The sequence below is a fragment of the Pongo pygmaeus genome, chromosome 18 (genome assembly GCF_028885625.2).
Source record: "Pongo pygmaeus isolate AG05252 chromosome 18, NHGRI_mPonPyg2-v2.0_pri, whole genome shotgun sequence".
Classification (NCBI taxonomy): Eukaryota; Metazoa; Chordata; class Mammalia; order Primates; family Hominidae; genus Pongo; species Pongo pygmaeus.
The window spans coordinates 34,707,647-34,779,735 of NC_072391.2; the positions used below are offsets into that span (position 1 = coordinate 34,707,647).

Below are 72,089 nucleotides of genomic sequence, written 5' to 3' on the forward strand. Positions count from 1 at the left end.
GTAACCTCTGATTGCATAACCAGGCAATTTGCACGCTCAGAGTGGAAATTAAGAAACTACCTAACTGTGGCCGGGCACGGTGGCTCACGCCTGTAATCCCAGCATTTTGGGAGGTCGAGGCGGGCGGATCACGAGGTCAGGAGATAAAGACCATCCTGGCTAACAGGGTGAAACCCCCTCTCTACTAAAAATGCAAAAAATTAGCCGGGTGCGGTGGCGGGCGCCTATAGTCCCAGCTACTCTGGAGGCTGAGGCAGGAGAACGGGGTGAATCAGTGAGTAGAGGTTGCAGTGAACCGAGATCGCGCCACTGCACTCCAGCCTGGGCGACAGAGCGAGACTCCATCTCAAACCAACCAACTACCTAACTGTACCTAACCGATTGATGAATGTGGGGTTTTTTTCATCATGCACCTTATAAAAGTCTTCTCTTAAAGCCTCTCCCATAGACCACAAACTACAAATCATAGCTGGGTGCTCTACAATTTTTGAACCACTGTTTGAATAAATTATTTAATATGTTTGCGGTGACTGCCATAAACTTTTCATAAGAGAAAAGAGGGACCGAAAGCTCTTCCGATTCATGAACCCCGCACCCCGAGTCAGGATTCTCCCCGGACGGTATACCCTACCGTGGTCCCTGCACAATCGGGGAGAGATGCGGCGCGGTGGGTCCAGAGCTGCCAAGAGAGGGCTCCAGGCCGGGCAGTCACTACGCAGGGAAGAGACAAGACGCCCGGGGTCCCGCCTGTCCGCCCAGCCGCCATCTTACGGCTGAAGGGGACTGAAGGCCGAGCTGCACCAAGGTGAACTCGGCGCCTCAGATTTTGGAGCTGACTGCTTGCTGGGAGGCCTGAGTCCCGCTACAGCCCCTTCCCCCTCTCTGGAGATGTCGGACCCCGCACTCTCACCATTTCTAGGTTTCCTAGTGGGTCCTGACGTCTTAGCTGTGGATCTCCCAATACTTGCAGGTCATAGGGCCACACAGACTGGGTCTCCAGAAGCGGAGGACACAGAGCAGTGAAGACGAGACCAGGAGCTCCGGCTGCAGGAAAAGACAAATGATCCGCCAAATCCCGGAAGCCGTCCCGTACTTTCCAGCTGCGTGTCTTACTGGACTGTTCCTAGTTTAGAGTCTCTGACTGGATAACGCTTAAGGCCCGCCCCTTCAGTCCCTGAGTGACAGAAGATTTGACCAGACACTGGGCTGAATGAAGAAAGAGTGACAGCCTGGGCTGCAACCTTGTCAGGCAGGGCCTCCTCCCTGAGCTGAGCTAGGACCAACCGGGAGTGTATTTGCATTTAACCTTGTGTACAAGGTGATGTGCATTTATAAATAACATATTATATGGCTATTCGCAAATGAAAAGAATATAATAACGATTATTTAGCAATTTCAGGTTTTATGAACTTCCTGGTTTCTGGTCCTTTGAGCAGGCAGCCTGAGATTTTTAAAAAGGAGGCAATCCTCTGAAATAAAATGTGAGCCAAATGTAAATTTTAAAATTTCAAGTAGCCAAACTTTTTTATTTTATTTTATTTTATTTTATTTTGAGACTGAGTCTAGCTCTATCACCCAGATTGAGTGCAGTGGCGGCGATCTCGGCTCACTGCAACCTCCGGAACTCCCGGGTTCAAGCGATTCTCCTGCTTTAGCCTCCCAAGTAGCTGAGATTACAGGCGCCTGCTACCACGCCTGGCTTATTTTTTTGTATTTTTACTAAAGACAGAGTTTCACCATATTGGCCAGGCTAGTCTCGAACTCCTGACTCAGGTGATCTGCTCACTTTGACATCCCAAAGTGCTGGGGTTACAGGCGTGAGCCACCATGCCCGGCCATCCTTGTCAGTTTTCTAATAGTAAAAAATAATAACCATCAACAAAGGAATTATTTTTTAATGCATATTCTTATTAGTCAAAAAACATGTCCCCAGAAAAATGATAATTTTGGAGTATTCTTATGGTAGCATCTTACTAAACAATATAGAACTGTTTTCCTCAATACCTATAAATAATTGTCAGTAAATAAAAGAAAAACAAGATGGCCTAATCACTAGAATGAACAGAGAACATTTCTTTAAAATACAAGTGAAATGTTATAAAAGGGCAGTGATGTGTTTCTTAAATTCAGTTACATGCCATTTTACACAATTGTAGTTTTTTTCTTTTTTACTATTCTTTTGATATTATAACAATAGGAACATATTGCAACTCTTCCCTTGACATGTTGGAGGAATGTTTACAGTTATCTCAATCTTGAGCTAGGGCACATTTTAATGCTTAAAGATATTATTTTATCTGCTTGAAAAGAAAAAACTGAGTTGTAAAAATTAAGAAATAGACCTTAAAATTTTTCACTATCCTTTTTTCTTCCAGCACATTTTCTTCATGTTTCAAGAAAGATGGCTTTACATAGTAACTTAGAAATAATACCTAATGATTAACAAAATGACGGATGTGATGAATCACCTTTTTCTTGAGAAATAATACATCAACATATTCCTACTCATACATTTTTACTGAAACATGTAAAACATTAGCATCATATATTTATCAAGGTGTCATATACAAAAACTGTTGACAAAATGTCCTCAGAACCTACAGAATACATTTAAATGTTATGTTCCTTTTTTGGAAACAAAGTCATTCAAATGTAATTCACACTTTCTAAAATGTAGTAGTTTTTGAATTCTCATTTACTCTTTTATTTTTATTTTTTCTTTTTTGAGACAGAGTCTCGCTCTGTTGCCCAGGCTGGAGTGCACTGGTGTCATCTTGGCTCACCACCACCTCTCCCTGCCAGGTTCAAGCAAATCTCCTGCCTCAGCCTCCCGAGTAGCTGGGACTACAAGCACGTGCCACCATACCTGGCTAATTTTTGTAGTTTTAGTAGAGATAGGGTTTCTCTATGTTGGCCAGGCTGGTCTTGAACTCCTGACCTCGTGATCCGCTCGGCTTGGCCTCCCAAAGCACTGGGATTACAGGTGTGAGCCACCGCACCCGACCCTCATTTACTCTTCTAATTATAAACGTAAGAATAATCTCTTTGAGCACTAGCAATACTATAAGTACCAAGGTTAACAGTAAAATCTCCCAAACTAGAATATTTCACTCACAAAAATTTTGGTTAAACTTTAAGATTATAAAAAATGAGTCTTGGCGTGGTGGCTCATGCCTGTAATCCCAGCACTTTGGGAGGCTGAGGCGGGAGTATCACCTGAGGTCAGGAGTTCGAGAGCAGCCTGACCAACATGGAGAAACCCCGTCTCTACTGCAAATACAAAATTAGCCAGGTGTGGTGGCACAAGCCCTGTAATCCCAGCTACTCTAGAGGCTGAGGCAGGAGAATCGCTTGAACCTGGGAGGCGGAGTTTGCAGTGAGCGGAATTCGCTCCACTGCACTCCAGCCTGGGCAAGAGAGAAACTCCGTCTCAAAAATAAAATAAAATAATAAAAATAAATAAATAAATTTAAAAAACTGAAATACTTCATAAGACCATGTTTGTCCTTTTCATTCATATATATACACATATATATATATATATATTTTTTTTTTTGAGACAGAGTTTCACTCTTGTTGTCTAGGCTGGAGTGCAGTGGTGAGATCTTGGATCACTGCAACCTCTGCCTCACAGGTTCAAGCAATTCTCCTGTCTCAGCCTCCCAAGTAGCTGGGATTACAGGCACCCACCACCACATCCGGCTAATTTTTGGTATTTAGTAGAGACAGGGTTTCACCATGTTAGTCAGGCTGGTCTCAATCTTCTGAACTCAGGTGATCCACCCGCCTCGGCCTCCCAAAGTGCTGGGATTACAGGCCTGTGGCACTGTGCCTGGCCTTACGCAGCACTTTTAAAATGAAACCTTCCTGTGGTTTCATTTTTAGGCAGACTTTACACTGAATAGTGTTTGGATATTTTTTGGAAGCCTCTTTGAAGGATGAGTTTGTGATTGCATTAAAAGGTTAGTTGGTTGCCAGTTGCACAACCAGTTTGCTTTATTTTCATTTTGAGGGTGTTTTCCCTAGAGCAGCCATAGTGTACTGCGGGAAGCAGAGCTGGGCAGTGTCCTTCCCTGTCTGTATTAATTTGCCCTTGGGCTGTGTGCAGTGCTGAGAAAACCTTGGGCCTTGTTGATTATCTACACAGTGTCTCTGGGCGCATTATTGACCCATTGCTGCTGACTGCCTATGACTCTTGAGTTTTAACACGGTCTCCATGACATCCATAAGAGGAAAACATGCTTTCTTATTGCTACTCAGCTCTGGGAGCCAACTGATTCAGCCTTGAAACACCACAATGTTTCTGTTTATTGCATATGGGGTAAAATGTTATAGCAATTTTAGGATTCTGTCCCGTGTCATTTTAATAGCTACCTCTATAGCAAGATTCTACACATAGTTAAATTTTTATTGTCTTTAAAAAAGCCTGTGCTAGCTTTGTATATATTGTCAACAAGAAATTTAACAATAATTAATATAAAATCTTATACTTTTAAAATATTGGGCTACTGAAAAGAGTATTTCGTATTAACATTAGACTTGACATGTTGCTATATCATGTATTTTCAAAATTAAATTGTAAAACATTTCCCAAGGATTATGCTGTGATTTGCTACTATGCTAAGTATTTGTTACAGTGAATGGGGAGGATATGGGGGGATTAAATTTCTGATTGTGTTTGATTAGCATGTTTCTAATTTGCCATCATCAAAATGTCTTTCAAGATCCATTTTAACTTCTCTATATCAAGTTACATGAAATCAAGTAAAACCTTTCATTAGTTACCTTGAAAGATATATTTAATTGAAGCATTAATTAATGAAAAATGGGCTTCTTTGTGTATGTATCTTTTTGTTTTATATTGGAGGTTTCATGTATTTTATTAATATTATATTATTTTAATTTTTATTATTTCCAATATATTTCCTAATCCACAATTAGCATTAATAGGGTACAATAATTTGTACCCTAAGTGTTGATGGAAATTATAGCACTTCAAAAGGAGCTCAGAGATCCTAGGAAACAGGCTTTATTCTGTTGATAGGCTGAATAAAATGTACATGTTTCTTAAAGATAGTTTAAATATTGTAATGTATTTTAACTACTATTACTGTAGGAAAGGCTGTATAGCTCAAAAAGGGCAATTAATCCTTGTGTTGGACAGTTTTATAGAAAAGATAGGTCACAAGATAGGTTAATATTGTTGTTGCTTTTTAGTAAAGTTGTGTAGAGTATTTTCATTAGAACAAAGATTTCTTAGCAAACCTTATTTTCAATAAATTCAGACTTTGGGGATTATAATAGAGCTAATTTCTGCTTATTAGTATATGTTCAACTTCATGAAAATGGCTACTATGCCATTGATAGTAATATGTTCAAATGATTAGTAGCTCACCTCTTTAAAATATTTAAAATTTGACAATTTATATCAGTGAATTTTGCAATCAAAAAAAGAAAAAGAAAAGGATCTTGCTTTTAAGCTGTCATGTTATCAAACTACCAACACTCTTCAAAAGCATTTTGAAATGCTCATTCCTTTGTTCTGGTTTATGGATTTAATTTTCATGTTTTATCAAACTTTAGTAGGTAGATTTTATGTTTGAGGGATACATAGTTTTATAAAGGTATGCTTTTAAAAATATTAAACCATTATAAAATGAGAATTTTTAAATTAAATATTTTGCAAGGATGGCTTCAGAGGGTGGGGTGGTATACAGTGCAGCCTTAGTGGGCTGCCTCTGTTTGACAGATCTCTACAGAACCCCAAGCAACAAAGTTGCTTCTAGTTTGAATCTAGTTGTTTATCAGCTCATTTACTTTCAATTTATGTCCATTTGATGTGAACAGAACCCAATGACAGAAAAAAAAACAAAGGAAAGGCATTCCGCTTCTCATCCTTCCAAATTAGAGCTGTTCTTTTAAATTAAAAAATTTAATCTCCTCTTATTATTTTTTATGCCAAACTCAAGATATTTTAAGACACAGGATGACAATAGATGCCACTAAACCTCTCCAAGTCTTAAGCAGAGGCCTTTTTAAAATCAAGGTACATAGGCTTAGGCAGCAGTTCAGTAACCTTTGGGAAAAGAAAGGTTACAAGACCCCATAATTAGCTAGGTGTAGTGGTGCATGCCTTTATTCCTAGCTACTAGAGAGGCTGATGTGGGAGGATCACTTGAGCCCAGGAGGTCAAGGCTGTAGCGAGTCATGGTAGCATCACTGTATTTCAGCCTAGGCAACAGAGCAAGACACTGTCTCAAAAAAAAGTTGGGGGTGGGTGTGTGACAAAAAACTGTCTATACGTAGATGAGAAACCAACAAAAAACACTTGAAAGGAGCAATAGGAGGTGAGAAGCAAGAAGAGGGTGGTGTTCCTAGACACAGGTGAAGTTTAGACTGTACCTTTCTCTGGAACTCGCTGGAAAGACTCCATGACCGTCAACACATGATTATCTGGAATAACCAGATTTCACAATAGGAGAAAAAAATGTAAGTTGCTGGAATCATATTTACAGATATCCTCAAATATGTTACATGTCCAGGTAACAGGCTCTTGAAGATGCTCCAAATAAATACCCTTCCTCAATTTGTAAACCACAGAGATCTCTGAACCAAATCTTCTTTACTTAGAACTTTAGTTCTCAAGTAAAAGAACAGACAATTGAATACTTGGTAATGTTTTTAATATAAAATTTTTTAAATAATTTATTTTTGACAAAAACTGGAAGGACAACCACCATCTCACAGCCCTGAGTAGAATAGGAAGGCTTGGCAAAGCACACGAAGAGGGCAGGGACATGAGGTCCAATCTTGTAGCAGCTTCTGAGGAAGAAGCTGCTACACTTGTCCAAGGGCAAGTTCAAGTCCCCATGTGAAATGGCCAGGATGCCCACCTGGAAGGGAAAAGTGGCAGAGTCTTGTGAGGAGGAGAGGTGTCCCTGCCACACAGCAACATCTGCATCAGCCCAGTGAGATCAGAGACAGGATGACGAGGACCAGACAGCAGAGGGCAAAAGACACCCAGAGAAGGGGACAGAGACCCAGACAGAGGGGCACAGGAATGAGGGAGGACAGAGTCCTAGAAAGAGGAGGAAAGACAGAGCCCGAGCAGGGTCAGGGCACAGGATGGGGGTTAGATAGAGACCCAGAGAGAGTGAAGAATGAGGGCACAGAGTCAGAGAAGGGGAAGAGGGTCCCAATATGAATGATTCAGGGCTATGTCTTCGTGTACAAATTCTGATTTCAACACTGCATGACGGAGACTTTCCACCCCTACAAGACAAGGATAATAACAGAGCCCCATGAGTTTGTAGTGGGGGCTAAATGGGATCATTCCCTTGAAATCTCTGGTGGAGGATGTGACCCCCAAGAAAGCTCACCTGTTATCAGTTCTATAACTGGATGTTGAAGTAAGCCACCAGGGCATGCACATAGTCATTCTGCTTCACCTGCAGGCAGAAGCAGGGGTGAAAGTCCGGTCTCCCACCTTTACAGTGTAGATGTCCACCTCCTGCAGGACAGGAGAGGGAAAGCTCTGGATGTGTCTCCACCCCACTTCATTTCCTCCTCCTGACCCTCGCCAGCTCCTGGAGGGCCCGTGACCTTGCTGTCCCCTTCCTGCTGGTCCTCACTCACTGGTGCCCGGCCTCGGCTCCTCATTCATTTCTCATCCTGCCTGTCTGGCTCCAAACAAACTGCCCCAGGTTCAAGCCTGTATTCCTTGTTCCCTTCTTTCTCACACCCAAACCTGGGAGCTCCACCTTAACTCTGTCCAGTGCCCACTCCTGCCCCGCCCCCCACCTGGCCAAACTTCACTCAAATGCAGGGGCCCTGCTTTGTCCTCTTCCTGAACCCTTCTTGACAAGTCCGCCAATGTCCTGATCTCAAATGTTGACCCAAACGCCGACCTGAAACCCTGCACCAGCTCCCCATGCTCTCAGGAGGGTGGCTTGGGTGGGGTGCCTGCCCTTTCAGCCTCCCCTCCTCTGCCACTCAACAACTTCCTCTCCCCCTCAACAAATTCCTCTTCCCCTCCCCCATACAAAACCCCACCCCCCTAGCTCCAGCTCAATAAATACTCACTATCACCATACTTAAAAACAAAAAACAAAACAAAACAAAAAACAGGGTCTAGGAAGAAAAAACAAACAAACAAACAAACACTGTTGCCCAAGCTGTAGTGCAGTGGTGGGATAACAGCTCACTGTAGCCTTGAACTCCCAGGCTCAAGCGATCCTCCTGCCTCAGCCTCCCAAGTAGCTGGGACCACAGGCACATCTCTGAGTCCAGCCTGTCCCCATGCTCTTTTGTGGTGGTCTGTCTGCATGTGCACTGGCTCGTCGCCCTGGAGTCCTGCCTTCCAGTGCGCATGCTGCGAGCCTTGAGCTGCCTGCTTCAGTGTGTCCTCCAGAGAATGTGCCCCGGGGCAGGGCCAGCCTGCCTTGCTCACCACTGTTCCTGGAGCCTGGCACCAAGTGTGAAGCATGGCTGTCACAAGGCAGAGCTCACGAAGATATTTAAAGGACAAAGTGGCTTTTCTGTGCCTCTAGCACCACCTCTGGATGACAGGTCAGGCTCTGAGACCTCAGGCCAACACTCTGGCCTCCAGAGTCCTGCACCAGGTCCAGGGGATGATCTCTCTTTGATTTCAACTCTCTCTGCCTGCCTCCCCAGGGCGGGAGAACTTGTATGGCTTTGACATGTCTTGCATCAAAGATGTGGCCATCAAGGAGCTCCTAGTGGACGTGGTGGACCCTAAGCAGCATAAAGGTGAGGGAGTGGGCATGGCCAGTTGCCCTGGCCACTAACTAACCTTTTGCCCAAGCAATATGCTTTTATAAATTGACCTCACAAATATATTAGTTTGTGTATGAAATGACATTATGGGCAGGGGATGAAAATCTCCGAGCAGGCTGGGCGCAGTAGCTCATGCCTGTAATCCCAGCACTTTGGAAGGCCAAGGTGGGAGGATGGCTGCTTGAGCCCAGAAGTTCAAGACCAGCCTGGGCCACATGGCAAAACCTCGCCTCCACAAAAAAAAAAAAAAAAAAAAAAAAAGGCCAGGTATGGTGGCGCATACCTGTAGCCCCAGCTACTCGGAAGGCTGAGGTAGGAGGATGACCTGAGCATGGGAGGCAGAGATTGCAGTGAGCCATCATTGCACCACTCACTGCACTCCAGCCCGGGCAACAGAGCCAGACCCTGTCTCAAAAAAAAAAAAAAAAGGAAAAGAAAGAAAATCTCAGAGCAGCTTAAACACCCATCAACAGAAGACTGGTTTAAAAAGCTGGGGGATGTACATATGATGGTGGTAGTGGCAAAGAGTGCAATACCTCAACATCCTGGAAAGTGTCAAACTACACAATACACAGATGAAAGAAGCCAAGGGCAAGAGCCTGGTACAAAATGCTACTGGCGTGAAAATTATGTGCGTAAATGTAAACGCATTTACTCATATATGTGCTTGTAGGTGCAGACTTTTCTGGAAGTCAGTGTTGGTTGAACTAGAGGAGGGCAGCTGGGAATCACAGGGGAGACTTCTCATTGTGGGCCCTCAGCCGCCAACCATGGGACTCTGTTATTCATTCAAGAAACTAGAGAGTGGTTCTTGCCCTAACTTTAGGACTGAGGTGCTAAGCTTAGGGCTTTGACACTGGATTCTTAGGCTGCTGGCAGCCCAAAAGACCATGGGAGAGGAGCTGCTGAATCTGTGGCCCATCTGTAGACCACACAACTCTTCAGGGGGCCCCTGGGGAAGCAGGGCATTTGCCCACTCCACTCCCACAAATCCATCCTCTTTCTGGGCTCACCGTGGTCTAACTTGCTGGCTTTGACGATTGTCACTGCATAATCAGAGATACGGGAACACTCGATCTGAGGGCCCAGGAAGAAGGGAGCATCAGACCCCCCCCCTTCAGTCCCATCCTCAGCCCCCATCCCCCTCCATCCAATCCCTGAGCCCCAGTGGGTCCCCGTTGTGTCCCCCAGGCTCAGGCCCCTTGGGCCACCCTGGAGACTCACCCCGATGACCCTTCGGCCTCTGGCCTCGGCAGCGAATGTGCAGAGGATGCCCGTGCCTGAGCCCACGTCCAGCACCACCTTGTCCCTGAAGAGGTGCCGGTTGTGAAACATGGAGTTGCTATGTGAGGTTGCGAACCTCGTCCTTCAGCATCTCGTGGGGGAAGAGCAGCACAAAGACGTCGTGAGGGGCCCTACATCCTCAGCTGGAGAACAGGGTGTCCTGACAGCTCAGAGGGCCAGGGACAGCTCTAGGCTCTCTCACTTCCTTCCGTGCACCTCAGTTTCCCTATTTGTAAAAGCAGACTAGATGGACGAAACTCTCATCTAAGCCAGATGCTACCACTGCTACCTGAGAACCAGGAAACCCTGGCTTTTAAAAGTCCTCAGGTCGGGGGCAGTGGCTCACGCCTGTAATCCCAGCACTTCAGGAGGCCAAAGCCAGAGGACAGCTTGAGCCCAGGAGCTTAAGAACAGCCTGGACAACAAAGCAAGACTCTACCTCTACAAAAAATAAGAAAATTAGCCGGGCGTGGTTGTGTGCTTCTGTAATCCCAGCTACTCTGGAGGCTGAGGTGGGAAGATCACCTGAGCCTGGGAGGTCGAGGCTGCAGTGACTGGTGACTGCAACCACTGCACTCCGGCCTGGGCAACAGAAGAAGACCCTGTCTCTAAAAATAAAAAAATGGTAATTTATGTATATTTTGCCACAATTTTATGAAAGTGGCCTCAGGGAAAGAAGAAAATTCCTTAGTAGGCCACCCCAGCTGCATTCTGGGATCTCAGTGTTTTGAGTCACAAGGGTCCAGAAGCTGTCAGGCCTGGAGAGGCCGGGGCGCATTTGTACCACCGGTCTCTAGAGGGCGGGAGATACCAGCGGGCCCTGCCTGACCTCCGGCTAAGGCCCCAGGCACGCATGCGCATTCCCACCCTAGCCTTCAGCAAGGGGCCCCTGCAAAGCTTGAGACTAACCTCGGTCTCCTACGCAAAGGCTGGGCGAGGCGACCCTGGTGGGTGCACAGCAGAGGGGCACAGGGGCGGCCTGCTGCCGGGGGACGCAGTGCGCATGCGTGGGAAATTAGGTTCCAACCCTCTCCCCAACGTTTAACCCCCTTAAGGTTCGCCGGCTTGGGGAGCTGTCCACACTCACCTCGTGGATGCCGAAATGGGCATAGGAGTCTAAGTAGTAATCTTTGGACGTCCTGTCCTGAGCATTGGGCTCGCTGCTTTCCGCTTGGCCACAGAAAACCTGGGAGGAGCCGACGGGAGCATGGGTCAGATATGGGGGCTCCCCACAGCCTCTTAAAACTCCAGGTCTCTACTTTTCCCTGAAGTGTAGTACAGAACGCCCCAAAAGTGTATCATGACAACCCTACAGCCCCTACCTGCCATCTTGCCCCCCAGGAACCCCAAAACCTAATAATTCGATTTTTCACTTCCAAGACCCCCCAGAGCACCATCCAGGGGAGCACCCCAATACCTCAGCCACGCCTACCATCTCTCCAGTCTCTCTGCCCCCGCCTTCAGCTCAGCCCACAGCAGGGGAGCAGAGGGGAAGGAAAACAGGGGCAGACACAGGGAAGGGCAAAGGGGGGCTGGAGGTGGAGTTAGGGAAGTAGCCGCAATACTGGGGGAGGCCAGCTGGGGCCGTGAACCTGGAGGGGTTGGTCCTAAGTGTCTGGGGGCCTGGGGTAAACTGGTTTGAAGCAAGAGGGCTGGATAGACCCCGAGAAAGGGCCAGATGTGTGACGAGATATGTTGATGTGGATGGAGGTCGGGGTGGGGAGGGGGTCTCACAAAAGGATGTTTACTTTTTCAAAAGGTGGTTGGAGGCTCATGCCATTAGCCAAGGTGGCTACAAAATTCTAGGAGAGAGTAACAGGGAGAAAGGATTAGCTCCTGGGAGTGGCTGTGGGAGGGCTGTGGGGCGGGACCTGGGCTCTGGTTGGGGGTGGGTTTCCAGCAATTCTTCTTTTCCTTGGAGGGAACCGGTGGCAAAGAGGGCAAGTAATGAGGTGCGGTGTTTAAGAAAGGGATGGAGAAAGTGAGGGGAGAAGAAAGGGGGTCTCCTATCCCAGCTGTGGCTGGAGAGATGGTGGCCTGCCCCCACGTTGCCCCTCTCTGGCCAGGCAGCAGACCACACACCTCCCCATCCAGGAAAGGGCAATTGACACCCGCCACTGCCAGCTGTTGCTCCCCCTCATCACCTGACCTCCCCCAGATGAGGTGACACTTCCTGGCACACAGCCCTATCCTAGGGTGCCATGAATAGTGGGAGGGAGGGGGGCTCACAAGGTATGTCCACAGGGCATCTGCCACCTCTGCAAACCAGTCTCTTGTCTGAGAGGACTCCAGAAAAGAGGTGTGGCACACAGGCACTCCCCCAGAGCTAATACCCCAGCCTCTAGCTCCTGCCTTGGGCTCAGGAGCCCCATACAAAACTAGCTGTAACCAACCCCTTCCCTTTTGACCATCGGCCTAGGAAGTTAGAGTCCCAGGGAGGATGAACAGCTCCTGGACCCTCTAAGAATAAGAGGACTCCAGAAAGTGGTTTGGGGAGTCGCCAAGTCATCCCCATTCGGACACCCATTCCAGGCCCTGAAGACCCCCAGGTGGGGCCAAGCCTGAGGCCACCTCTGGGGAAGATATTTCCTCCACCCATAGAGCTCTTGGTGTGCAGGAGACAGCCAAGGGGGCGGGAAGTCATTGCGGTGACCCCTAGGAGCTAACCCCCAATGGCTGCATCCTGATAGCTGAGAATTGACCTGCCCCTCCAGCCAATGATACAAGGTAAGGGATGGAAGGACAGAGGCCCCATCATATTATGTCTCTTCCAGATGTGACCACTTTCCAAGGCTCCAAGAAGGGCCACATCACAGGCCATGACCTTCTAGGCTCCAAGCACCCTCCCCTCAATTCTCCCAAGCTAGCAGGGACACCTATAAGAAGGAAAGTGGTGAGGAGGTTTCCCCACTGGGGCCCATTTCTCAATACCACTGATAACCACCAGACGACTCCAGACCAAGACAGCTTGAAACTCAAGACTGAAACCTCCCCCACATGGCTGCACAAGAACCAAACATCACTCGAAACCATTTCAGGCACCCAGGCTCATGAGCCCCAGGCTAAGGACCCCCACACAGTGCTTCAGAAAGGGGGAGATCATCATTCTGTGTTATTTTTAAAAAATCGTGAGAATACCATGGAAAATTTTATGTTTTCAGCATAAATTTTTGTTAATTGTGTCTTCTAAAGCAACATTATTCACCAGAATGTTGTGTGATGTTAAAAATACTGTGTGTATGTACTGTCCAGTGTGATAACCACTAGCTGCATGTGTCTATTGAGACTGAGGACTTGAGTTTTTTATTTTATTAATTTTAATAAATTTAAATTCAAACAGCTACATAAGTCTAGTGGTTAACATATTGGATGGCATATTTCAAAGAAATTTTTTGAAAGTTAATTTCTCTTGCAAAATTCCTAAAAAATGAATTATTTTATGGCTTAAAAATGATATTTTTCAATTAATTAATTAATGCATTTTATGGTCTTTTTCCCTTTTGGTATTCAAATAAGAACTAGAAAACTCTGTTAGTTTTATAATTTAAAATTATCTTGTGATTTAAAATTCTTCTTAGGACAACTTCTACTCTGTCTCTAATTAATATGCAATTTTTCAAAAGGTCTTGTCTAATTTGATGTATGTTGAAACTATTAATCTACTTATGAAATTAAAATAAAAACTTTCTTGCCAAAGTAAAAGACTTTTTTAGGAAGAAATTTTATCAACCAAAAATGCCAGAACTTTTGGTGCCTATTTAAGTGATTTGCAGTACTTAATTATACCATGTGGTTTTATTTGTCTCTTAGAGGGAAAATATTTTTTTCTTAGTAAGAATTACGGTACCTAAGCTTATCTTTTTTTTTTTATAGGTACAATTCACACTTTGGAAAGGCCCAGAATATTATTTAAACCTTGAATGCTCTCTTGTGACACCCAGCCTTCATCACTTACATGGCATAGTTTGTTCATTCTTTTTTTTGTTTTGTTTTGTTTTGTTTTTTTGAGACTGAGTCTTGCTCTGCCGCCCAGGTTGGAGTGCAGAGGCACGATTTCGGCTCACTGCAACCTCCACCTCCAGGGGTTGAAGTGGTTCTCCTGCCTCACATTCCTGAGTAGCTAGGTCTACAGGCGCACACCACCACACCTGGCTAATTTTTGTAATTTTAGTAGAGATGGGGTTTCACCATATTGGTCAGGTTGGTCTTGAACTCCTGACCTCAGGTGATCCACCCACCTCGGCCTCCCAAAGTGCTGGGATTACAGGTGTGAGCCACCGTGCCCAGCTAGTGTGTTCATTCTTAAAACAGTCTTTGGATTTTAAGTTAAAATATTTACCAAGCTCCAGTCTATAGTAAGTGTCCACTAAATGAGCAAACAGGACCATGTAAAACTAATGTCTTTTTTTTAAGTGGAAAGTAAACATTTCTAAAGTGTAAACTGACTCATTACTATTTCTGTTTCTATTTTGTATTAATTTTGTTTTTTAAAAAGATTAGACCATCCTAGGCAGAAAACTGTAAACAAAATTACCCGTATGTAAAAGCACAGAGTTTGGAATTAAATCCAGGAAACCGAGGGTACAGAGCTGAAGACCCAAGGATTCCCCTTTCATTATGTGAACTGCATCTCCATTCATGGCAGGTAAAACTCTGTTTGAAACAAAGGTCTGAGGTCCTTAGGTGAGTAGCAGTGGAAGCTGCTGCCAGTGTTGTCTAGCGGGAAAGGAACCTTTCCTCCTTTTACCTGGACCAGTGAGAGAATCAGAGGTGCTGAGCTGTAGAGGAAAAGCCCATTTGGAAATGCTTATGCTTTTCCAGATCGCTAGTGAGAACCACCACAGTCCACCTTTACATTTAATTTTAAACTTTTTTTCCACAACAGTAGGAAGTTACCTTAAAAACAAATATCCTATAGATGAGATCATAGGATTTCTAAGGTTTTTCTTCAAAACAGTATGAGGGGAAAAAGAAGATGAATCTGGATAAAGCAAAATTATGTTACAGCTGGGTGAAGGATACACAGAGGCTCATTATACGTACTATTCTGTCTACTGTTGTACCTTTAGAAACTTTCCATAATGATTTTAAAATGCAAATATAAATGCTGGGTTGATGTAAATATTTATATTACTAACAATACTTAGGAGGTAGTTTTACTTATGCTGTAGTTATTCCATCTCACTCTCCTACCCATTGCTCCAGCTTTTTTCTCACCAGGTTCCCCTGCAGTCTCTGCATTCAGGCTACAGTCTTTTTCTTCTTCTTCCTATTTTTTTAGTTATGCCAATCTCAGCATTTCTCTATCACCCCAGGACTTTTGCATATGCTGTTTTTCCATTCTTGCTTTCTATTCCTTACTCACTTATTCCTAAACCCAACAACCACTTACTACTTCACTAGTACACCAATCTATATTGTTAGGTACTAGACTGATTCTCATTCTGTTCAGTTCCCGTTCAGGTCAAGTGGCTCACTCCCTGTTCTCCTGTGATTAAAATCAAGGCACATGCCTTTCTCAGCTTTGGAAACACCATATGAAGATTGCCTCATCCTCACCTACTCTAGCCCTTCTCTTCATTTTTTACATACTGCAGAAACTAGTCAAATGAGATTTGGATTAATCTTGAGGGAGGTGAGGGACCGTGATAAACTGGAGATTGCCTGTTACCTGTTGAAGAGAAAAATAACTCCAAAATTGTAGACATTATGTGGACCAAACAAAATAGGCTTATGGACAACATTGAGCCTGTGGGCAGTCCATAAATATGGATAGAAGCATGAGTGATTATGGAGTCAAAAAGAAAAAGGAATCTGTTTTTGTTGAACTCTCAGTAACTGATACCTTTATTTTAAATGTGGCTTATTAGCAACATGAACTCTCAGTAACTGATACATTTATTTGAAATGTGGCTTATTAGCAACAGCCAAAGATTATTTAAAATGTGAATACTAATACCCTGCTTTAAGGTGTGATCCCAGGGATCTCTAAGAAGAACAAACTATTAATGGAGACAGATGATCTGTATCTTTCAGTTCAGTTTCTCATTATGAGAAACTGTAATTTAATAAAATGTTCAGGTTATTCATGTCTTTCAAAACATATTCTTATTATTGTTACAAATATATTTTGCCTGACTTTTATTTATTTATTATTATTATACTTTAGGTTTTAGGGTACATGTGCGCAATGTTCAGGTTAGTTACATATGTATACATGTGCCATGCTGGTGCACTGCACCCACTTACTCGTCATCTAGCATTAGGTATATCTCCCAATGCTATCCCTCCCCCCTCCCCCCTCCCCCCACCCCACAACAGTCCCCAGAGTGTGATGATCCCCTTCCTGTGTCCATGTGTTCTCATTGTTCAATTCCCACCTATGAGTGAGAATATGCGGTGTTTGCTTTTTTGTTCTTGCGAGAGTTTACTGAGAATGATGATTTCCAATTTCATGCATGTCCCTACAAAGGACATGAACTCATCATTTTTTATGGCTGCATAGTATTCCATGGTGTATATGTGCCACATTTTCTTAATCCAGTCTATCATTGTTGGACATTTGGGTTGGTTCCAAGTCTTTGCTATTGTGAATAATGCTGCAATAAACATACGTGTGCATGTGTCTTTATAGCAGCATGATCTATAGTCCTTTGGGTATATACCCAGTAATGGGATGGCTGGGTCAAATGGAATTTCTAGTTCTAGATCCCTGAGGAATCGCCACACTGACTTCCACAAGGGTTGAACCAGTTTACAGTCCCACCAACAGTGTAAAAGTGTTCCTATTTCTCCACATCCTCTCCAGCACCTGTTGTTTCCTGACTTTTTAATGATTGCCATTCTAACTGGTGTGAGATGGTATCTCATTGTGGTTTTGATTTGCATTTCTCTGATGGCCAGTGATGGTGAGCATTTTTTCATGTGTTTTTTGGCTGCATAAATGTCATCTTTTGAGAAGTGTCTGCTCATGTCCATTTTTATTTCTTCTTCAAATTAATCATATTAAACAATTAAAAGAGAAAACATGAGTCCCGCTTAGTGTAAAGTAACTTCAAGCCCATGCTGTTTAATTATATAAGGCACTCATAATGAAAAAGAATAATTCAGCTAAGCAAATAACAACCTTCTTTTTCATTACCTATCTTAAGAAATCTGGTCTTCTATAATCACTCCTTCAGCCTAGGAATCTATTCCAAGCTAGACCTGTCAGTAGCAAAATACATTAATGTGAATGCTTTAGAGCTGCGAAGTTAAGAGTGCTTGCCTCCTTTGTGTAATCAGCAACAGAACACAGCAACTCGGCATTTTGTGAATTTAAGTCTGTCTATAGGAAGAAACTATGGAATATTTTTATGAGGATGAAATCGTTTATGTGCAATGTTTCTTAACAAACTAAGATTATGTCAAAAATGATAGAACTAAGGCTGGGTGCAGTGGCTCATGCCTGTAATCCCAGCTCTTTGGGAGGTGGAGGTGGGCAGATCACCTAAGGTCAGGAGTTTGAGACCAGCCTAGCCAACATGGTGAAACCTCATCTCTGCTAAAATACAAAAATTAGCCATCCTGGTGGCATGCACCTGTAATTCCAGCTGCCCGGGAGGCTGAGGTAGGAGAATCACTTGAACCAGGGAGGCGGAGGTTGCAGAAAGCCCAGATAGCACCACTGTACTCCAGCCTGTGCAACAGAGTGAGACTCTGTCTCAAAAAAAAAAAAAAAAAAAAGAGCCAGGATGAAGGCAAATGTGGTATTTTGTGGGGCCTTGGCACATAGTGATTATTCTCAAAGGAGTGAACTTTCTTATGCTAATTTTACAACTAATATTAAAGTTTGAATTTTGGCCAGAAGTAGAAAATAACATATTTCTAACATTGAGCACACTCATAGTTAACTCTGAAAAAGGTCTCAGTCTTAATTAGGAGTATGAATCAGAAGTTAAGATTAGGGCCACATGGAACATATGATGGTAATGGAGAACTATTCAAGGTAAAAGGCAGTAATTAGTTTGAAAAAACTGTGTAATGGGAACATAGTCAAATGAAGGCATGGTGAACTGTGACTTCTCTAAGCCAATGCAATCAATTCCCCAATATTTCACTGAACTAGAAGTTCAGGGATAGGATAGTCAAAAGAACCTACAGCATGCATTTGGAAAGATTCTCATTAAGAGACATATCCCAAGTCTGGATAGTTGTTTGCCCTCATTTGGGGCTTGAATGTGAGAAGTATTAATAGGTAAACCATACTAATGTTTTCATAGCTACAATCCTGGTGTTCTTCCTGATGATTCAAACTGCAAGCTAACTCACTACTGCAATGACCTAACATTTTCTGAAATGATATACCTCCCAAACTCAAAGCTATATGGTAGTAACATTGCAGGTAGTTGATTGTCCATTATATCTGTTTTTACATATGTGACAAATAGGCTGAATGAAACAATTTGAGAGAAGAAAGGAGGTACTTAGTAGATAAATAAGTTGACCTCTTAAGAAGAAAAGTTTAAAAGCCAGTCAAGTTATTTTGGAAATACTCAGATTGTTTAAATATACATTCATGAGCTTAAAAAATTCTCATGGTAAGAATTTGAAATGGAGAAAATCATTTTTTCTCAAGTTTCTACCTAATACTTAGGTCTTATCAAGAAACAATTTGGCATATGGATGCCAAGGTTGACATAGTAATCAATTTTTTTTCTTTTATTTTGTTTTGGAATGATGCCATGTGTTATAATGAGATGGGGCTGTTTGGAAAAATTGTAAGGTTGCTAGCCACTCTTGAAGCCACATCATCCAGTACTGTGAGTTTAAATTTTTATTATCATAAAAAGTGTGAGGTCATGTTTAGGGTAAAGGCTCTTAAAATATTGAATCTGTATCAAAAGAAATGCAGAGATGTATCTAATCTCCCCTGTCTCCCAGGATAGGCCTCGTCAGCTTTTAACTCTGTAAATGCTCCATTTTAAGTGGATCCTCACCACAAGCCAGAGCAGGTACTGGGGCAGTGGGGACATGGGGACATAATGAGGGACACATAGTCAGAGTTTGATTATCTGTCATACCTCAAGTCTTCCAGCATTAACTCACCAAATGGCCTTTTGGTCTTTTCTGGTTACTGTTTATCCCTCTGCACTGGTTCGTGGTCCCCAAGAAGGGCAAGATCTCAGATCTATGTGTGGCTCTGTCCAAACACATGGGTATCTTGCCAGAGAGGGTGAGACTGCAGATGGAGGCTGGGTGGGATTCAGGGGAAAGTAGGTGGAAGGGCCTGGGGAGACCTTGCAGACTGACTAGCTCCCTCTCTGTTTCTCATTCCCAGATGATGACGGCTGAGGTCTTCAGTCATCACTTCTATAAGCTCTACCAGCTGGAGAAGCCTCTGAGCAGCATCTTGGACCATTGGACTATTTTTATTTAAATAGTCAGTTATCTTTTTTTTTCTGAGAGCAGGTCTCACTCTGTCACCCAGGCTGGAGTGTTGTGGTGCGATTGTGGCTCACTGAGCCTTGACCTCTCTATGCTCAGGTGATCCCCCCACCTCAGCCTACTGAGTAGCTGGGACTACAGTTGCATGGCACCATGCTTGGCTAATTTTTATGTTTTGGGGGGAGATGGGGTTTTGCCATGTTGCCCAGGCTGGTCTCAACCTCCTGGGCTCAAGTGATCTGACTGCCTCAGCCTCCCAAAGTGCTGGGATTATAAGCGTGAACCACTTCACCTCGCCTAGCTTTTAAAGAGACTTAAATAATAAGAAAAATAATCATATGTATTTACTCATGCAGTTACCATTTCCATCACTCTTCATTCCTGATTCTATCTGTTATCGTTTTCTTTCTGTCTGAAAGACGTCTTTGAACATATCTTGTAGTACAGATCTACTGGTGATTAATTCTTTCTGTTTTTGTATGTCTGAAAATGGCTTTCTTTCATCTTTTTTGTTTGTTTGTTTTTAAGAGATAGAGTCTCTCTCTGTTACCCAGGCTGGAGTGCAATGGCACAATCATAGCTCACTACAGCCTTGAACTCCTGGGCTCAAACAATCCTTCCACCTCAGCCTCCCAAAGCACTAGGATTATAGGTGTGAGCCACCATGCCCAGACTCACCTTATTTTTTGAAAGATATTGTCATGGGTATAGAATTGAAGGTTGACAGTTTTTTATTTCTTTTTAGTACTTTGAAGATGTTGCTTCCCAGTCTTCTTGTTTGCATTGTTTCAAGTGAGAAATATGATATCTCCCTTCTCTTTGTTCCTGTGTACATAGCATGTTCCATTTTTCCCACTGGCTGCTTTTAAAATTTTATCTTTAGCACTGGTTTTGAGCAATTCGATTATGGTATGCCTTGGTGTAATTTTCTTCGTGTGCTTGGAGTCCTTTGAGTCTCCTGGTTCTGTAGGTTCATCAAATATGGAAAAATTTTGGCTGGTTGTTCTTCAAATGTGTTTTTTTTTTTCTGACTCTCTCCTCTATTTTCCTTCAAAGATACAAATTATTCACAAATTAGGCTGCTTGAAGTCCCACGGCTCATTGATGCTGTTTTCATTTTTGTGGAGTTTTTTTTCTCCTTGCGCTTTGTTTTCCATTGTTTCTATTGCTATGTCTTGAAGTTCACTATTTTCTTCTGCAATGTCTAATGTGCTATTAATTCCATTCAATGTATTTTTTATATCCTCAAAGTCTCCATTTAACTTTTTTAACACATGCATACTGTGAACTGTTTCTCCTCAGAACACTTCTGACATCAAATGTGTGGGTTTTTTCCACATCAACAACCAGTTCTCCAACTCTCCAGACACCAATTGGGTGTCCAACTGTTCAATTAAATTCTGACACTAACTACCTGGCATTGGTGTCAGACCCCCACAAGATAAGGGCTTGGTCCCACAAAACTGCCTCCACTTGAGACACCAATTGAAAACCCCAGACCTCCCATAATTCTGTCTGATAGGCTATAAATCAGGGGTTCCCACAACCCCTTCCTCAGGTTTCATAATTTGTTAGAATGAATCACAGAACTCAGGAAGGCACTTTATTTAGCCTTACTGGTTTATTATAAAGGATACAACTCAGGGACAGCTAAATGGAAGAGATGTATAGGACTAGATGTGGAAGGGGCACTCTCCTAGCACGCTGATACGTTTAGCAGCCCAGAAGCCCTCCAAACCCTTAATTAATTCAGAGGTTTTTATGGACTTTTCATTATGTAGGCATGATTGATGAAGTCATTGGCTGGAAATTGATGATTACCTCAATCTCCAAACCCTCTACCCTTTCCAGAGGCCCAGAGTGGGGCTAGCAAACAGCCCTCATCTGAAGCTATCTAGGGGCCCACCGAGCATCATCTCATTAGCATAAACCCAGGGAAGGTTGAAAGAGGCATATTATGAATAACAGGATGATCCTCTCACCTCATCGTTCAGGAAATTACAAGAGCTTTGTGCCAGGAACCAGGAACAAAGACCAAATATATACTTCTTCTATCACAATATCTCACACATAAAGTTATAATAACAGTGTTAATGTCCTTCATTGCTAATTCTAACATGCTTATCAGTTCTGAGTCAGTTTTGATTGATGATTATTCTCCTTCTTATGGGTCCTTTTTCCCTGCAAAGGCATTTCTGGTAATCTTTGGTTGGATCTCAGACATTGTGCATTTTACTTTACTGGTTGCTGGATATTTTTGCATTCCTATAGGTAACCTGGAGCTTTTGATCTGGGATGCATTTGTTTCTCTCTTTCTTGGCTATTGTGAATAGTGCTATAATAAACATGGGAGTGCAGATATCTCTTCAACATATTGATTTTATATCATTTAGATATATACCCAGTAGTGGGATTGCTGGATCATATGGTGGTTTTATTGTTAATTTTTTTAGGAACCTCCATATACGTTCTTCCATATGTAGCCTCCATAATGGCTACACTAGTTTACATTCCCATCAACAGCCTGCAAGGGTTCCCTTTTCAACACATCATCAACAACACTTGTTATCTTTTGCCTTTCCGATAATAGCCATTCCATCAGGTAGGTGTGAGGTGGTATCTCACTGTGGTTTTGATTTGTATTTCACTGATGATTAGTGATGTTGAGCATTTTTCTCATAGATATATTGGCCATTCATATTCCTTCTTTTGAGCAATGTCTATTCGGTTCTGTGCCCCGCCCCCCAACCTTTTGAGATAAGGTTTCACTCTGTCACCCAGGCTGGAATGCCAGTGGCACGATAACATCATGGCTCACTGGAGTCTCGACCTCCTGGGCTCAAGAGGCCCTTCAATGGCAGCCTCCCAAGTAGCTGGGACTACAGGCATGAATGACTATGCCTGGCTAATTTTTTGCATTGTTTTGTAGAGAAAGGATTTCACCATGTTGCCCAGACTGGTCTAGAACTCCTGGGCTCAAGCAATTTTACTGCCTCTACCATCCAAAGTGCTGGGATTACAGGCAAGAACCACCATGGCCCCATTTTTTAATTGGATTTGCTATTGAGTCGAGTTCCCTATATATTTGGAATATTAACTCTTTAGAGATGCATGGATTGCAAATATTTTCTCCCATCCTGTAGGTTGTCTCTTCACTCTGTGGATTATTTCCATTGCTGTGCAGAAGCTTTTTAGTTTCATGTCATCCCATTTTATTTTTCCTTTTGTTGCTTCTGCCTTTGAGATCCTATCCAAAAATTCAGTGTCCAGACCAGTGTCATGAAGCTTATTCCCTATGTTTTCTTCTAGTAGTTTCATAGTTTCAGGACATTCATGTAAGTCTATAATCTATTTTGAGTTGACTTTTGTGTATGATGTGAGATAAAGGTCTGATTTCATTCTTCCTCATGTGAATATCCAGTTTCCCCAACACCGTTTTTTTGAAGAAACTGTCCTTTCCCTGTTATGTGTTTTTGGCACCTTTGTAGAAAATCAGTGGGATATAAATACATAGATGTATTTGCTGGCTCTCTATTCTGTTGCATTGGCCTATGTGTCTGTTTGTATGCCAGTACCATGCTGTTTGGGTTACTATAGATTTATGATAAATTTTGAAGTGGTTTAGTGTGTTACCTCCAGCTTTATTCTTTTTGCTCAAGATTTCTTGGATTTTAGGAGTCTCTTTTTTTATTGTCTTGTTCCTTAGATCCAGGGACAGACTGGATATTCTGGATCTTTTGTGATTTCATATAAATTTTAGGATTGTTTTTTCTATTTCTGTAAAGCATGTAATTGTTTTTTTTTTTTTTTTTGAAGACGGAGTCTCGCTCTGGCGCCAGCATTCAGTGGTGCCATCTTGCCTTACTACAACCTCCTCCTCCCAGGTTCCAGCAATTCTCCTGCCTCAGCCTCTCAAGTAGCTGGGATTACAGGCAAGTGCCACCACGCCCGGCTATTTTTTTGTGTGTGTTTTTAGTAGAGACGCGGTTTCACTGTGTTAACCAGGATGATCTCGATCTCCTGACCTTGTGATCAACCCGCCTCGGTCTCCCAAAGTGCTGCGATTACAGGCTTAAGCACCACCCCCAGCCATATTTTTCTTTTTAGAGTCTCACTCTGTCTCACAGGCTGGAGTGTGGTGGCACAATCTCGCCTCACTGCAATCTCTGCCTCCTGGGTCGAAGTGATTCTTGTGCCTCAGCCTCCAAGAAGCTGGGACTACAGATGTGCACCACAACATCCAGATAATTTTTGTATTTTTAGTGGAGATGGGGTTTAACCATGATGGCCAGGCTGGTCTCAAACTCTGGCCTCAAGTGATCCACCCACCTCAACCTCCCAAAATGCTGGGATTACAGGCGTGAGCCACCTGGCCTCCTTGGTAATTTTTGTTTTTTGAGACAGAGTCTAACCCTGTTGCCCAGGTTGGAGTACAGTGTCATGATCACGGCTCACTGCAGCCTCAATCTCCAGGCTCAAGTGATCTTCCCTTAACAGCCTCTCAAGTAGCTGAGACCACAGTTGTGCACCACCACACCCAGCTAATTTTTTTTTTTTTTATAGAAATAATGTCTTACTATGTTGCTCCGGCTGGTCTTGAACTCTTGGGATCAAGAGATCATTTCCTCCTTGGCCCCCCAAAGTGCTGGGATTATAAGCCTAAGCCACTGCACCCGGCCATCACTGGTATTTTGATAGGGATTACACTGAACCTGTAGATTGCTTTGGTTGTATGACACATTTTATTTTCTTAGAAAGTTTGATCCTTTGAGGTCTTGTTTTCATGATTTGTTGAGTTCTCTATCCAATGACGTGTGAATTATGAGCATTTCTATTTGGCTGGCGAGATCAGCCACTGTTACCCACCCTGTGTGAGTGAATGCTCCGCACCATTTCCTACAATCCTTTTGGATGGTTCTTGCCCCAGCCTCAAGTAGTGTATTCACACATATGCAGTGATTGATACTCTGCTGAAGATGCTGGGAGGACCCTCTGCCAGTCTCTAGGGTTCTCTGTCAGCAGCTTTCTCCTCTCTCATTCTCTGTCTTATGAACTCTAGCTGTGCTGGTCTCTGTGGACTCTCAGCTCTGTCTCAACTTGGGGAGGCTGCCAGGCTCTGCCTGGGTTCCCCTCCCTGAGCAGTGGGCTGGAAAATAGGTTAAGGCAAGGAACCTGGAAATTCCTAGGGCTTGTTATAGTAGATAATCAGGCAGACATGAGCAATAGGTAGTCAGGCAGACATGAGAGAGGCTCCCCACCCCCAGGAATGTCAGGTGACCATCAGGTGACGGTCAGGCCATTGTTACACTGTAAGAATTGGGTCAGGTGTGGTGGCTCACTCCTGTAATCCCAGCACTCTGGGAGGCTGAGACAGGCAGATCACCTCATGTCAGGAGTTCGAGACAAGCCTGGCCAACATGGCGAAACCCCATCCGTACTAAATATACAAAAATTAGCTGAGTGTGGTTGTGCATACCTATAATCTCAGCTACTCAGGAGGCTGAGGCAGGAGAATCTCTTGAACCCAGGAGACAGAGGTTGCGGTGAGCCGAAATCATGCCACTGCCCTACAGCCTGAGTGACAGAGCAAGACTCTGTCTCAAAACAAAACAAATAAAATAAAATAAAACTAAAGTAACAATTGGTCTCAGTGGGCCCACGGGAAAGGCAGTCTCCTCATAGATAGAAACACGTGAAGGCGGTGATCCGCAGCTTCCTGATAAGATCTCAGGAGTTGGGCAAATGGGCTCAAGCAAGTAGAGTAATGGAAAATGGCAGAATCAGGGGAGAAGAAACACAATTCCCCAGAAGCATGCCAATGTATAAAACCCCAAGTCAAAGGCTGAATGGTGCACTTGATCTCTCAAGTTGCCACCTGGCTTTCTTCCAAGTGTACTTTACTTCCTTTCACTCCTAATCTAAAACTTGTCTCGGTTTTTTTCTCTGCCTTATGCCCTTCGGTCAAATTCTTTATTCTGAGGAGGCAAGAATTAAGGTTGCTGCAGACCTGGACGGAGTGGCCACTGCTAACAGGCTCACCTCATTTGTATCCACTGCCCTTCATTTTCTGATGTTCATTGTTTTGAAAACTGTCATTGCATGTATTTTGCCTGGCTCTATTGTTTCAAGCAGGAGGTAAGTCTTGTCCTTGTTGCTCCACCTTGGCCACAAGCAGAAGTGCTTTTACACATGTACTTTACTGTTTCTCATTTCTTAAGATAGAAGCTTACTTGGCTCAGTAATTATTCAAACTTTTTGCCTTGATTTTTTTTTTTTGGAAGAGATAAACCAATTTTATTTTTTATTATGTTTTACAAAAATCTAGAAATAATGGATTTTTACAGAAAAAAAACAAATGATAATAAACGACAGTGCAAAAGAAATTATTTAAATTTGCTATTTTTTCTCCATGATATTAGGATAATCATTTCAAAGCACATGTGTCTGGCTTCAGAGTAGGATTCCTTCACTGGCTAACACCTGCCATAATACTACAGTTTTCAGTGTTTGTCTGCTTTCCTGGCTCTTGACAAAACTTTTGAGGTCTTCAAGAAAAGTAATGTACTCCTGTTGCTCCAGGGCTGTGCTGAGCTCCACTAACTCATCTGCAAAAGTGTTGTCCACCCCTTGGTCCACAAGGAAATCCACCAGATGGTCATATAAGGCTCAGTCCAGGGAATCTGTGTTGTGTATTATTAGCGTCCTCCCATTCAGACTCGCCAGTGGACTGAAAGCTAACTTCTCTGAGAGAGAAAATGTCACTCTCAGCCTTCTCTTCTTGTCCAACCTCATCCTCTGGATAAGGACAGTCCAACACAAGGGCCTTCTTGCCATCATTCTCTATGACTTCAACCACAAAATTGGGAGTTGATGTCAGTTGAAGCTCCTGTTCTTCAACCTTCTGCCCTTGTGAGAGTTCCTTCTCACCGTCAAATGTTGATGGAATGCTGTGTTAATGAAAGTGACAGTAATCTTTTCCCCGGCAACTTTCCACACTAATTTAGCTTCTGTCCCATTCAATTCCAGCTCCCAGCCTCCAGACATCTTAGGGAGGGTCTTATGCTCCTGGATTTGCCTTTCCTTCTTAATTTCATCACTCAGGAAATCAACAAAAGCTTTGTCTCCTTTTGTGCGCAGCCACGCTGCAGCCACAGCCGCGAGGCCGCAGGAGACTGCACCGCCCTGCAGACCCTGCGCACGCTCTGAGCAGCCAGAAGTTCCAGGCCCGTGGCCCAGGCGCTGCTGCAAGAACTGCTGGAAAGGGTAGTTAGGCACGGCAGCGCGGAGGCAGGCCACGGCTGAGCGCAGCACGCCGGACACGCAGTGCGGCACAGGCGGCGTCGCTGAGGGGCCTGCAAACACTTGCAGAGCCAAAGGACGACCCGGGCCTAAGCCGCCTTGTTAAATTTCTAATCCTAGGTAGTAAGCGACAGGAACACGGATTGTAAAAACTCCACATGCATACATTTATTACTTTTAACCCTGCTGCATTTGCATAATTCTTTAAATCCAAAAATAGATAATCCATCCTGTGAAATGCTTATAGTTTGTTTGTTTGTTTGCGTGTGTGCTAACACAGACCTCATCATTTAAAAAGTTTCCTTAACTGGGCCGGGCGCGGTGGCTCACGCCTGTAATCCCAGGCGGGTGGATCACGAGGTCAGGAGATCGAGATCATCCTGGCTAACACGGTGAAACCCCGTCTCTACTAAAAATACAAAAAATTAGCCGGGCGTGGTGGCGGGTGCCTGTAGTCCCAGCTACTCGGGAGGCTGAAGCAGGAGAATGGCGTGAACCCGGGAGGCGGAGCTTGCAGTGAGCTGAGATCACGCCACTGCACTCCAGCCTGGGTGACAGAGGGAGACTCCAATTCAAAAAAAAAAAAAAAGTTTCCTTAACTGGACAAAAATGGATCTCAACATGCGTATTTATACGTTTTTAAACTTTTTCTTGTTGCACCTTTTAAAAATTGCACATTCTTTCAGTGTAATAAGGAGATAGGGGAGAGAGAAATACAGAAATTAAAAAGAGATGACGGCAGATGAAAACAAGAAGGGGGAATAGAAAAGCAGGGAAAATGAGTAGTACATAGGTGACCTTTACAGAAATGGCGTGAACCCCTCACTATTTCTGGATCTTCAGTTAAAGTTTCACCAGCCACCCCGCTGATCTGATCACTGCCTGTGTTAGCTACCCTATAAAATGGTAAAACAATATGTAACAACACCATAGAAGAAACTTAAATGTAAATATAGCTTTTTGGTATTGTTAAAAATGAACAATGTTTGAAACCAGGGTTTCTGGGGACCGTCCAGTTTTTCTCCCGTTGCCATAGAAAATCTACGTCCTAACTCCTGAACAGCTCTAGAATCTTGCTTCCTTTTACCCTAGAACCTGACAACATTTTGGTGTTGGTTTTCTATAGCACTAACCTGGCTGAAGTTATTTTCTGCTTCTCTCTTTCCCAGGCAGTAGGCTTCTCTGTGCCCAGCTGGTAATGGGGCAGAGGCAGAGAGGGTTGTTCTCTTTCCAAAAGGAAATTGTTCTGAAACCAGCGAATTTTTTGTCCTTTTGGTAACACTACTACCTTTCCTGCCCCTCTCTCTAGCTTTAAGCTCATTTTTCCCCTTCCTTTCCCTTCCCTTCCCTTCCCTTCCCTTCCCTTCCCTTCCCTTCCCTTCCCTTCCCTCCCTTCCCCTCCCCTCCCCTCCCCTCCCTTCCCCTCCCCTCCCCTCCCCTCCCTTCCCTTCCCTTCCTTTCTGTTCCCTCCTCTTCCCTTTGACTTTGACTTTTTTTTTTTGGTAACAGGGTCTCACTCTGTGGTCCAGATTGCAGTGCAGTGGCATGAGCACGGCTCACTGCAGCTTCAGTCTCCCAGGATCAGGTGACCCATCCATCTCAGCCTCCTGAGCAGCTGGGAGTACAGGCATCCACCACCATGCCTGGCTAATTTTTGGATTTTTGTTAGAGACAGGGTCTAACCATGTTGCCCTGGCTGGTCTGGAACTCTTGGGCTTAAGCCATCCTCCCACCTTGGTCTCCCAAAGTGCTGAGATTACAAGCATAAGTCACAAAAATGCTTTAATAATTATTAAAAACTGTGCACTGCTCTAAACTCATAAAAGCAATAATATATATGGGACTTCAGAAATTACAAAGGGCTTTCAGGTAGATTCTCATTTGTCCTCTGTGATAACGCTCTGGGAAGTGGTATTGATCACTCTCATGTTACAGATGATAGAGCAGCTGCTCAGGAGGCTGGGCATCTTGCCCAAGTTCATGTAGGAAGTAGGGGTACCTTTAGCTAGATCTTCTCTCCAGAGCCACACCCTTTCTTATAACATGTGCCTAAAAACAATTTTATCTGTTTACATAAAAGAAAACTACATTTCACTTTTCAGTTCTAATGAATATGATTATATGTAACCTTTAAAAAAAAAAGTAGAAAATGTGAGCCAGGCCTGGTGGCTCACGCCTGGAATCCCAGGACTTTGGGTTGAGCAGGTGGATCACTTGAGCCCATGAGTTGGAGATCAGCCTAGGCAACATAGCAAGACCTCATCTCTACCAAAAAAAAAAAAAAAAAAGAAATTTAGCTAGGCGTGGTGGCATCCATCTGTGGTCCCAGCTACTTGGGAGGCTGAGCCAGGAGGATTGCTTGATCCCAGTAGGTTCTAGGCTGCCATAAGCTGAGATGGTGCCACTGCACTCCATCCTGGGTGACTAAGACCCTGTCTCAAAAAATAAAAATAAATTAAAAATTGTGAAGAAAGGAAATGTATTGCTATCATACAAAGGAGTGAATTATGTGGGTAGGGTAAACTCTAAAAATCAGGTAATTATTCTAGATTAGCAGTCCCCAACCTTTTTGGCACCAGGGACGGGTTTTATGAAAGATAATTTTTCCATGGACAGGGGCTGGGGAGGATGGTTTCAGGATGATTCAAGCACATTACATTTATTGTGTGCTTTATTTTCATTATTATTAATACATTGTAATATATAATGAAATAATTATACAACTCAGCATAAAGCAAAATCAGTGGGAGCCCTGAGCTTGTTTTCCTGCAACTAGACAGTCCTATCTGGGGGTGATGGGAGACAGTGACAGAGCATCAGGCATTAGATTCTCCTAAGGAGAACCTTCACAGTTCACAATAGAGTTGGTGCTCCTATGAGAATCTAACGCTGCCACCGATCTGACAGGAGGCAGAGTTCAGGCGGTAATGCTGGCTTACCCAATGCTCACCTCCTGCTGTGTTGCCAGGTTCCTAACAGGCCGTGAACCAGTACCAGTCTGCAGAGTGGGGATGGGGGAGGGCGACCCCTGCTCTGGATCATCTCATTCCTTTGCTTTACCTCTTTCTACCCTGCCATGGCGGGATTAATGACATTTTAGTTTGTGAAGGGCTGTCTATCACAGGATGGGCAAGGCAGCAGATATTGCAAATTTGCTGGGTTTGCTACTTTATTAGTGGTTCTGGCATGAGGTTTGAAAGCAACCAGTTTAACAAAGCTAACTGACTTTATGATTTTTTTTTTTTCAGATTTCAGCTATTTGTGGTAATTCTTCGTCTTTTTTTTTTTTTTTTTTGAGATGGTCTTTTGCTCTTTCACCCAGGCTACAGTGGCACAATCTCAGCTCACTGCAACCTCTGTACCCCAGGTTCAAGCAATTCTTCTGCCTCAGCCTCCCGAGTAGCTGGGGTTACAGGTGACCACCACCACACTTGGCTAATTTTTGTATTTTTAGTAGAGACAGGGTCTCGTTATGTTGGCCAGGCTAGTCTAGACCTCCTGACCTCGTGATCCACCCACCTCAGCCTCCCAAAGTGCTAGGATTACCGGCATGAGCCACCACGCCTGGCCAGTCTTCATCCAGAATCGAAAAACTGGAGGTTGCTATTCTGTTGCTGAAGAAGACAGGGGACATCGCCTGCATTGACTGGTACAGTGTACTTCTTCCATTACTCTATTTCTATCTTCCACAACCACCAAAGCCAAGGGCTGCCTCCCCATTTTTACAGCACATAGAAACACCAAAAGCCTCAGATTATGCTATTGTGGAAATAGCCAGTGTTTAGGTGAATCACTTTATTGACAAGAAAAGAAGCTAAAAAAGATTATTTTATGCATTTGGAGAATGAAGAATTTGTAATAATCATATTCCAAAGCTGTATCTCTTCCGATGTTAAAACTCAGCAGAAAGCTGCAACAGAAACTTGGGGATAATAGGCTAGGGAACTGCTCAGTAGCATCAGACCCCAGCAAGTAGGCTACTTTGATGGGATTGACTTTATTAAATAGATAATAAGGAAATGTATTCAGTGCATGTGTTACTTGCCGTTGACTACGTCTGAAGCCCTAATTGCAGCAAAGGGATCTGAGCATGCAAGAAGAGTGCACTGAATCCACAGCTACTGTGTTCTCCACAGAGCTTTTTTCTTTTTTTTCTTTTGAGACAGGGTCTCTCGCTCTGTTACCCAGGCATGATCATTGCTCACTGCAGCGTTGACCTGCTGGGCTTAAGCAGTTTTCACACCTCGGCCTCCCGAGTACCTAGGACTACAGACACATGCCACCAAACCTGGCTAATTTTTTATTTTTATAGAGACAAGACCTCCCCTGTTGCCCTGGCTGGTCTTGAACTCCTGGGCTCATGAAATCCTCCTACCTCAGCCTCCCAAAGTGCTGGGATTACAGGCGTGAGCTACCACGCCCAGCTAATGTTTGCATTTTTTGTAGAGATGGGGGTCTTGCTATGTTGCCCAGGCTGTTCTCAAATTCCTGGGCTCAAGTGATCTTCCTGCCTCAGCCTCCCAAAGTGCTGGGATTGCAGGTGTGAGCCACTGCACCATGCTCCAGAGAGCTTTTTGAGGAAAGAAGAGACGTCTTTAATTTCTTATTGGAATGCTGTGATGTTTCTTATTTTTTCACTCTTCTAACATTTGTTCTGCTCTCTGCCCCCACTTTTCCTCCAACAGTCTCTTGAGTAGGATTTGTGGAAAGTGTGTCTGGTTTTTCTGTTTTTTAAGTTAGAATTTTATGAGTATTCTCAAGAAATTAGGAGTTATGTGTGTATTTTGGAAGCACAATTTTAAAAACTACAGCTGTCAATAATCTCACTGTAAGTATAGCTTCAAAAAATACTTGCACTCTTAAAGCATTTAGATGAACAAATTAGAGATAAAGGAAAAATTCACATCCCAGAGCTCTGTAATGTCCTAAAAATGGTGCTTTATGTGTGATAGATATCATTCTCAAATGTCGCAGAGTCCTTTCTTGGTCTGAAGGTTGCATTTCCCAGGTATCTTTTTCTTTTCTTTTTTTCTTTTTTTTTTTTTTTTTAGACGGAGTTTCGCTCTTGCTTCCCAGGCTGGAGTGCAATGTTGTGATCTTGGTTCACTGGAACCTCTGCCTCCTGTGTTCAAGCAATTCTCCTGCCTCAGCCTACTGAGTAGCTGGGATTACAGGCATGCGCCACCACACCTGGCTAATTTTGTATTTTCAGTAGAGACAGGGTTTCACCATGTTGGCTAGGCTGGTCTTGAACTCCTGACCTCAGGTGATCCGCCTGCCTCAGACTCCCAAAGTGCTGGGATTACAGGCATGAGCCACCACACCCTGCAGCTTGGTGTCTTTTTCATACCATCTTACCCTCAGGAAAAGGGGCACACTCGGGTTCTGGTCAGAACCCTCCTCCTAGCCTCCATTCTGGCCTTGACCTCATTCTCTACAGCTATAAAAGTAATAGGTTGAATAATACTCTGAACAGAGAGATCCTGCAGCTCTGAGTTTTCATGGTTCCAAGAGCACAAATGAAATAAGAGCATAACCTAAATGTTATAGGAACATGACACTCGACTGTTGTCTAGCCTGTGTGTGTGCATGCGTGTTTTAGTATTCTGGGAAGATGAGAATTACAGTGAATGTGCTTCCAAGCAATGACAAACAATAAAACTGAGTGCAATATGGCTGGCCATCTCTACGGCAACCTCTGTTCACCTGTGTATGCATGTTTTACTTATTTTGGTACACCACACTTTAAAATATAAATGATCTTATGTTGATAATCATGCATTTGTGACCATCAGTTATTTGTGACCGTGCCAACTCTGCCATTATTTTTGCTCTGGAATCTTAAAAAAGCTGTGGAGGAGTTTGGGGGAGAAGACACCAGGAGAGGGATGCCTTATTTTAACCTTTTCTGGAACAAAGAGGTGACTACTTCAGAAAAAGATGACTTCAGTATCTACTTCCTCCCACCACCCCCGTGAGCTTTTCATGGTGATGTAGAAATACCTGAGTTGGCCCTGTCCTTTAAGCACTGACATTAGGCTGGCACTTCTGCTCTGTCACCCAGGCAGGAGCACCAGGGCACAATCACAGCTCACTGCAGCCTCCATCTCCCTGCAGCCTCCATCTCCCAGGCTTAAAGGATCCTCCCACCTCAGCCTCCTGAGTAGCTGGGACTGCAAGCATGCACCACCTTGCCTGGCCAATTTTTAAATATTTTATAGAGATGGAGTCTCACTACTTTGCCCAGGCTGGTCTTGAACGCTTGGGCTCAATTTTCCCACTTTCACCTCCCAAAATGCTAAGATTGCAGGCATGAGCCACTGCACCTGACCATCTTCTGTATTTAAATGAGTCTGGGGGAATCTTTTTGGTGAGAGGCTCTGCTGTCTTATGCTTATTTGGGACAACTCTTTGAAAGCCTCAATTGCTAATGTCTCATCATGATAATTTAAGAACTGCTATGCAGCATCTTCAACAGCAGTTTAATCATCATTAAACCAGACGGCCACGCAAACTCTGACTTGGCAAATCTGAGGCGTCATGAGGTCACAACTAAGACAGTGAGTTATGGATTTAGACTATGGCTGGGTGCCATGACTCATGACTGTAATCCTGATGATTTGGGAGACCAAGGTGGGTGGATCACTTGAGGCTGGGAGTTCAAGCCTTGCTATGTTAGCAAGACTCCATCTCAACAAATAATTTGTTTTAAAAATTAGCCAGGTGTGGTGACACTTGCCTGTGGTCCCAGCTACTTAGGAGGCTGAAGTGGGAGAATTAGTGCTTGAGCCCAGGAGGTTAATGCTGCAGTGAGACAAGGTTGCGCCACTGCACTCCAGCCTGGGTGACAGAGCAGGACTCTGTCTCTTAAAAAAACATTAGATTCAGCCACAACATGTGCAAGGCAGCAGCATTTGAGAAGTCGCTTCTCTCCATGGTCTGGTATTGGTTTTCATCCTGGTGTTAGAAATGCATCAGTGCTCCCTAGGGAAGTAGCAAGCGTCACTGGCAACTGCCCCATGTGCTGTGAAAATGCACATTATAAGAAAGAGCCAGACAGGGCCCGAGTCACTCTGTGACCCATGGGCTGTGATAAAGGTGTCATGGTGGCCACAGGAAGCATGATTGTTTTCTCCTTGTACATTGCAGAGGACTGGAGGTTGAAGGCGTGACTTGTGCTGTTGTCCCAGAAGCTGGAGCTTTCTCAGGGGCTCTTTTCTTGTGATACCTGAACAACCACCCAGAAAATGTGAATTGGTTACTCTCCAAAACTCTTGTGAAAAAGCAATGCTTTGGGCTTGAATGCTCCATCACAGCTTTCATCTCATCAAGAAACCCTAGGCCAAGCTAGTACAACCTTTGGCTGGCAGGCCGCATGTGACCCAGAACAGCTTTAAGTGCAGCCCAATACAAATGTGTAAACTTTCTTAAACATCAGGAGATATTTTTGCATTTTTTTAAAGCTCATCAGCTATCATTAGTGTTAGTGTATTTTATTTGTGGACCAAGACAATTCTTCCAATGTGGCCCAGGAAAGCCAAAATATTGGCCAACCCTACCTAGGCTTTTCCAATTTAGCCCTTCCACGTTTCCTACAGCAGGCCAGTCTGTCACACCAGTCTCAATGGCCAGCAGGGCTTTTCCTCACAGACTGAGAGCTGTGGTCGCTAAAGTGTTCAAAAGTGATGTTAACATACTCAAGACTCTTTCTTAGGGCTTGAGGGTTCCAGCAAACATCTCTGCTATCTGTCTGCCTGCTTTCCCGCTGTTTCTGTTACTCCTGAAATTCTGACATTATAACCCATGGTCAAAGCAACTGACTTCTGTGGCTACTAGAACTTTCTTTTTTCTTCTTCTTCTTTCTTTTCTTTTTTCTTCTCTCTCACTCTCTTTTTTTTTTTTTTTTTTTTTTTTTTGGTAGGACGGGGTTTCATCATATTGCCCAGGCTTGTCTCGAACTCCTGAACTCAGGAAATCCACCTGCCTCAGCGTCCCAAAGTTCTAGGGCTACAGGTGCAGGCCACTGAGCTTGGGCCACTACTAGAACTTTCTTCTTGCTTTTCCCACTCTGCATTTCATGCTGCTATCGATGAAACTCAGCTTCTTATTTGTAGGCACTCTCAGAGTGAGAATCCATAGGAGGCTTTCATTCTCAGAGTGTATAACCCCATCTTTCCTCTGGTTCTGACATATTTTTCTGTGTTCTTGTTACTGTGGTTATACCCAGAGAAGCAGCATTATGTTTGCATTTGTAAAAATTCCTACTTTTCCCCACAAAGGGATTTCACCATAGTTGGCTATTTTAACAGACAACGTGTAGTACATACCATACATTTGTTTTCTGAGTCCTTGAAAATAATTCTCAGCTTCTGATCTGCTATATTGTTCTTCCCAGCTACAGTTTTTGGAAGTACAGCAGAATAACTTGCTACTCTTTTGAAGGTCATAATAATAAAACAAAACACACCTTTTTCTTTCATCACCCAAAGATCCTTAATGCATGCAACAAAGATTGTGAAATGGTCAGGGAATAGTTTGTGATACACAAAGGGTGTTTTTGTTTTGTGGCAAAAAGCTGGAACATGAACACGTACAACACAACAGGATTGTGACCTACCTACCTTCCTTCCTTCCTTCCTTCCTTCCTTCCCTCCCTTTCTTCATTTCTTCTCTCCCACCCTCCCTCCCTCTTTCCCTCTTTCCTTCCTCTCTCTCTCTCTGTGTCTCTCTTCTCCCCCGCGCCCCCAGGCTGGAGTGTAGTGGCGCGATCTCGGCTCACTGCAACCTTTGCTCCCAGGTTCAAGCAATTCTCCTGCCTCAGCCTTTTGAGTAGCTGAGACTGCAGGTGTGTGTCACCAAAACTGGCTAATTTTTGTATTTTTAGCAGAGACAGGGTTTCACCATGTTGGCCAGGCTGGTCTCGAACTCCTGACCTCAGGTGATCCACCCACCTCGGTCTCCCAAATTGCTGGGATTATAGGCATGAGCCACCGCGCCCAGCCTTGACCTGCTTTCTTAATGTGAAACAGTTTAAATGACTTTCAACTTTAGTGTTAAATGGATTTTTTTGAAAAGTTAACAATCCAAGTGTGGTGTGAATGGTATTATTTTAGTAGTTAGATGAATGAGCTACCAGATCCAAGTATTTCCCACTTTGCCAAATAAAAGGGCATCCTGTGGAATTCAGCTAAACCAAGACAGGCCTTTCAACTGAGCAATAGTGACAAAGGTGTCTAAATATGTGAACTAGTGGCATTTTAAAAATTTAATAATATTATAATACAAAGATGGTCCCTCTACATTGCCCAGCCTGGTCTTGAACTCCTGGCCTCAAGTAATCCTTCACCCTTGGCCTCTCAAAATGCTGGGATTATAGGTGTGAGCTACCATGACCGAAGGTGGCATTTTTGTCTTCTTCAAGGAAAACATTGAAAGATGAGTTGGATCACTTTGTGAAAGTTTTTGTTCCTTAATGACTATTTTGAAAGCGTTTGAGAGAGAGATTGAATGACTTTCTGTGAAACGCCAAGACCGGCTGCTCTGAGAGATGATGAGAGAGAGGCCACTAAGGAAAGTCAGGAAAACAGATGGACACCTGCGGGATTACAACCCTCATCTGCCGGGCATTAATCAAATCTGCAGTGAATATGATTTACCTTATTAGCGTTACAGGGCAGCTGCAACATTTTTATAAATGTTTAGGCTGGACTTTTGAACATTTAGATTTCATTAAGCAGTACAGTATATTAAAATGATTTGGCCAGGCATAGTGGCTCACGCCTATAATTCCAGCACTTTTGAGGCTGAGGCTGACGGATCGCTTGAGCCTAGGAGTTTGAGACCAGCCTGGGCAACATGGCGAAACCCCATCTCTACTGAAAATAGAAAAATTATTCAGGTGTGATGGTCCTTGCCTATAGTTCCAGCTGCTCAGGAGGCTGAGCTGGGAGAATCACTTGAGCCAGGGAGGCTGAGTCTACAGTGAGCCAAGATTATGCCCCTTCACTGTAGCCAGTGAAAAGAGCGAGACCGTATTTTAATATTTCCTTATAAATTGCATTTTCAGGATCAATTCTACATATTACAATTGCTCCAAACATTTTCTTGGGGAAAATGGTGTGAGATGTGTTATATGGCTTCTGTACTTCCATGTGTAGACCTATATTGCTAAGTGTATAGATATTTTCTGAAAGTCTGCAGTTCCTAGAAATCTAAGTTTTAGGAAAGCATTTGTGCTCCATTTCTTCTTTATGTTTGCTTATGGAATTAGGATTTTCTTGCTGCAAGTAACATAATATTTGACCTGCAGTGTCCAAGATAATAGAAGTTTGTTTTTTTCAATATCAAGGAGTCCAGTGTTGTTTTAATGGCTCAACAATGTCAAGATTCTGGGCCAATTTTGTAAGGATTTTCTTAGCTTACACCTGGTGCCTGAGAGCTTTGATGCTGGATTACCAATGACAGTGTCCATTGCAGCAACAGTGGAGTGAAGATTTATCCAGAAGAAGAGTTTATCCCAAAAATGCCCTGGCAGACACTTTCCTGTATGTCTCACTGGCCGTGATTGGGCCACATTCCCATGTCCTAACAGTTACTGGTTGGCTTGCAAAGTGAGTCTCTGTTGCTTAAAGCTTTTGTAATAGAAAGACAGCTGCACCAGTAAGGAAGAAAGGAGAGGAAAGGGCTTCATAAGAAGCCCACTCTCGCATCTTGTGCTCTCATTTGAGCACGTTATTTTTGGGATTAGGAGAGTGGTTATGCACTATTGCATAATCAGTGGCTCAAATGCAGATTTCTCTCCATCAAAGAGCATCTTTTTACTCTCACAGAGATAAGAAATGCTGTGTATAAGTGATGTACTGAGAGAAAAAAAGAGAAAAAGCATGTGTCATTTATAAAATGAATACCAGCGTGCTAGAAAGCATTTCTAGGAAAGTAGTGGTATAACTTTGTGCCCCATGCTTCTGAGAGAGTATGTTCTGTGTTGAGTGAACTCATGTTTGCTTTTCTCCTTTCCTTCTTGTTTACCTGGGTGCCCTATACCTTTCTAGCAGTGGCCTTTGAATAGCTCTGGTAGGACACACTCTCACTTGAGTTGTAGACACGGCCCTTCCTAAAGAGGTTTTCCCCCACTGAGTCCACTGCACACACCCATTACCTTCTGGTAGCATCTGTGTGTGGCAGGGGCACTGGACATTAGTTGAAGCATGTCTCATGTCATTTCCCCCAGAGAGATATCCATTTGTGTAGAATAAAATGATTTCACCAACCCTTTCAGGGAAAGGGGTTCTGGGCTGGGAGAGACAGGAAGTCTCTAGGGGCTCCAGTCCTTCTGCTCATTCCTGGCATCACAGGGATTAAGATCGTGCCTGTTATGTTCCCTCCAGAGATGAAGTCTGGTGAGTCTTCATCAGCTAGTCTCTGGGTCAGTCTGAAAATGTTGGAAGACTTATTTCTTGCTATTAGACTCTACCTTTCTTGCCTGCTATAGCCATGGCTAGTTTCCCAATGACCAAGTTTGGGCTAAATTATAAATCACTTAGAATAGGTAAATATAGAGTAGTGGAAGATTTTTTTAAAAACACAAGCTCCACTTAATCACCTTGCAGGCTCAGGTGGCTTGTGCCCCTGCCTGAGGCACCTGGTGGGATGGGCACTCACCACTGGGGCTTCTCTCCTGGTATCTTATCTTGCAAGGTTGAGTTTCCCAACAGGTGTGCTGTGCATTCATCCTGAGCCATCTGTTTTTATGCCAAACCTATTTATGGCACTGCCACTTGTCATTATAGTTATGTGGTAAAATGAAATATTCTAAAAATGAATGAAAATATTTTAAAAGAGTTAGTGTCACTATAGAATAATAGCAAAAAATGAAAATCACAGCCAAATTAGCTGTAAGCAAGATGACTGTAAATAGTGTGGGTTTTTGTTTTGTTTTGTTTTGTTTTTTGTTTTTTGTTTTTGGAGTAGAAGGATCATGCACAAAGATAGCCTTCATGGGTATTAAGTTCTTGCCTTATTCTATAGTAATCAAAACTTTGAAGTTTCAGGTGATCATTAAGAGTTGTTTTTTGCCAAAAAAGTCTCTGTTGCCTGTAGAACAGGACTCAAAAGTGAGAGTTTTAGCTCTACAGCTAAAGCTTGGAAATTAATATATATTTCTTTTTTTTTGAATTAAAATAAACTGGTTAAAAAGCACTTTTTGAATTGTTTTCCTCTTTAACTGATATTTTTAAATTAAATTTTAAAAGTTGAGAGTTTTTCCTGTATCCTTTTCTTATACCTGGCATTTTTCTCTTTGAGGATGCCTTGGGATCTGGCAGTGAATGCCAGACAAGATGCTCCCTGGCTGAACTGTGTAGAGACCAGCTCCTGTCTCCCAGTTCATTGCAGAGAAGGCAGGTCCAGGTGTGGGTGGGAGCAGGTAATGTGTTCTAAGGATCCTGGACACCATGGCAACCCTGGGTCAACTGGTAGGCCCAGTGGGAACACCCAGTCTGATTCTGTTCAGTTCAAGGCCTGGAGCACTTCATCACCTGCAGAGGTGCCAGTGTGTCCCCATGCTTGCTCTGACCAAAAACTCAGCCAGTCTTGCTTAGGCTTAGGATTTCACAAATGGAACTCCCTCACCCAGCAAATCAAAGGCTGACCTGTTTTGAAAAAGATATGGAAGGGCTTTGAGTTTGTAAACAAATTTTTCGTCTCCGAAACTCTCCGTATAGTTATGAACATTTCCTATTTGTAAGTTTTCCTAACAGTGAGGATTTAGTTTTGTTTCCTTTTGATTTTTAAAAGCTCCTGTATACCCAATTCCTATACCATTTTTCCTTATGCACTCCGGCATGTGTACACCAACATGCACTTTACACTTTACATATCTACTATTTTTACTCAGTCTAAAACTAACTGATTTTAACCTGACACCAAACTTTTCAAACTCTACTATGAATTATTACATAATTTTATAAATGTATTTCAATTATACCTACATTTTGGCTAACAATATAACTTTAAATAAGTCCCTGCAAATCATGGTTTTCATACAATTCAGTCAAACTGAGGGTAAATGCTACAATACTGTTGGGAAGGATGTGTTCAGTGATGTGTGTATCAGTGTCGGGGGTCCTGTGAAGATGAAGGGCAGTAACATCGTTTCTTGACAACACTGACTACTCTAATAAAAACGAGACATTATTACAGTGATTTCTGCCTAACTAGATGTTATATACTTGGCCTCTCCAAGCAGTGACATTTGCTTTGCACATCAATGATCCAAGTTCAAATCATATTTTCTATGTGACAACAGTAGGCTGTCATGGGTGAAATGAAACTTGTCAGTTTCAGGCACAAGAGCAAGTGCTGATTTTTAACACTGACATTGTCATAATTAAGACTGTTATTTCTGGGAATGAGAATGAAAATAAATATATAATTAAATCTGTCAAATACGTGACACAGGTTATTAAATTTGTGTGACCAGTTAGAGATACATTATTTTTGGGACCCTAGTGTGTAACAGCAATGAGAGGTGGCCCATCTTTTGCTGGAGTCCTCATTCCTCAAAAGAGGCTTCTACAGTGGCTGGGACTTAGGCTGTGAAAAGCTGGCTCTTACCAAGCTTTGTGGTCTAAAGGAGGAATGATTTAGAGTCCTCATAACTTTATTTTTTTCAAGCCATCCCTAACTTATCTACTTGATATCTATGAGACAATATAAAAATAAAAAACCTATAGAAATAACTGTAATTTAAAATATGTATATTTAATTTATATATTTAAAAATATATGCAACTTTGCAAAATATGAATTTACAGGATTTTCAATTTTTTCTTTACTTTTTTTTTGAGATGGAGTCTCACTCTGTCGCCCGGACTGGAGTGCAATGGTGTGATCTCAGCTCACTGTAACCTCCGCCTGCTGGGTTCAAGCGATTCTCCTGTCTCAGCCTCCTGCGTAGCTGGAATTACAGGCACACACCACCATGCCTGGCTAATTTTTGTATTTTTAGTAGAGACGAGGTTTCACCATGTTGGTCAGGCTGGTCTCAAACTCCTGACCTCATGATCCACCCACCTTGGCCTCCCAAAGTGCTGGGATTACAGGTGTGAGCCACTGCGCCCGGCCAGGGTTTTCAATTAATAAAGTATATGTATGGAGGAGTGAATCATGACATCGATGAATGAGTCTTTACTGAGTGCTGTTTTCTGATAGAAAACATTTATGTCTTTCATTGGGTTTTAATATAATTTGAGTGTTATTAATAGTTCCAAGGATGCTAATTATACTTTCAAGCAGTCACAAAAGGATAGGGGACCTTCAATCTTCAGTGGTTCATTTATTCATTCATTAAGTATGGATTGAGTGCCAGCTATGTGCATGCTCTCTTCTAGGTTCTGGGAATACAGTAGTGAGCAAAACAAAGTCTTGCTCTCAGGGACTTTATATTCCGGTGTGTTTGGGAGGGAGACAGGAACAAACAAGTCAACGTACATGTGATGCTAGTAAATGCTCTGAAGTAAAATAGAGCAGATGAAAAGGACAATGAGTGCCAGGGTAGGAGTGGCCATTCTAGTATTCTACATATGGTGGCCAACAAAGACCTCATTACTACCATGACATTGGAGGAGAGACCTGGAAAAACTGAGAGGCCAGCTATGCAGATAAGTTGAGGAAGAGTATTCCAGAAACGGAAGTCAGAACCTGCACAGACCCTGAGGCATTATATGTTTAGCAAATTCAAGGTACCCCATGAAGGGCCATAGCTTCAGCGTTGTGAATGAAGGGGAGACAGAAGACAGAGGTGTGTGGGGTTGGGGACTAGACCTTGTATTGTCTTATGAATCAATGTAAGGATTTAGGCTTTTACTCAAGATGAAATGGAATCATTTGAGGTATTTGGAACCAAGTAGTGGTACGATCTGTCTCATGTCTTTAAAGGATTATGCTGGCTGTGTTGAGAATACACTCTAGGCAACAGGGACAAGGGGGAAATGTTATAGAAAGACCAGCAAGGAAGCTACTGCTCTAATACAGACAAGATAATGGCAGAGAAAGCTGGTGATAAATGGCTGTTGTATGCACATATCTTGAATGTGGAACTCACGAGATATTTTGATGGGTAAGCTGTAGGATGAAAAGAGTCAAGGTTGACTTCAAGGATTTTCATCTGAGGAAGTAAAGGACAAACCTGTTTGCTGGAGAGAAATATGGTGGGTGAAGCATGCTTGCAAGATCAAAGTGGGGGAGATCAGAAGTCTGAGAAGATGTTAGATATTCAGAAAGAGATGCTACATAGTCAGTGGGATATAAGAGTTTCACATACAGGGGAGAGGTTAGGATTGGGGATGGTACAACTGATGTTTGAAGCCATGAGAAAGGAATAATGGGGAGGAACCTCTTTAGAAAAAAAATCACATTTATGGGTTAGAAATGACGACGTGGTCTTCTAATTGAGTCTTTAATGCCGTTTCTATGTAAAGCCAACACTGAGAATTTACCACTTCAAACAGTTCTAGTAGAGTGATGGTAGTGTGCTCTTAAATGTCTGCTGTCAGGAACTCAATCCATTCATGGCAAGCATCACATGTACTTAGAATAACTAGCAGTATACAATCTGTAATAATGGAACAGAATCAAGGAAAGAGGCCTGAGTAGAGATTGAAGAGTCATTAGCTCCTGTTCCCACCAGCTAAGCTTGATTTAGTCCAAATGCACAGTCAGTTCTTTGATGAATTTTCCTGTTTATACTTTTTTTGTTCTTTTTGTCATGTCATAATTTGCCTCAATTAAAGCATGGTAACACTTGTAAATAAAGGTATACTCATCTTCCTAATTCAACTTGAAATGTGTTTATTCTTTTTTAACCTCTCTTAGCATTTAAGATTATTTCTTAAAAATAAGAAAACATGATATTAAGCTACATACACCATGCACAAAGCACCTGGCTAGATGGTATTCAACAAAATGTGCACATAGGTTAAAAACTGAGAAAACATCTACAAGATATTCCAAAATCTGACAATTTACACAGTGTGTAATAAGAACACAATTTAGTATTAGTGATTTTAATATTATGGATGGTGAGATGGTTGGCTCTGTGTCCCCACCCAAATCTCATCTTGAATTATAATCCCTGTAATCCCCATAATCCCCACATGTCAACGGAGAGACATGTGGAGGTAATTGAACCATGGGGGCAGTTTCCCTCATGCTGTTCTTGTGGTAGTGAGTTACTTCTCACGACATCTGATGGTTTTATAAAAGGCTCTCCCCACTTCGTTCAGCACTTCTCCTTTCTGCTGCCTTGTAAAGAAGGTGCCTTGATTCCCTTTCGCCTTCTGCCATGATTGTAAGTTTCCTAAGGGCTTCCCAACCATGCTGAACTGTGAGTCAATTAAACCTCTTTATAAATTACCCAGTCTCTGGCAGTTCTTTATAGCAGTATGAAAATGAACTAATAAAGATGGATTTTAAAATCTGTGTAATAAGTGGACATTTTGATTTTCTCTAACAGTCGATTACATGCAAGTAGATTTGTAAGAGTTTTATGTTTTTTTCTTGGTACTCCAAGATTAAGATTAAGTTCCAGGTTCAGCTTTATGTTGCAGAAGAACATATAAAGCAGGGGAAATACTGAAAGACTTACGGTGTCAACACAAATATGCCATTGCCCAAAATGTGTTTGTGTAGACTAAAGGTTGCATTGTAAACTGGATGTTACAGTACTCCTGTTGAATTGCTGAGCAACGCAGGGTGCCAGAGGGAAACCAGAAAAAAAACCCTGGGTTTTAAATGTTGTCCTTCCATTGACAAACTCTATGACCTTGGACATCTTATACCTTAAAAGCTGGACACAAAGAGAATCTCAAACATCATGCACAGGGCAGGGTACATAATGGGTTCTATTAAAAAAACAGCTGTTATTACTGGGCGAGGTGGCTCATGCCTGTAATCCCAGCACTTTGAGAGGCTGAGGCAGATGGATCACCTAATGTCAGGCATTTAAGACAAGCCTGACCAACATGGCGAAACCCCGTCTCTAGTAAAAATTCAAAAATTAGCCAGTCATGGTGACACACGCCTGTAATCCCATTTACTTGGGAGGCTGAGGCAGGAGAATTGGTTGAGTTCGGGAGGCGGAGGTGGTAGTGAGCCGAGATTGTACCATTGCACTCCAGCCTGGGCAATGCAGTAGATGCCGTCTCACACACACACACAAAAAATAAATAAATAAATAAAAGCTGTTATTACAGTTGGTCATTTAAATTGAAAGCACCAGGTAACAGAGACTGCTGAATTGAGTCACACATGGTAACAACATGAGACAACAAATAGAAATGTCATGTTCTAAGAGGGGTGCCCCATAAAGACAGATTTTAAATATGATGCATACCGGTCACATTATGTCTTGGGTGCACAGACATGAACAATGTAACTTCTATAAATGATCAACCATTTTTTTACACCATTTTTCCATAGCATTTGTTATAGACATATGTTTCTAAGTAAAGTCAGTTTGTCTTAGATCTAAAGAAACTTGTTCTAGGGAAAGTCATTAAAATTTTTTCTAAAATCAAAACAAACTTCCAAAATAATTTTCCATGCTCTGAAACAAAAGGCCAAGTAAATCATGCAACAACTTTTCAGCAGCTCCAAACTCTCAATAGTCACTGCACTGTGTTAAAGCCATCCTGTCCCTCACAATGGTATTCAGGTATTAAATGGTACTGAGGTATTCAGGTATTAAAATCTGAATCGGAGTTGCCTCCTTAGTGCGGGAGACAGCGCGTCAGTCTCATAAAATCTTAATTTGAAAATTTCTTTGTCATAACCACGATATTGTTTAACATTGCAACAACTATTATTTCAGGAAGGCAATTTGCAGGACACATTTGAAATATATTACTCTAGAGAAAAGAGGAAATAATTTGGGGAATGGCAAAGTAAAAGTAAAATGATTTCTTTAATATATGGTGAGAAGAGTCGTATACACACATACATGCTTCTAATATATGATAGAGAAGTATCTAATTTAATCTGGAAGCATAGTAAAGTGGCAGGTTCTGTTCTTAGGAGACACCTCCTGCCTGTAGGTGGAAGACATCAGTCTATCTGTCCTCCATCTCCAACCATGGAGGTATGTCTGGTTCATTGATTGGCTGCACAACAAAGAATCTGATCTGCCTCATCAATAATTCCTGCTGTTTACGGCAGGTGTCAGTGCTTTATGAAGTGACACATGCTTCTTTCAAACAAAACAAACAATAATTTGTTTTGAAGTAATTCCAAACTTACAGAATAGTTACAAGGATAGTTACAAAATGTACAAAGTACCTTTATTAGATTCACCAACATTATACATTTTGCCATATTTACTCTTCCAATCTGTGTGTGTGTGTATGTATCCCTCTTTCTCTCTCTGTATATCCCTCTTTCTCTCTCTGTGTCTCACTCTTTCTCTCTCTCACTCTCTCTCTATCCCTTTCTGTCTCCCTCTCTCTGTCTCTCTCCAACCAATACTTTAATGTTATTTTCTCAGAAGAAAATCAATCTCTTACACTAACTATACTACAACTTTCAAATTCACAAAATGTGATTTAATGCCTTAATCACATGGCAGCCTACCACATTTCAAATGTTGCCAGAGGTTCCAACATGCTGAATTTCTCTTTATGCTGCGTTCCTCTCTATGCTATATTTTTCTTGATGCTACATTTATTTTTATGCTATATCTCTCTTTATGTTATATTTTTCTTTATGCTATATTTCTCTCTAAGCTATGTTTACCTTTATGCGATATTTCTCTCTATGCCATATTTATTTTTCTCCTGGCCAAGGATCCATCCCAGGCTCACACATGGAATTGGGTGGTTCTGCTACCCTGGTCTTCTTTGATCTGGGATGTTATTTATCTCTTCTTTATCTTTCACAGCATGAATATTTGTGAAGAGTGCAGGCTATCGCATGTGCCTCTTGAATGGAAGTTGCACCCCAGGACAATGTTATCCCACAACTTTAAATTCCTATGATTTATTCCTCCCTGGGAATTTCATTGCCATAACAAGGGCTGGACTCTCTACTTCAACCTTACAAAAGAAAAGCTGTGTTGATTCTTAAGAAGCACAAAAAGTGGCAGGAGAGAGCTGCTGAGATGTTTCAAAAATGCATGTCTGGCCCTTGAATTTGGAGATAGTTATGGAGAGAATGATGCAATATAATTGTGGAGGTTAATTTTTTTTTTTTGTATCAGCCTTACCCAAGTCTACCCATCAAAGCAATGGGCACAAGCATGCATGCCCCGAATTAGGCCAGAGAGGAATGAAGCCAGCCCATGGGGAAGAGGCAGAGGAATGAAGGCAGGGCCAGATCAATGAGGGAGGATGGATGTCCCTGGTGGTTATCCATGGAAGACATCCCCTCCGGCCTCAGAGGAAGTGCTAATGTCAAGTCAAAAGCACTGTTTAGGAGTGCTGGCCAGGCACAGTGGCTCTGCCTGTTATCCCAGTACTTTGGGAGGCCGAGGAGGATGGATGACTTGTGGTCGGGAGATCGAGACCAGCCTGGCCAAGATGGTGAAACCCCGTCTCTACTAAAAATATAAAAATTAGCCAGTCGTGGTGATGGGCACCTGTAATCCCAGTTACTCAGGAGGCTGAGGTAGGAGAATCACTTGAACCTGGGAGGCAGAGGTTACAGTGAGCTGAGATCGCACCACTGCACTCCTGCCTGTGCAACAGAGCGAGACTCTGTCTCAAAAAAAAAAAAAAAAAAAAAAAGAAGAAGGTACACCTTTGGCAGGAACTAAGAAAGTTACTCATTTTTAGTGGCTCCCTGACTGCTACTTTGGGCGGTTCTACTGAGGATCAGGGAAACAAACTTGTGCATTATGAATGGTCCTTTCCCTCAGAATGCCAAGGATGAAACTGCCAAATTTTTATTTACATTTCAAAAGGAAATGATTATTATCTTAATAGGTACAATGTTTCCTTATTTTCAAACAAGGTTCTTAATGTTGAATTAAAATAGGTTTTATGATAATTTCTTATTACAAAGCAATACATGCACAGAAAAAGTTGGAAAAGGCAAATAAAAATTTGGAATATATTTTAACATCTATATTTTAATATATTTACTATATTCTATATTTCTACAACTCAAAAAATTTACAGTTAACATCTCAGCGTATCACCTTTCTTTTTCTACATACATGTGAATGTAATTTTTATTCAAATATGACAAAATACTGTATCACTGTTTTTGTTCGCTTTTTTCATTTTACATATTCTGAATTTTTTTTCTACGTTAATAAACTTTCTTCAGAATGCTTTTCCTGGCTGAAGAGTTTTCTATTTTGTAACTCTGCCACAATTAACTTAATCTGTTTTTTTTTTGTTGGGAATTTAGGATATTTCTAGATTTTGTTAATGGTATAACAGAAATTGCAATAAATATAATATAACTAGTGTTTTCTAAATCCCTGTAATTATTTTTATGGTACTTTTGACAATAGAATTTATAAGTCAAGAGTTAAAGGAAAACATTTAGAAGATCATAATATTTATATCTAACTTGACCTATGTATATAAAAACATTTTAAACAATGGAGTTATTCTTCTTGTAGGCCAACATCATTTTAATAGACATCTTTGTTTTGGTATGTTTTCGTATTTTTCTTAACTTTTCTTAAAATAACCTAACTTTTGTCTCCAGATGCCAGCAACTTCTGTGTGCCTTGCAGAGCCAAATAAAATTCTTTCAAAGGCAATGGCCTAGTCTGTACTGTCTCAATAACTCCCTGTGATTTCTACAAATGCAGAAGGCTGACTCTTTCCATGATGTCTTCCGCAGCTCCACCTCTGACCACACAGCCTCCCCCATTTCTTCCACTTCCCCACTTGCAGTAAGTAAATGTCCCCTTTGTGATTTGCTGTCTTTCCCCTTCCTCTGAGACCAGAAGGTACACAGATACTTGAAGGTCAGCTTCAGCCTCAATCTGGCTAATCACAGTGTTTTTCTCAATTAGGATAGGTCCTTGCTCAGGACGTTTCAATTGCAGCTGCTGAGAGAACACAGTTATGGGCCTGGAGGGAAACAAACTGGCAGCATTTCTTTCTTACAACCATGTCTCAGGGACCACAATCCACGTGAACAGAATCACTCCAAGACTCAGCTGCTGAGTATCTGCTTCTCCTTCACTACTAGTGAGTGCTCAAGACCCAGGTGAATGGTCAGAAGAGGTAGGATTTTCTTCATAGTGTCTGTGATTCTCTCATAATTTTATTTGTACTTCTCACTGAATTATGACTAATTAGTAAGAATTTCCAGATGAAATATAAATGTTATTAATATTACCAGCACACAAATTTACATACTCATGTAATGAAATTTGTGATTTTATATCATCTTTGAATTGAAACTTGACTAGGCTATTTTTGATTACAATAAATTAGTATAACAAAGTATTTTATGTATTTATGAAGAATTCTATCTTTCAACATACAACAAATGGAACTAATTTAGAATAATTTAATCATATATCTTTTTTACAGTTTAGAGATACTTCAATATATTTTAATACTTTAGCACTATTTAAATAATGATGTCACAACATAAAATATTTTCAACATTTCACAATACCAATAATTTAGCAGATGACCCTAAAAAACATTATGTTTTATTGGATTATAGTAATTGCTAACAGAAGGATTTTTTTTCTTGATAACACAAACTATCTGGCACCATCATTTTTTTGTTATATATTAAAACTCAATAGTGTGAGTGACCAACTTACATGAATAGAGGCTGGTAATATCCAGTACAATTTCAAATATTTGTTTAAATTTAGTGTGATATTTAGATTTTCTAAATGATCTAAAACATATAAGATGTGTGTATTCACTTGTATAAGATTAGTTAGGAGAGAATAATAATTTGTGAAGTGAATAATTTAGCATTACCTTATTACTAGAAAATCTTCTAAATTTAGTATCTCTTTTTATTCTTCTGAAAAGTTTAAATTGTAGGTAGCCCTATTAAACATATAGTCACAAAAAGTGATGAGTAATTTTTAACTCAATGGTTGAAATTCACAAGTTAACATTTTCTGTATTTAATAAGGTTAATGCCTTTTAGTGTCTATGTTTCTTTAAAATGAAAGACAGAGAGAATGAAACCAAGACACTGTTACAAACAGAAGAAACAAAACGACAATGACAGAAATTGTCCATTTTTTACTCACAAGGGCATGAAAGCCTTAAGAAATTTGATCAGTAGCAAACTTTTCTATATCTGTATCATGAGAGAATTTTAAGTTTTTCTTAAATGAGTTCATGTTAAAAGCCCTGTACTTCATGTAGAAGAGGGAAGATGTCTGAAATGATGGGTCTTAATGGACCCTAATCATTTCTGATCAGGGTACCTGAGCAGAAAGACGTGCCCTCCATTTTCCTTCTTAGTACAATATTTGACACAGCTAATATGAGTATAATTTTTCTGTTACTCTGATGCACAGGGATATGATGGTAAAATACCTTGAAAGCATTTAGGAAAAAAGTCCTATATTTTGCTCAAAATTTTAGAGTTTGGTAATCAGAAAAAAATGCACTGGCAGACATAATTTTATGATTTCCAAAAAGTTATAGCTCAGAATTAGTGATCAAGCCCCACCAGGGTGGTTTTTTTGTTGTTGTTGTTTCCTACCTCTGCAGTGACACTTTCTTTTCCCATGTTTTTTTCTCAGATGAGGTGAAAATAAAATGTCTTGAGATTGTGAATATCTGCACTTGTGAGCACTGTGCTACCATCTGCACTCTTGGCTAAGCTAAATTACAATAGAATAGTAGATGCATTCCAGTTTCATTTCTCAGTGGTATCTGGAACTTGCCAGAATCATTCTTTTGAATGTACATTTGTACATTACAAATGATGGTTACTAAAAATTGTTTTAGCTGGAAAAGGTGACTCCCTTTTCTGATGTTGCCAGCAGTGTTTGTCACTTTACCAAATATTGCCAGTGAATAAAAAGACCTACTGCCCTGCCAACTAGGTCATGTGCAATTCTCATAATCACTTCATTCTTTATAATCATAGTTGATGGCCAGTAATATGTTTTAGGACACTGTTCATAGAATATGGTGAAATTGATGAGAATTATTAAACTAGTAAAAATAAAACAAGGTGTTATTTATTTTCTGATATGGATTTTTAAGCATAAATATATGTCAGGAAGAATGTAAAAAAACTATTAAAACATATCATTAAAAAATACAATTCTAAATAGTAAATATTATTATAATAATAAAAAAATGAAAAAATAGATTTAATCAAACTTTATCTTGTCCAAAACAGCATATTCTGTAATGCAAAACAGTGACAGGTTTGTGAATAGCTTCTTTCTCTCATGACAATCTTTTCTTCTGATGTCTGATCAAGGCCGTTGACCTTATAATCAGCCTTTGGTTACTGGTCCATTGAAAACTGTTGTTTTCCCTAACATCCACGATTGTGCATTTCCTTTGGGGCTTACAGTATTAAGAATATCCTGAGATGAAAGTGAGAATAATGACGATGAACTTTATCTGTATTATCTGTCTTCTGAGAGTGCTCAGGGGCTTCACCATCAACCCAAAGGCAAGCTGGTTGCCAGATCTCATAGTGAGTGCTGAGATTTGCATTTAGATTTCTAAGTGTGTACTGCATCATATAGGACCCGATTCCTACACTCAGATCAACCTATATGACCTCATGGATTTTTTTCTTCTGTTTAATTTCTCTCAGTGGCATACCATGTTTTCAGATCTCATGATTATTTTATGTTGCAATTGCCAGACTCAGCAAATAAAAATACAGAGCATACAGTTAAGTTTAATATTCAGAAAGAAAACAAGTAACTTTTTAATATGACTATAAAATATTTAAACATTTGCATGTAGTATTCCTACGCATAACTATTATTATATATTACATACATATACTCACTTTTTTACTTATGTGAAATTCATATTTAATACTCTTATACTTTATCTGTTGATCTCAATCCATAAGAATCATAGTCCTCCTCGGTGTCCGGGCTCAGCACCAATGACCTAGAGTCCCATTGAGTAGAAGGTCACATGAGAGTCATTTACAGAGTAGGGGCATGAATGAAAAATGGTGAGAGGGATGTCTTTGGGGTAAAAAGAGAAAATATTAAAATTATTATTTATGTTACTTTTTCTATTACATTTATTCTCTCTCTTTGTTAGATAACCTACAATACCTGAAGAATAATAATAAAAAGATTCTGGTACATAGTTATTAAATAATTCCATGTATGTTAGTGATTCATACTCAAATTTTGCTTTACTTGTACTGGATTGTGAACCTTATAATGTGAAGATCATTAAGACTTTCTGTCGATATTCTTCCGGTGTTTCTCCTGAATACAATATGGCAACAGATTCCAACTGAGCTGAGGGTGCAAATGTATATTGTTGAGAACTATCAATTGGTTGTTTCTGTAAGTTGAAATAAATATGTCCCTTTAATAGATTAAGTGCTTGGATAAAAAGTAAAAATTATTTGCTGCAATTTTTTTGGTAAACTCATATGCATCAAGTGGTCTTAGAGCAATGTCTACCTCAACCATTATTTTCTGAGTATGAGCCAAAAACACAGACTATCACATAATCTGCACTGCCTTACGTATTTACACTTAGGGACCAGTGTAGTTTTAAGTGACCTTGAAAACAATTGAACACTTTTACATCTCAGAAGAAAAATAGAGTGCCTACAGATTTTGTTTCAGTATTATACAGCTGAATTGTTCTACACCAGTATTAAATTGATTTAATAAAATAATAATGCCAGCATCCAGAGCAAATAACAAGAGAACAATTTTCAAATTTTTCAGTAAAATTTCAGAAAAATTATTTTGATACAGAGATCTTTCAATTAACATATGATGAAAATTCCCTTTACTATTGAAGAGCAAAGTGTTTTTGAAGGCATGGGAGGGTATTTATGTATTAAGTGAAGGCTCAAGAAAAAGATCTTCACATAAACATTTTAATGTAAAATTATGGACGCCATAAACTTGAGAAATGTGTTGTTCGTTCTCTTGAAAATTGAAAGCAGGGTTTTTAGTAATTCCTTTCTGAGATGATGAGGGTTTAGATGAGGAGTACCATATTAAAACTAAGCTTCAAGAGAACCAGGACCATTTTGAAAAGATACAGTTAGTACAGCAATGTTCACATCCTAAACCCCAGATCCTGTGAATATCTTAGCTAATATGACAAAGGAAAATTAAGTACAGATGGTGTCAAGGTTAATAAGCATCTGACTTCATGATAGATTATCTTCATCATTAGCAGAAGCCTTATCTAATTAGAAGGGTACTTAAATATGATACAGGGAGGCAATAAGAAAAGCATTAGAGTGATGGGATATTGGATCGATTCACTGCAACTTTTTTCAAAAAATTTTTGGTGATTCTTTTTCCATTAGCACAAAGTTTACCTCAATTCAGTTGTAAAAGCATCCATGATTTATTTTATATGCATGATATTATGGGTGGTGAAAATTAAACAAAAAATACAGAAAGTAAAGAAATGCTTTTTGAGGAGTGAGCCACAGGTACTATATGAGTATAGATAATGTGCACCCTACATAGGTGTGATGGTGGATGTGTTGATATTTGATATATATATGAGTTATTTGTTACAAAATATAATACTCAGACTGCATTTAAAAATTTTATATGAGATAGTCAGGGTTAATCAAGATAAATGGGTAAAATTAAAATGATAAGGTTGGTAATAATTTTGACTATACAATAACTAACATTGATGATAAGAGGTCTATTGCTTTTTTTCAGATATATAAAATATAATTCCCCTTCATCATTAAAAGGACCATGTTCCACTTAAGGTACTACTAACAATCGCCCTTCTTTTTCAAGCTGGTATTGGACTCACAGACAACAACTTCCTCCTATTCTTCCGAATCTTCTCACTCCTTCAGGATCAGAGGCCTAAGCCCACTGACCTCATCACCCGTCAACTGGCCCTTGTCCACTTAGTGATGCTTCTCATTGTGGTCTTCTTGGCATCTCCAGACCTGTTTGAGTCACTGTATTTTCAGAGTGACTTCAAGTGTAAGACATTCTTCTACATGCACAGGGTGATGAGGAGCCTCTCCATCTGCACCACCTGCCTCCTGAGCATGCTCCAGGCTGTCGCCATCAGCCTTGGCACCTCCTGGTCTGCAACAATTAAACAGAAGTTCACAGGTTACATCTTTCACTCCTTCTTCTTCCTATGGGTTCTCAGTTTGTCTCTCAGTAGTAACCTGCTCTCCTCCATTGTGGCTTCTTCTAATGGGACCAAGACCGATGTGCTAAGTATCAGCAAATACAACTCACTTTCTTCCATAAGCTACATTATCAGGAGCCTGTCTTTCATGCTGCCACTGCTTATGAATGTCTTCTTTGTAGCAATCATACTGCTCTCAAGTGCATACATGGTAATTCTCTTGTCCAGGCATCAGAGACGATCCCAATACCTTCATAGAACCAACCTGTCTCCAAAATCCTCCCCAGAGAAAATGGCCACCCAGACCATCTTGCTGCTGGTGAGTTGCTTTGTGGTCATGTACTGGGTGGACCTTATTATCTCATCCTCCTCAGCTCTATTATTGGCTTATGACTCAGTCATTGTGAGTGTCCAGAGGCTTGTGGGCAGTTTCTATTCCACTGTCAGCCCTTTTACACTTATTAGTTCAGATAAAAGAATAATCAAAATTTTGCATAATGTGCGATATAAATATAAATTTTTCATAAATTAATTATAAAAAGTCTGAAAAATAGATTATTTTGACATTAGTTAAATTATCCAAGAAGTAGATGGCTTGATATATAATTTAATGACACTTTTAATCTATGTAAATTCTTTTGAAACCTATGCTGCCAAAGACTTAGTGGTTTCTTGAATTCAATGTCCACCCTTAGAGTCTCCTGTGTCTACAAGTTCTTTATCTTTAATATTGATTCTCTAATTTTTCTATAAGACAACTTTTCTACCTTCTTGAAGTGTACACTCAAGAAGCTCCTGTTGGTAAATACAATCTCTCTCCCTTTCTCCCTCTCTCTTTCTTTTTTTTTTTTACTTTTTAAGATAATTTAGTTTACCTTTATTTATTAAAAATATGCTAACTATGTATCCAATTATGGGTTGAACAATAACTTTTTTTCAGAACTCTTAATATATATTTCTCAGTTTTCTGGGTCTATACGGGCTGTGGAGATTTTACTCTCACCTTGTAGGTTATCTCTCCTTCTCATGGCTTTTAATTGTCTTCATTCTATTTGGTGTTATGCAGTTTGACTGTTATTTTGTAAAATATCTTCCTTTATTGCTCTCTTTTAGACACAACACACTTCTGCATTTATGAGTTTATACCTGGTTTTTAATTTTAGAAATTTGAAAATAATTATTTTATTAGTGTGATTTATTATTTATATGGACTTAAGTAAAATAATTGTGCTTTGTTTCTTCTCATTCTGTTACTTATATACGTATAATTACATCCATATTGCTATTATTTTGTTTCTCTTACTGTATGGCTACATTCATTCTGTTCGATGGTCCAATTCACTAATCCAGTTCACTAATCCTCTCGTCATCAACTCAGTCTAATTTAATATTTAACTCATACATTGTATATTAATATGTATTTAAATTATTCCATTTCTATTTGACAAAATAGTATGGCTTGGCTTGTAATTTTTGTTAAAAGCAGTAGTATATGTTGTATAAAACAGTATATTGGGGGTAAATAGTTTTTAGGTTATTGATGAGCAGTTTTCCCTCAGATAGGCCTTAGAGTAGGGGTTTGTGGTCATGTAGATGAGAGGTAGACTGGGACTGAAATTTGTTATGGCAGTAATAACCTTCTGAGCACCAGGGAATTCAAATCCTTTTCAGGATACTTTGCCAATATCTCCCAGGTTTGCTGTGCCTTCCTTTTGTGCCTTTTATCAGAGATGGTCTCATGCACAGCTGTATTTTACTGTCATTTTTACTCCTTTTTTTTTTTTTTTTTTGAGATGGAGTCTTGCTCTTGTCATCCAGGCTGAAGTGCAATGGCACAATCTCACCTTACTGCAACCTCCCCCTCCCAGGTTCAAGCGATTCTCCTGCCTCAGTTTCAGAGTAACTGGCATTACAGGCACCCACCACCACACTCGGCTACTTTTTGTATTTTTAGTAGAGATGGGGTTTCACCACGTTGGCCAGGCTGGTCTTGAACTCCAGATCTTAGGTGATTCACCTGCCTCGGCCTGCCAGAGTGCTGGGATTACAGGCGTGAGCCACTGTGCCCAGCCAACTCCATGTTTTTTAACTTGGTGGCAGGGGTTGATGGAGTGAGGATATCTCTGTTGTTCTGAAGCCTCAGACAGCACTGTCAACTGGGGTGTGTGGTTACTGACGTTTAAAGATTTTCCTGCCCGTCTGTAGATGCAATGCAGGGACACGAGCACATTTCCGATTCTCCCCCAGTAGTAGAGAGGCTCCTAGTCCATGTTTCTAACTCCCAGTGGAAGTGGGTCTGCAACAGTGCCCGGTAAATTAACGGTTTAGTTTATTTGTTGTTGTTGTTTTGAGACAGGGTCTCACTTTGTCGCCCAGGCTGGAGTGCAGTGGCGCAATCTCGGCTTACTGCAGTCTCGACCTTCTGGGCTTAAGCGATCCTGCCGCCTCAGCCCCCCAAGTAGCTGAGACTACAGGCATGTGCCACCACGCCCAGTTATTTTTTGTATTTTTTGTAGAGACAAGGTTTCACCATATTGCTGGTCTTGAACTCCTGGGCTCAATTAATCTGCCCGCCTCGGCCTCTCAGAGTGCTAGAATTATAGGCATAAGCCCCGCGCCTGGCTAGGCTTCAGTTTCTTTATGGAAGATGCATCCGTGCGGAGATGTGGATATTGGCCTTGTTTCTCCACCATCAGCTGCTGTGAGTTTTTTCACGGTTCCCTCTGGCTTATGTTTGGATGCTCTCACACTGCACACTGGGCCTTGTATTCTATAGGAGAGGTGGGAGAGCTATGTCTCCAGAGTTGTAGCAGTGGGTGGGATAGTGGTCCCTCCCCATCAGCATTGTTGGGGAAGCATTCTCAGGATTCTACCTCATCCTCCCTGACAGGCCTTGTAGGGTTGCTAGAAACACTCTAACAAAGCTGTAAACCTTATGTCTGTAGACTCCAGGGTTTCACCTTCTCCTTCACCCACCTACACACAGACACCAGGTACTACTTCAAAAGTTTTGGTTTAATTTTACCAGTGTACATGGTCTTTCTGGTGCACATAAAAGCCTGGGGCCTCCATTACCTGCAGGCTTCTGCATCCCCTGATGTTGGGTTTGTTGTCTTCCCTGTGAATTCAGGTCTCTAAACGACACAGAACAAGCCATTCATTCATTTGCAGTTTCTCCAGATTTTTTGTTTGTGTAGTGTAGGAGCAACTCTTTGTCAGGTGTCTACATCTACAAACTTAACTCAGAAGTGAATATTTTTAAATACATTTCTTTTCTATCATACTTTTAGTACTTCTGTACAATTACCTATGCTAATTGTTCTTCAGTATTTTTTATATTTGTAGTCTTTATCTATTTTAATTATTTAATTATTTATTTATTTTTTTTTTGAGATGGAGTCTCACTCCATTGCCCAGACTGGAGTGCAGTGGCGTGATCTTGGCTCACTGCAACCTCCACCTCCCAGGTTCAAGTGATTCTCCTGCCTTAGCCTCCCCAGTAGCTGGGATTACAGGCATGCACCACCACGCTTGGTTAATTTTTGTATTTTTTTAGTAGAGACAGGGTTTTGCCATGTTGGCCAGGCTGGCCTCAAACTCCTGAACTCAGGTGATCCACCAGCCTCCTCCTCCCAAAGTGCTGAGATTACAGATGTGAGCCACCGTGCCTGACCTAGTTAGAAGTAATCTTATTTGTTTATTTTTAGTTTTGTTCCCTGGAATTTTGAGGTTAAATTCAAAATCTCATTGCTCAGACCAATGTCATGGGACTTCCACCCATGATTTTTTGATTTTTTGTTTTGTTTTGTTTTGTTTGGCAGCAGTTTCAGAGTGTCAGGTCTTACATTTAAGTTTTTAATAAATTATGAGTTAATTTTTATATATGGCGTAAAATGAAGTTGTTATTTTATTGTTCTCTGTGTGAATACCCAGTTTTCCCAACACTATTTATTGAAGAGACTGTCATTCTTTATGTGTATTTTTGTTACCTTCATCTAAAATCAATTAGCTATAAATGCATGAATTTCTGAGCTTTTTATTTTGCTTCATTGAACTATGTGTCTGTTTTTATGCCCATACCATACTGTTTTGGATACTATAGCTTTGTACCATGTTTCATTGTCAAGTAATTTAATGTTTGCACTTTTTTTTTTTTTTTTAGCTGATATTACCCTGACTCTTCGGGGCCTTTTTTGTATCATATAAATTATGGAATTTTTATCTTATGTCTGTAAAGTATGTCACTGATATTTTGATAAGAATTACATTAAATCTGTAGATTATCTTGTGTAATACAGACATTAAAACAATATTAATTCTAGAAATTCATGAATAAGGGACATCTTTCCATTTGTTTTTATTTAATTTTTGACCTCAATTTTTAAAGCTTTTTTTAGCTTTTAATGTAGAGATTTTAACTTTTTGATTCAATTTATTTCTGAGTATACTTTTTGTATGTATTATAGATGGAATTGTTTTCTTGATTTCTTTTTCAAATACTTTTACATAGTTTCTTGTTAGTGTATAAAAACCCTATTGACTTTTGTATGTTGATTTTATCTCTTGCAAGTTTACTACATTTCTACATTAGATCTAACAGTTTTTTAGTGGAGTTTTAAAGGTTTTCTATATAAAATTCTGTGGTCTGCAAAGAGTGACAAGTTAACTTCGTTTCCAATCTGTATGCCTTCGATTTTGTTCTCTAATTTCTCTGGCTTGGATATAGAGTATTGTATTGAATAAGATTGATGAAAGTGGGCATTCTTGTTGTGTTCCATGTCTTATAGAAAAAGCTTGCAACTTTGTCTCATTTAATATATTATTAGCTGTTTATTTGTAATACATGACCTTTAATTGGTTTAGGTGAATTTATTCTATACCTAATTTGTTGAGAGTTTTTTTCATGAAGGGATGTTACTTTGAAAAAAATTTATTCATATATTTAAACGTTATACTTGGTCCTGTGGTGTGTCTTTCTGATCAGAAGCTGAGACGTGCATCCATACCTACAGGAGGGTATAAGGGCATCATATCTCACATTTGGTCAAAATGACCTGCTTACAGTCTACTGTGGGTGTCTGACTCCATAAAATAAATTGAGGCCCAGGAACTGTCATCTGCTTTCTTCATTGAATTATGCCAAGTGTCTGAAAAAGTGCTTAATATGTACGTGATGAATACATAAGCCCTAACTCCCACCTCTTTAGATATATCTGACTGTGACTTTCTCAGCACCCAGGGATATCCATTCTCTCTGGGTCAAGGACAAAGTCCAGCTAAAATGAAGCTCAATTGTCCTTTACAAATGTAAGAACAAGTTTGTCTTCTCTATGCTTTTCCAATTATAGAGGGACATGAATCATTGAGACATGAGAAAAAGCCTCTTGGGTGAAAGAACAGAAAAAAATATATAAATATGAATAACCAGAGCATGCCCAGCATCCTTTCCACTAAGCCAGGCACTAGGGATCCTCTTTTCATGTTCTATGTCATTCATTCCTCACAAAAACCATATGAGGTTCATTGTACAATTCTCTTCAGAGATGGAAACTGAGGCTGATAGAGATGCATTGTTATTCTGAGACACAGTAGCTGGCAGAGTCACCACTGTGCCTTGGAGAAAACAAATGCTTGCCTACTGAAACTGTGGAAGGGTGGTGAAGTCCTGGTAAAAGTTCAAGAAAATGGTAAAGAAGAAGATAGTTTGACCCCGGAAGGCTGCTGCCAGGGACTGCATCAGCTTCTCTCTTGGGCCTGGCTTGGGGGTCAGCTTCATTCAAATCTCTAGATTCGGGATAGACTCATATTTTTACTTGGGTGGCTGTGTAGGGGGGACAAGAAGGAACATACAGTCAGTGATGAGACCATGAAACACCAGAGGACTGGAATGTGTGGCTCAGACCAGGAGGTCCCCATCCTTTGGAGACTTGTACATGTGGAGGATATAGATGTCCATGGTGAAGAATTTTTTAGGCTTCCAATGTCGAATTTGATGTGGAGGTAAAGAATAATTAATCCATCAATAACTTCAAGGCATCTTCATCATACTGTATCAGCTGTAGAACAATAGCACTCTCCTGTATTAATAATCTTTATGAAGAGCACTATTCCAGAGAGTTCCCAAAAATCATTCTCAATGTAGAAATAAGAAAACACAGGCTTTGTGATATCAAATGGCTGCTCCAAAACACATGGGTCAGAATGAGAATCTTCCACGGTGAGGGTTGCATGAAATTTCTTCTAAGCTACCTGAGGCTCAGTCTGTTCCTGACATAAAGGGGAAGGGCATGGGGAAGCCACATTTTCTCTCTGTTTTAAAGACAGGGCACAGGGCAAGAAACCCTAGCACAACCCTTTGGACTTAAAGCAACATAACTGGGTTTTCTAACCTCAAAGGGAGAGAAACAGCTACAGCAACCCCACACCTGGCAAAAGTGTCCATGATGGAAAACTCCAGGGTTGGAGAAAGCCCATCAGAGGGCCAAGGATCTGAGGAGATAACTCAGTAAACGGAAAACCCAAATAAGAATAAAACAACTGAAAGGTAACTCAAACATACCAGTTGGAAAAGTGGAAATAGAAACATAATTTTCTTTGCCACAATGATACCAGCTTGTCAAATAATTCAAAGAAGGTTAACATCCAGGGGAGTCTGGATCCAAAATGGCAGATACATTCAGAAACTCCTGTTGGCAGTGTACCTGTCACAGCCCTTCTGGAACACAATCCAGCTTTAGCTATTCACACTTTACACATGCCTATTCTTTCACTGAGTCATTTCTTTCCTGGGAGACTGTCATCTACCAGGGATTAGTACATGTTATGAGCTAAATTGTGTTCCCTTCCCAAAATTTATACTTTCATGTTTTAACACCTAGTGCCTCAGAATGTGACTATATTTGAACATATAGTCTCTGCAAATGTAAGGTTAAGTGAATTCATTGGGATGCATCCTAATTCAACATGACTGGGGCCCTCATTGGAAGAGGAGTCAGGGCACAGAAAAGCACAAGAGAAGATCTTATGGACACAGAGATAGAAGATGATCATCTGCAAGCCAAGGACAGGCTTCAGAGAAAACACCTAGCCACCAGCTTCAGGTTGGATTTCTAGCCTCCAGAACTGTGAGAAACTCAATTTTTGTTGTTAAAGCACTTCAGCCTGTGCTACTGTATTATGGAAGCCATAGCAAACTCTCATAGCCTATTATTAGCCTATTATAACACACGTAAGATGTTCCCTGAAGCATAAGTGAAATGGAAATAGAATTTATTATGTCAGACTCCATCAGCATTAAAAAGCTAAATTACTGAGAAAAAGGCTCTCTCTTATGAAATATTATGAAGACATATGAGGGCACAGCTCCTGCCCTGATGGGGCCACAGGGATGAGTTCTGTGAGATGACTAATGCATAGAGTAACATAAGACCCTTTCTGTTTAAGCTCCGCTATTTGGATAAAACCCTTCTCTAGTAATAGTGTACATTTTTAAATCTTAGAAAAGTTCTGGCAGAGAAGGCATTGAAGCTGCCTGCTGCAGGAGGTATCTGGGGTGGGTAGTTAAAACAACAAACATAGTAGCAACCTGCAAAGACACTTGTGGCCTAGTGTAAAGTAAAAACAGCACAAAAGTGTTTTCTTTGATATTCCTACAAGTATATGACTGGTGACTGGCCACCTAAGTTGCTATTATGGACTAATGGACGCCAGATTCCTTTGGGAAGGAATTGTGGGACACTTAATTGAAAAAGCTGTAAAACATTTTCCAGGGAGTCCTCATATTTGGGTCTGGATCTTGGGCCTTCTATGGTCTTTTGGGTCTCTTTGGAGACCCCACTGTGCCCACTTTCACCCCAGACCAGCTCTGCCCATGGTTGTTGGCATGGTGCATCTATCTGCTCTTTGTCCAATGAGATAAAGTAGCTGGACTCATCAAACAGCTCCTCATGGATCTCCTGCATGGAGCTCAGCAAAGAGAGTGCCTAGAAGCCTGGCCAAGAGGTGTCAGTGGCATGCCTGGCTTTCCCCACAGGGGACACTCCCATTAGAAATTCTGCCCCCCAGATCAGGCACAAAGGAACATTTGCATTGACCTCCTACCAGGGAGAAAATGAGATGACAGCTTGACGTTTTTAAATAAACATCTGAACAGATAAAGGTGGTCCCCAGCACTCAACTTTCTATCCTGCCAGGCATAACCTGGGGTATAAACTTGACAGACGTGTTAGCTTCTCAACAGCTGGAAACCTGCTCCTGTCAGAAAAGGACCCATTATCTCTTTCTTTCCCACAAGACATGGTGCTGAGGAGAGGTGTAGGGCTGCCCAGATGTTATCAAAGGTGGGGCCTGACCTGGATGGGCCTGCCCTGCATGGCCTTCTGTTACCTGTGGGTGCCCCTTTCCAGAAGAGCCAGGGATGACGAATGAGCCAATGTCTACGTCATAAGAAAATGCTGTCAGTTCAAGCCTTCCTGAGGTGAGAGCCTCAGAAATCCACAGCAGGAAAACATCTTGCTGTCTTCAGAGTCTTCTTACTAAACACAGGGATATCTCTAAAATGAGGGTCCCAGTTTACCAGAGTTCTAAATTCTCTTGGAGTCTGTAACTAAGGAAGTGAGGTCACTTCAAGATTCCATCACCTGGGCTCCTTCCTTCAACAAGACCGACCCACAGGCCCTGCTGGGCCCCTGACTGCTCACCCTCCTTTCCCATGTAAACTCCTCACCTGTTCACAGTTATGAGAACCCAGCCCCTAGTCCCTTTCTCAGCTTCCTGAGAAGAGCTGGATGTGGTCGAGGACCCAGGTTTGAGACAGACCTGGGTCAGAGCATCTTGTCTTACTATTTCTGTGACCTTAGACAAGTCAGTGTGTGTTTCAGGACCTTCTCTGTCACCCAACATGCACAATGGTAACAATGCTAGAATCTTCTTCCTGGGAAACTCATCAGGTTTATATGAGGTAAAACTTATAAAACCCATGGTATGGCATCACAAGTAGATAATGCGCAAACTTAAAGATGCAAAAATTACCATAAGGGATGGGAGGTGGCATGATATATAATTTAAACAGGCCTGGGGTCCAGCAGTGTGATCTTGGGAGAGTCATTTTCTCTCTGTGCCTTATTTTTAATTTTGTGCCATGAGATGTTGAAATTAAATGAAATTCAAATATTGCCATTTTCTGACATTAAGCCTTCTGGTGTTTTCTCCTTATATTTAGAATTAGACCCATGTGCCTCACCTTGATATATAAGGCGAGCAGCTGCATAAAATCTCCCAGCATGAAGACGTTAGTGACTCACTTCTGACCAACAAAATATAAGATAAATGGTAGGATAACACCTCAAACTTCAGGCTGCCATAGCAAAGAACCATAGACTGTATGGCTGAAAAGCAATGAAATTTTATTTCTTATAGTTGCAGAGTCTGGAAGTTGAATATCAGGATGTCACTATGGTCAGCCTTTGGTGAGAGCTCTTCTGAATTGCCGACTGCAAACTTCAGGTTGTACCTCACCTGGTAGAGAGAACGAGAAATCTCTCTGAGATTCCTTTTATAAAGCCAGTAATCTTATTCATGAGGACTTCATCCTCAGGACCTAATTATCTTCTACCTCCTAATATCATTACATTAAGGGTTACAATTTCAAGATATAAATGTGGGAGAAAATAGACCATCAGTCTATCACGACTCCCAGGATTATATAAGAAAACGTTGTAATTTTTCTTCTACTCATGCTGTCTTGTGTTTGCTCTCTCAGTCTCTGTTCCTGTCTCTGTATCTCTCTGGGTCTCTCTGTTGTATTCCTCACAATGCAGAAGCAAGCTCCAATGTTGATGCTATGAGTTGCTCATAGGGGTGTATGGGTCCACATGGCAGAGAACTGAAGGAGTGACAAGGCCAATAGACAAAGAAAAATAGGCTCTCAGTCTACACTGAATTCTGCCAATAGCCACATGAGTGAGCTTGAAAACAAATTCTCCCTCAGTTCAGCTTCAGCCTCATGAAAGACCCTGAGTCAGAGACACCCAACAAAGCTGTGCCCCTATTCCAGTTCCAACAAATTGTGAGATATTAATAATTTATTGTTTAAAGGTGCTGTATTTTGGGGCACTGTTTTCAGGGAAGGCCAGATTACTAACCTCATCTTTCAGGCCCCAGGATCCTCCCTCTCTCTGTTTCCCTTTTCCCAAGGCTCCCTGCAGTGAAACTGGCCTTTTGCTATACAAAATGCCTATTTTTGGTATATAGAAGAAAACAGTCAGTTGTTTAGCCCAGATAGTTGAGATAAATGTCCAAAGTTACAGCAAAATTAAATCCATTTTATTTGTTCACCTTTATTCATGGGAACCATGATTTCTTCCTGTCCAGGCCCAGTACTGATTCCCTCAAAAGCCTCATTGAATAAATACAAAAATGATAATCCAGAAAATCTAGTTTTTTCCAGCATGTAATCATCATGTTTAAAGTAAAGAGCATGAATCAATGAGAATGGATTCAATATCTGCTTGAGGTAAAACAAGAAAATGCTAAAATTATTATCCATTATTTAATCAAATTTTTTGAACTATCTGGTTTTGACGTTTAGCTTGTCATGTATGCAGTATATTAATAAGATTAAATAGACATTCAGTTAATAAATGATTGGACATTTTTTAGTTCCTGCCAGAACACTTTTTTTACTAATACTGTAACAAGTAAAAGTTTTTCATACTTTGTGCACATGTGTCTTTTTCATATAATGACTTCTTTTCTTTTGGGTAGGTACCCATAGAGGGATTGCTGGATCAAATGGTAGTTCTATTTTTAGATCTTTAAGAAATTTTCATACCGTTTTCCATAGTGGTTGTACCAGATTACATTCCCACCAGTAGTGTAAAAGTGTTCCCTCTTCATCACAACCATGCCAACATTTATTTTTATTTATTTTTTATTTTTTAATTATGGCCATTCTTGCAGGACTAAAGTGATCTCTCATTGTGGTTTTAATTTGCATTTCCCTGATAATTAGTAATGCTTAGCTTTTTTATATATGTTTGTTGGCTCTTTGTATATCTTTTTTTGAGAATTGTCTATTCATCTACTTTTTGATGAGATTATTTGTTTTTTTCTTGCTAATTTTTGGGGGTTCCTTATAGATTCTGGATATTAGTTCTTTGTCAGATGTATAGTTTGCAAATATTTTCTTTAACTTTGTTTATTGTCTGTTGACTATGCTGATTATTTCTTTTGCTATTCAGAAGGTTTTTAGTTTAATTAGGTTCCATTTACTTATTTTTGTTTTGGTTGTGTTTGCTTTTGGGGTCTCAGTCATAAATTATTTGCTTAAACCAATTTCCAAAAGAGCTTTTCTGAAGTTATCCTCTAGAATTTTTATGGTTTCTGGTCTTAGAGTTAAGTCTTTGATCCATCTTGAGTTGATTTTTGTATATGGTAATAGATGAGTGTCCAGTATGGGGCAGTTTGGGTCATTGATGAGAGGCTGTGGATCTCTAAGGCCAGACCAGGTACAAAAAGTTTTATCGCCTCTGTTTTCTGAAGTTTAGCAATTGCAAGAACGTATAGAACTTGAATGGAAGTCCTCCAATGATACTTGGTCCCCAGGGCTCTGGACATTCCACCCCAACCCAGAAACAGCCAGCCACTTCTTTGTCACTTCAACAACAGCAGGAGCATAGCTATTTCCAAACAATTTCTATAACTCTCCTCTCAACACACAATCTATATCCCTTAGATGCCGGGTACTTGGTATTGCACGGTAAATCAGCAACATCCCATCCTTGAGCCCTAGAGGCCCCAACACATACCCTGAAATGACTGAAGCACTGAGACCCCATTTCCTGACACCACAAACCAAGAGAAAAAGGCTGTTTATGTCCTACGTTTCTACCAGCTACCCCAAGGCCACATGATTCACAAGTGCACTTCATGGTTCAAACCACCAGTTCCTGCCCCACCCATGGCAGAGTAGACCTTTTTTTCTCCACGCTTGCAGGGCAGTTACAGACCACGGAGAACAAACAGTCATAACTTTTGGCCCCACTGTGAAATCTAAGTCTACCCACTAGACCCAAGGAACCATGTACATGATAAAGGGTCAAGCCTTTCTGTTTGCTCATCAGAACTGCTAACAAAAAAAAAAAAAAAAAAGTGTGGTCCTGTTGGCACTCCATCAGGTAATGCATGTTCTTGCGGAGCCTGGTGTTAACCCTTCAGAGACAAACTGTTCCTGGGTAGAGGTTTCCTACATAGTAGAGCAGCTCCCTCACTCTGATATATTTATTGAAATCATTGTCGTAAGTGTTTGTCCCACAGTACTCAAGAGCGCTCCTAAAGTTCATACTTTTTTTGGAGGTGGGTAGAGTTTCTCTCTTGTTGCCCAGGCTGGAATGCAATGGTGCGATCTCGGCTCACTGCAACCTCCACCTCCCCAGTTCAAGTGATTTTCCTGCCTCAGCCTCCCAAGTAGCTGGGATTACAGACGCACACCACCATGCCTGGCTAATTTTTTCATTTTTAGTAGAAACGGAGTTTCACCATGTTGGCCAGGCTGGTCTCAAACTCCTGACCTCAGGTGATCCACCCTCCTGGGACTCCCAAAGTGCTGGGATTATAGGCATAAGCCATCGCACCCAGCCAAGGTTCATCCTTTCTTTCTTTCTCCACCCTGTGTGGGGAACAATGTTCATCACTGTCCTGCTGTGAATCCTGCAGTATTGATGCGATAGTTTACCTGTGCCAGCAGAGTGGACTGGAGGCCCCACCTACCCTGTGGGCTTTTGAAGGTGACCAATGCACCCCAAGGCTAGGGGACAGGGGGTGTCTTGCCTCTACTCCACTTTCCTTGGGCTTGCTTACTGGCTGGAATGGATTTTGGAAGTGGTTGGAGCTGCCATCCCACCCCCGTTTTAGGGGTGGCCACAGGCCAGGTAATAGTGAGTATAAGTGGGTCTGGAAGGCTTCCTCTGTCCATGCTTAGATCCCTTCTCTATGATGGAGGAGAGAAGGTCAGACCTGAGCCTCCCTAGAGATGCTCCTCTTTGCCCAGTCCAGGTCAACCAACATGAGGTGTGGTGGGCTACCACTGGGGGGCAGCAGATGTAACCACTCCAGGAAGTTATCAAATGGATTATATGAGTGCCATGGCTACTATGTTTTCTCAGAAGGTCAACCAGATATTAGGTCTAGGGGTGGAGGGGAGAGAGGGCCCACACCAGCAGGTGGGCAGCCATAGGTCCATAGGTGAAATTCATCTCTAAGGTGGAATGTGGAGGGGTCCAGAGGTTTATGCCAAAAGTAACATGCCATAAAGTTACTAAAAGTAAATTATAGAACATTGTCAATTATAAATATATAAACTAAACATCAACAATTACAATTACTGTTGTTATTCATCATTACTATCGTTATTACCACTATTAGAAGCAGTATTTGTTGTTGCTGCTGCTGTTGCTGTAGGAATGGTAATAAAAACACTAGCAAAGCTCTACCACCTCCTTACTGGCTTGCTAGTTTGCTAGTCTGGCACAGACTTAGGACCTCTAAGGAGGGAGGAAGGGAAGGGAAGTAAGGAAGTAAAGAAACAAAACTGAATCCTAAATAGTTTTCCTTCCAATTCCGGCGACTTGTTTTTTAAGTCAACTTCTTGTTTAAAATGAAAACAAAGAATCAAGTTTTTCTAGCCTCCATGTGTGTCTGTTTGACGGAAGACAACAGAAGAGAGGCTTAAGTTCATGAAAAATGTTTAATCCTTTCCGAAGCCCGTGCCTGCTTAAGAGCCCCCTACAGGGAGCCTCACAGGAAATTTTGTGAAGCTGAAGCTTTCAGGCTCCACTGGGGCCAAGGAAATGTTTGAATCAAGACTGAGGACAGGCGGGGCACGGTGGCTCACGCCTGTAATCCTGGCACTTTGGGAGGCGGAGGTGGGCGGATCACGAGGTCAGATGATCGAGACCATCCTGGCTAACACGGTGAAACCCCGTCTCTATTAAAAATACAAAAAATTAACCAGGCATGGTGGCAGGCACATGTAGTCCCAGCTACTCAAGGGAGGCTGAGGCAGGAGAATGGCGTGAACCTGGGAGGCGGAGCTTGCAGTGAGCCGAGATTGTGCCCCTGCACTCCCGTCTGGGCAACAGACAGAACAAGACTCTGTCTCAAAAAACAAACAAACAAACAAACAAACCAAACTAAGGACAATGATCCTGTGTATTTGAAGGTAGCAGGTAGGATGGTGCTGGACTGCAGCTGAAAGGAAGGAGGCACATATCACTTAGTGAGTTAGTGGAAGCCTACATTGAATGACAGGGTTTGTTCATGAGAAAGACCGGATTCCAGTTTTATGAGCAGCAATCAGTAAAACAGACACACCTGCACAGCCGGAAATGGGGAACAAAGATAGAATGTATGTGTTCCAGCAGCAGACAAGGTGTCTACTAAGAACACACCTGCTACTTTACCTTAGAACTCTGTCCCCACAGACCAAGAAGACATTCTCATGTGAAAAACACTATATGGTTCCATCATAACCTGATTGGTACAGACTGGTAGAGTATCCTTCTCTCTATCCTTTGCTTTCTCCTTCCCCATTTCTCTCTCTCTTTCTTTTCTTTCTCTCTGCCTCTCTCTCTTTCTCTCTCTCTTTCTTTCTTCTAATTTTTTTTTTTTTTTTAGAGGAGTCTGGCTCTGTCGCCCAGGCTGGAGTGCAGTGGCACCATCTTGGCTCACTGCAACCTCCACCTCCGGGATTCAAGCGATTCTCCTGCCTAAGCCTCTGGAGTAGTAGCTGGGATTACAGATGTGTACCACCACACCCGGCTGATTTTTGTATTTTTAGTAGAGACAGGGTTTCGCCATGTTGGCCAGGCTGGTCTCGAACTCCTGACCTCAGGGGATCTGCCCGCCTCGGTCCCCCAAAGTGCTGGGATTGCAAGCATGAGCCGCCACACTCGACCCCCATTTCTTTACTGTTCAGAAAGTATCTGATGTAGGTGTACAAGCATACTGCAGTTTCTGTGTGCCTGCTTGTTTTTACTAAATGACCAATGGTGTGTGTTGATTGACATCCAGTGGAGATAGAGTGGGAACAGAGTCCCTTTCTTCAGTGGCTCCTCACTCAGCCCTTACCCTCATCTACTAGTAATTACTTTGCCCTCACTGATGTTAGAAACAAGTGCTTGGTGCCACAAAGAAAACCAGCACTTAGAAAACTTCTCAGCAGGATACATTTACTTCTGCAGAAGGGTGCTGCCTGCTTCCTTCTGATTGCAATGGAATGAGACCACCACTTCTGTTGTCCTTCCCAGCTTCTCCCCAACCTCCCCTTTTCCCTAGTTTATAAGACAGGAGAAAGCAGTAAGTTGGAAAGAAACAGAAGTAAGATAAATAGCTAAACGACCTTGGCGCCACCACCTGGCCCTGGTGGTTGAAATAATAATAATAATAATAATAATAATAATAATAATAATAATATTAACCCCTGACCAAAACTACTGGTGTTATCTGTAAATTCCAGACATTGTATGAGAAAGCACTATAAAACTTTTTGTTCTGTTAGCTGATGTATGTAGTCCCCAGTCACGTTCCTCACGCTTACTTGATCTATTATGACCCTTTCACGTGAACCCCTTAGAGTTGTAAGCCCTTAAAGGGGCTAGGAATTTCTTTTTCTGGGAGCTGGGCTCTTAAGATGCAAGTCTGCCGACGCTCCCGGCCAAATAAAAACCTCTTCCTTCTTTAATCAGGTGTCTGAGGAGTTTTGTCTGCGACTCGTCCTGCTACAGCAAGAGCACATCTAGCGGGGTAGGGTAGGGGTTTTTATCCCTAATGCAATTCCTGTTTCTGTGTCCTTTCCCCATTAGCTGGAGTCGGACTGCACAGTCTAAGCTAACCCTATTGGCTACTGTTTGAAATTGAGTATGGCTAATTAGGCGGGAAGGGAGAGGCTGTACTTTGCTAAGCTGGAAGGGTTGTTTACAGAAGAAGTACAAGGCATGTCTGGGCACGGGGAAAGGTTGTTTACAGAGTAAGAGTAAGAGGTTTGCTAGTTACAGATTAAGCAGAGAAACAAGTGCTCCTTAACAGATTAAGCAGGAAGGGCTGTGTACAGAGCAAGAAAGACTAAGGAAGCTTTGAAGAGGAACTTATTGGTCTTAACCAAAACAAGCACAAATAAAAAAACAAAAATCTGCAACAATGTAAAAACTTTTGCATACGTTTTTACACTGGACAATTTTAATGCTTTTTATTATAAATTCAAATAAATTTTGTAACTAATCTTTCTGCATATCTGTCCCATATATGACAGTCTGTCTCTAGGTAGGGAAAGGTGTTTCTAAAAAGAAGAAGAAGAAGGAGGAGGAGGAGGAAGAGGAGGAGAAAAGAAAAGATGAAAGAAAGGAAGGAAGGAAGGAAAGAAAGAAAGAAAAGAGAAAAAAGGGGAGGAGAGGGGGGAGGGAAAAAGGAGGGAGGAAGGGAAGGGAAGTAAGGAAGTAAAGAAAAAAACTGAATCCTGAATAGTTTTCCCTCCAATTCCGGCGACTTGTTTTTTAAGTCAACTTCTCGTTTAAAATGAAAACAAAGAATCAAGTTTTTCTGGCCTCCATGCTTGTCCATCTGACGGAAGACAACAGAAGAGAGGCTTAGGTTCATGAAAACTGTTTAATCCTTCCAGAAGCCAGCGCCTGCTTAGGAGCCCCATGCAGGGAGCCTCGCAGGAAATTTTCAAGTCTTACTTAGCCCAGAAGGTGCCTGGGAGGTGAGGGGTTTCTGTCCGGTACCCCCATAGACGTCTCTTTATGGTAAGATTTCTGTTTCTTTAGTATATATCCAATAATAGGATTGCTGAGTCTAAGGGTACTTCTGTTTTAAGTTATTTGTGAAATCCCCACTTTGCTTTCCACAGTAGCTGAACTGAGCCCCCTCCCCGGGCCAGGCGCCGGATGGTGGGCAATGGCAGTGGAGAGTGGGCGGGGCCGCAGAGGACAGGGCTCTGTGCCTCCCTCCCTGTGTCTTGTGCTCAGGGCCGCCCCGCCCGGACGCGGGGGAGGGGGAGCCGCGGGGGCGCTAGTGACGGCGGCATCAGCTGCCACAGCGGCGGTGGCGACTCCTGCGAGAGCGCGGGGTTCCTCCGAGGGCCAGGCGGGGCTATGGGCAAAAAGACGCCCAAGCCCCGCGCGGTGGAGGCGGCGATGGTAGCGACGGCGCGGGCTGGAGATGGTGGAGTGGAGGGACCCGGGGAGCCCCGCACGGACGGGGAGAATATATTCACCGGGCAATCAAAGATCTATTCCTACCTGAGCCCCAACAAATGCTCTGGAATGCGTTCCCCGCTTCGGGAAGAGAGCTCAGTTACACATCACCGAGTCAAATGCCAAGGAAACCATTAGCCGGAATCTCGAAGAAAGGAGAAGAGAAAGGAAATGAAATAAGGAGCACCAGGAAGTCCGCGGAACAGAAGATCAGACATGCCAGAAGTCCCCTGGCACCTTTTCCAAACCAATAATCTGAAACAGCAGAACCTCCCAAAACTCTAACCTCGTTTTGTGATTCCACCAATGCAGCATCGCCAAGCAAGCTCTGAGAAAGCCCTTCAAGGGCACAGAGCCCCACCATCCCCCACTCCGGAAAAAAGCTCAAGGAAAAACGCAACAGACTCGCAAACTCTCGGATTTCTACCCTGTACGAAGCAGCTCCAGGAAGAGCAAAGGTGAGCTGCAGTCTGAAGAAAGGAAAATACCAGATGATTTGATTGCAGATGGGAAGAAAGAAGGAATGAAGATTGACCTCGTTGATGGCAAAGGCAGGGATGCGATCGCCATCAAGCAGTTCTCCCAGAGTGACTGTGGTGAAATAACCACGAGGCCTCATCAAGATCGCGACGCCAAGATGCAGGAGGCTTCTTACGCACAGGAGCCTCTGTGAGCTGCTACATCTACCGTTTTCAGTATCTGAGCAAAACCTGCTGGATGCAACTAGAGACACAAATCCCTTAGGAAGACTGATCAATCACAGCAAATGTGGGAATTGCCAAACCAAACTGCAGGACATTGACAGCTACCTCATGTCATCCTCATCACCTCCCGAGACAGTGAGGCCTGGGAGGAGCCCCTGTATTACTGTGGGGACCGCCCCAAGGCTCCCTGGAAGCCAACCGGTGCCTGAAGCATTAACCCTGGGCCGGGCGCCCTCTGTACCCCACCTTCCCTTCTTCAAAGGACAAAGTGCCCTCAAAGGGAATCAATGTTTTTTTACACACTTAATCTTAGCAGATTACTTCAGATGCTTTTAAAAAGTATATTAAGATGCCTTTTCACTGTAGTATTTAAATATATGTTACAGGTTTCAAAGGTGGACTTGAAGAGATGAACTTATATTACCAAAACTTTTCTAGTTGTTTTTGGACTTTTTTTGCATGAAGTCAAACGTTTGTGCTTCCAGGCATGCAGTCAAAGACACAGCACAGGTTTTAGAAGAAAGTCAAACATGAACATGATCTCCTTTCTCCAGTGGAAGAACCAGGACTGTCCACCGACACCCCAACGTCCAAGGACAGGGTGTGAGGAAGACGCTGCCTCTCAACTGCCTGGATGGGGTGTTTCCAGGCCCATGTTCTCCTAAAGTCTGAACAGGCACTCACGGAAGCCTGTGAATATGTTTTTAAAAGGTTTCACAGTAAGCTAGACTTCCCCTCTGGCTTTCTGCAAAGGTTACTGAGCCTGTGGCCCTGAGCACTGGCCAGACATAGATTTACTCTTCCAAGCTGCTGCTTTTCTGAACATCTTGAAGCATCAGGGTGCATAATGAAACTAGACGTGCGCAGGGAAACTGTTTACCTTCCCTGCTGCAACAGGGTTTCCTGAAACTGGGTTAATTCTTTATAGAAATGCAAACTGTCCCTACAAAGGGGTGGGGGGAGGGGGGAGAGGGGAGGGATAGCATTAGGAGATATACCTAATATTAAATGTCGAGTTAATGGGTGCAGCACACCAATATG

General features: G+C 41.8%; 1 protein-coding gene and 2 pseudogenes across 1 annotated transcript; 2 read left to right on the forward strand and 1 right to left on the reverse strand.

Annotated features, from left to right (window-relative positions):
* Positions 1–25,956: 25,956 nt before the first annotated feature.
* LOC129015128 (complement component 1 Q subcomponent-binding protein, mitochondrial-like) lies at positions 25,957–43,180 on the reverse strand (annotated as a pseudogene).
* A 9,685-nt stretch (positions 43,181–52,865) lies between these two features.
* On the forward strand, positions 52,866–53,627 carry LOC129015226 (vomeronasal type-1 receptor 45-like). The gene has a single exon (XM_054452843.1). The coding sequence runs from the start codon at positions 52,866–52,868 to the stop codon at positions 53,625–53,627; it is 762 nt and encodes a 253-aa protein (XP_054308818.1).
* A 16,408-nt stretch (positions 53,628–70,035) lies between these two features.
* LOC129015129 (N-lysine methyltransferase KMT5A-like) lies at positions 70,036–71,257 on the forward strand (annotated as a pseudogene).
* The last annotated feature ends 832 nt before the right edge of the window (positions 71,258–72,089 follow it).

Excerpts from the sequence above, each read along its gene's own strand:
- LOC129015226 (XM_054452843.1), top strand. The coding sequence starts at position 52,866 with ATGCTTCTCATTGTGGTCTTCTTGGCATCTCCAGACCTGTTTGAGTCA.